Source organism: Hypanus sabinus, chromosome 30, assembly GCF_030144855.1.
Source record: "Hypanus sabinus isolate sHypSab1 chromosome 30, sHypSab1.hap1, whole genome shotgun sequence".
Lineage (NCBI taxonomy): Eukaryota > Metazoa > Chordata > Chondrichthyes > Myliobatiformes > Dasyatidae > Hypanus > Hypanus sabinus.
The window spans coordinates 34165130-34222667 of NC_082735.1; the positions used below are offsets into that span (position 1 = coordinate 34165130).

A 57538-nucleotide genomic window follows, 5' to 3' on the forward strand; every position below is an offset into this window, starting at 1 on the left:
AAGAGTGAGAGGAATTGCAAAGTTCTTACAGGATCCAACAGACTGGGTGTTTGGCGGGTGATTCCCCTGACTGAGGAGTGTAGAGCTGAGGACCTCAGAATAAGGGGTAGGCCTTTAGGGCTGAAAGAGGAGAAATTTCTTCCATCAGATGGTGGTGAATCTTTAAAATTCTCTACCTGGGAGGACTCGTGTCCTCGATACTTATTGCTTATTTATTAATGATTTTAATTTCTTTATTTTTGTATTGCACAGTTTGTTGTCCTTTGCACACTGGTTGAACGCCCAAGCTGGGCGGTCTTTCATTGATTCTGTTATGGTTATTATTCTACAGGTTTATTGAGTACCCCTGCAAGAAAGAGATTGAGACAAGTGAGGCTCCCCCATCACCATCTTAACTGAATTTTACAGGAGCACCATTGAAAGTGCCCTGACAAGTTGCGTCTCCATCAGGTACGGGAGCAGTCGAGCATCAGACTTGGAGTCCCAACAAAGGGCTGTGAGAACAGCTGAGAGGATCATAGTGGTCTCCCTGTAATCCACTGGGGACATTTATCAGTAGTGCTAGGTATGCAGGACCTATTAGCATTATCAACAATCCCACCCATCCTTCCAGCATCCTCTTTGAATTTCCACCATCAGGCAGGAGACTCCGATGCATAAAAACAAGAACGGTCAGGATGGGAAACAGTTTCTTTCTTCAGGTTGTCAGGCTTCTGAACGCCCTGCTGCTTCGCATTTGAAGTGTCACCAGATAATTTGTACTGTACCCTATAATACTTAATTTATGCACTTTACTTTATTTATCTATGGGTAATTTATTTGTAGATTTACAACTTCCTTTCCTGAGTTTTTGTGTTGTTATATGTGTGTTATGTGTACTACAGTGCTTTACACCCTGGTGCGGAGAAATGTTGTCTTATTTGAGGGTATACATGTGTATTGCTAAGTGACAATAAACCTGACTTGTCTTGACTTGAAAAATAATCTCACAGTCATATATGGTGATATATATATATATACTTTGATAATAAATTTACTTTGGACTTCAGAGATTGAAAGTACATTTATTATCAAAGCAGACATGTCTGCTCACAGGCAGCCACAAAACAGGAAACCCAAAAGAACCCAATTTTAAAGAAAAGACCAACACCCAATGTGCAAAGAGAAGGGGGAAAAACACAAATCATGCAAACAAAATAAAGTAAGCAAAAGCTTTCGGAGAGAAATTGAGTCCACAGACCCGAAGCCCGGTGCAACTGGAGTGGGCCCATTGTCTCAGTTCATCACACGGAGGGGCAAATAGTGTGCAGCTCACAGACAGGAAGCACTCTGAATATCGTGGAGGCTCAGTCATTCCGTTCATTCCAAACAGACAGGTAGATTTCTGGATAGGAAGGGAAATGGGGATAGTGCAGGAGAATGTACAGTAGGGATAGTGAGGTGGAGGATTAGCCCTGACTATGATAAATGGTGGAGCAGGCTCATATAGAAACATGGTCTACTCCTGTTTCTTTCTCATAGAATCACACGGACCAGAATAATGTGGCTGTCTCAGGTGGAATCCGGTCTGCCTCATCCTTTTGGATCTGTGTAGGCTGGTCAGAACCAGTCAGAGACAGGACTGAATCTGCAAACAACTGCACAGGTGACAGGAATCTGCTCAACTCTCTATCAAAGCCTGTACGCTGCGTGAATTACTGAAGGTCAGGGCAGTACTTCGCCACAGGAATAAATAAACTAGAAACGAAGCAAGAGTTTGTGTGTGTGCACATGTGAGAAAGGAAGAGATTGAATCACTGAGGAGGAGGGACACGGGTGGATTTAAACACATCCTGGGTTTGGCGTTCTCTTTAAGGGTTTTTGTTTAATGTGCAACATGATTCTCTTGTGTTTGCAAAGGCTCTGTTTTTGTAACAACATACAAAATGACTGAGTCTCCAGCAGGTTCAGGGCAGGAGTGAGGGGCGGCCAACCCAGCCAAGTTGTGTCAAACACAAACAGCCGGAATCAGCAAGGATTTCACCAAGGGCTTTGTTAGTGCTGGCCTTCAGAGAGTGCAGAGCACCTGAGAGAGAGGAGAGAGGCTCGACACGGCGACGACCACAAGCTGAGCAATGAGCTTCGCAGAATTTTACTTTAACGTGGACAACGGTTACCTGGAGGGTTTGGTCAGAGGATTTAAAGGTGGGATCCTGAAGCAAGCAGACTTCCTCAACTTGGTGCAGTGTCAGACTCTGGAGGGTGAGTTCCTGCTGCTTTCCAGCTCACTGTCTCTGGGAGAGTTTGACGGGTTGCCATGTTGGTGCCGGAGTGAGTGGTGGCACGTGCGGGCTGGCCCCCCCCCCTCCCTTTGTTAGTTATTCACGCAAACAACGCATTTCACTGTATGTTTCAATGTACGTGTGATAAATAAATGGATCTGAACCTGAAGGTGAGAATCACTTTCTCCAGCAAAGTAACTCCTTCCTCCTGTAATTCTTCATCAGTCGATTAGCTTCTGATTGTTGGCGGATACGAGAGGGAGAGGTGCCTGGGACAGAATGGGGGGAATGTGGCAAGGGAGGACATATATGTCACCATATACAACCCTGAGATTCATTTTCTTGTGGGCATACTCAATAAATCTATAGAATAATAACCATAACAGAATCAATGAAAGACCACCTCCCAACTATAGTGCTTGACCAGAGCCTATGTGGCAGGTGAGGTATGAGGTTATCCACCTTAGAAGGAAGGACAGGAAAAAAAACAGAATATTTTTCAGATGAAGAACGATTGTAGAATTCTACAGTCTAGGTGGATCTAGGAATTCAATATTTTAAAAATAGCATACAGGGATTGGAAGAGAGTGGGAAGTAGTTCTTTATCGATGAAGAGCAAGGAAAGTTTTGCCACAGACGTCCATTGGGGAGACAGTAATGGAAGGACTGTTAACAGTTTTGGTCATCTTTCAGAAAAGGGATATACTTGATTTGGAGACAGTTCAGTACATGTTTGTTGTTTCAACTTTCACCAATTTCTCCAGTACAGAGGCTTCTCAAATGACCCGACTTAAGGAAATCCAACTTTACACAAATTCTTCCATATAATTTTAATGTGTTTTTCAATCTAGCAATCATAATGAAATATTTCATGTTATTCTTTATTGACTGAGTACAATATGTGCTAGGGCAATTATTCAATGGCATCAAAATTCAAAGTTCAAATTAAATTCATCATCAAAGTACATATATGTCACCATATACAACCCTGAGATTCATTTTCTTGTGGGCATACTCAATAAATCTATAGAATAATAACCATAACAGAATCAATGAAAGACCACCTCCCAACTATAGTGCTTGACCAGAGCGTAGAAGACAACAAACTGTGCAAATACAAAAAAGAAAGAAATAATAGTAATAAATAAATAAACAATAAATAAAGAGAACATTAGATGAAACAATACATTTGCCTTCCTCACCACCGACTCAGCCTTTGGGGAATCCTGCATGAGGACTCCCGAGTCCCTTTGCACCTCAGATTTTTGAAGCTTCTCACCATTTTGAAAATAGTCTATGCATGACCATACCATTTTTCTGCAATGTCCTTATTCCATATTAAAAATCTGTCCTCCTCTTGACTTTTTTGGAAACTCATTTACTCTCATCAGTCTTTTTCTTTTTAGAGTTCCCAAGGCCTATGTCAAAGAGTGGGGGAGGTGTCTCCAAGGTGCTGGCCAATATTTAACCTGCAGTCCATACCCTTAAGAATGTGTATCTGGTCATTATTCTAATCTCATGATAGGGTGAGTTTCCCCCAGTACAATCGTGATCACATCATCGTAGGTGAAGGGCGGCCCATTGGTTAGAAGGTTTTTTAAAATAATCCAACGTCATGTAAAGGGTTTCGAAATGCTAATCTTTAGTTTTACCTGGGCTAATTGAGTCATTAAATAGAGGAACAAAAATAAGTGCTTAATTCCTTGACCCACCTCACCTCTGAGCACATTTACATGGAGTTTTATCGCAAAGCAGCATCCATCACCAAGGTCCCCCACCATGCGGGCCATGTTCTCTCCTCACTGCTGCCAGCAGGAAGGAGGTACAGGAGCCTCCGGACTCACACTACCAGGTTAGGGAACAGTTATTACCCCTCTTCCATCAGGCTCTTGAACCAGCGGAGATAACTTCACTCAACTTCACTCATTCCAATACTGAACTCTTTTCCACAACCTATGGACTCACTTTCAAGGACTCTTCATCTCACGTTCTCAATGCTTACTGATTATTTATTTATTTATCTATCATTATTTATTTGTATTTACTGTGAATTCCCAAAGGAAAACGGATCTTAGGGTTGTATATGATGACATATGTGGTGGTTGTCTACCGTATCCGGCGGTGACAGGTAACCTGTGCGGGAGAGTTTTTAAAGTGGAAAAGCTGTTGCACTGGGGCAGTTCCACTCTCTCAACCTCGGAAGTCCGGGCCCAGTGGTACGAACAAGTGTCACAAACTGGGGTCTTCCTGGTTGCAATAGATGGGCCTGATGTCTTCTGTGCCTTGTCAGGCCCTTCGCTCTCCACAAAGTGTTGCAGAACCACCTTCCTGTAGACCTCATCCGCCCTGTCCACGGGAGCAGACTTTGCAAGCTGGGACAGACATGTCCCTATCTCACCGGGGTACGAGGCCTTACCTGGTTTAGCCCGCCTGTCGATGTGGTGTACCGGGGTGCGGCCACTGTTAGCATGCAAATGGCTACTTGGAGGCACAGGTGAGAGCTGAGTGTCCGGCGGGGACCAAAGATGAGTGAGCTGCCCCAGAATGGAGATAACAAGCCCCTTTATCAGAGGTGCTACCTCTCCCTGGACACCCCACACGCACTGACATTGACTTTGACAATAAATTTACTTTGAGCTTTAAATCACAGACATTCCAGTGTTGGTCTTGGTTTTAATTAAATTTCATCTGAGGTGTAGTGTTTTATGAATAGATTTTCTGTCTAATTGTCTTTCTGCAGACCTGAAGCTCCATCTCCAGAGCACAGATTATGGTAGCTTTCTGTCTAATGAAACTGGCCCTCTGACGGTATCAGTGATTGACGACAAACTGAAACAGAAACTGCTGCTGGAATTCGTCTACCTGAGGAACCACGCACTGCAGCCACTCACCACCTTCCTGGATTACATCACGTTAGTAACGAGGACTTTGTACTGTTGTGTTCCTTAGGGAAGAGAACGCTAAAGGGGGCCTGGAAAAATTGCAATTCATTACCCAGAAACGCAAGTAATCAAAGATTAAAAAGTTGCTTTATTTGTTCAGTGAACCATACCCGTTGCATCAAATAGAATCAGCGAGACAGCCCGTGAGTGACGTCATGCTCGCAACGCCAATATAGCATGCCTACAACTCCCGAACCTAACCAATACGTGTTGTGTATTTCATACTTCAGTTAGGTTTGAGTAATCCTGTCTCTGTATTGGTTGATTAAGCTTTCCAGTTCATTTAAGTAACATTACGGGCTATAAATTAAGGTTATTGTTAATTAATGTTATATTATTAATATAAATATACATTAGTTGTATACGTCATCACGGCACCGTGTGATACGTGTGCTAAAAGTAAACTTGAAGTTAAACCCGTATTTCATTTGAAATAACTTCATGTTTTGAAGCTACGAAACGTGACAATACATCTTTGGAATGTGGGTGGAAACCAGAAAACCCATGCGGTCACGGGCTTGGGTGGTGGGGACGTACAAACTCCTTACAGACTGCAGCGGGAGTTGATCTCTGATATACAGGTAGCACTGTAAAGCGTTGTGATAACCACTACATTATGGCATTGCCCCAAAGAATAATCAGAGAATAATCGTGCATGATTGACAGTCAGTAACTGGGCTCTGTTAGCCTGCGCTGGATTAACTATATTATGCCCCCATTCATTTATACATACTAGGCTACAGCGCTAACTTTCAATGCTGGCTTCCCAAAACTCGTAATTCAGCGCTCAACTTAATGACAGTATTATGAAATGCTGCAGAGTTCAGTGTAACACGTGCCCGATGTAACACATGTCCAGTGTAACACGTGCCTGTTATTTTAAAGGTACAGCTACATGATTGACAACGTCATCCTGTTGATTACGGGCACATTGCGCCAGCGTCCAATCTCTGAACTCCTACCTAAGTGCCACCCCTTGGGCAGCTTCGAGCAGATGGAAGCTGTTCACATTGCCCAGACTCCTGCTGAGCTCTACAATGCCATCCTGGTTGACACGCCACTAGGTAAGAGAAGACCTGGTGTCCATTACAGGGGCTGCTAGAGTAGAAACAGGGCAGGCTCTGGGGGTAAAGGCAGTGTTAATATTTCAGATCAATGACCCTTCATCAGAACTGTGTGGAGAGTTTTGGAATTTAAGTAGGGAGACTGAAATTTAACACAACTTTTGGTTAAGAGCAATTAACTTATTTTTTCCTAAGACCATGAGCCATAGGAGGAGAATTAGGCCATTTGGCCCATCGAGACTGTTCCGCCATTCCATCATGGCTGATTTATTATCCCTTTCAACCTCATTCTCCTGCCTTCTACCTGTATCCCTTCATGCCCTGATTAAAAAGAACCTATCAACCTCCGCTTTAAGTATACCCAATGACATGGCCGTATATGGCAATTAATTCCACAGATTTACCACCCTCTGATTAAAGAAATTCCACCTCACTTCTGTTTTAAAGGGACATCCTTCTATTCTCAGGCTGGTCCTAGACTTCCCAAGCTCAACACTTCCATTAGATCTTCATTGTCTACAATTCCCTGAGCTTTCAAAAATTCCTCTTCCTCCATTTTAATTATTCCTGATGATCCAGCCTCTACATTTCTCCAAGGGGAAAGAATTCCAGAGAAGCCCCAAACTCTGCAGAAAGAAATTCCTTTGTACCCGTGTCTTCATTGACCCACTCATTACTTGGAAATGACCTTTCATTTGAAACTCCGCTGGTAGTGAAAATCCCTTGGCATCTGCCCTATCAATCCCTCTTAGGACCTTAAGTTTCAACAAATTCACCCCTTATTCTTCGAAACTCCAAGAATACAATTTAACTTCTCTTGATAGGACAGTCCTCTCATTGGACATCCTTCGACGTTGCCACATTACCTTATTGATCAGGGCACCAAAACTGTGCTCAGTACCCCAGGTGTAGCCTCACCAACACCCAGTACAGTTGCAACAAAGATTTCCCTATTTCCAGCTGCTTTGCAATCAAAACCTCACTCTGCCATTAGCCTTGCAGTTGGTACTTCAAGCACAAGAATGCCTGGATCCCTTTATACTTCTCTCTCCTGCACTCTCCCACCACACTGTGCAGATTTTTACTAATTTAAAGGCGATAGTGGGAAACAAATTTCAAAATCAGAATCAGGTTTAATATCACTGACATATACATTGTGAAATATGTTGTTATGTGACAGCAGTACATTGCAGTACATAACATATGCTACAATTTACAATGAGATATCTGTATACATATTCAGTATAGAATAGTACCACTACATATATATACATACCACTACATTATATATATTTCTGATATATGTGTAGTGATTAATGATTCATGGACCATTCAGAAATCAATTCTTGTCATATCATTCTCCTTAGCCGTTAGAAATAATGGAAAGGGACACTCTGAATTACAAAGCATTACTTCCACTATTAATTCATAAATTCATAGCAAAATATTGTACAAATAACCTGAAAATAGTGAAAACATGCTCCTTTTTCACTAATCTGATCATATCCAAGTTCTTCTCTCCGTTAGTACATTAGTTCTCACTCTTAAAAATATTCTGGACTCTGTGAAAACACTTCTTATTTGTCATTTGCAAGGTGTACCTGCATCCTCACAGCTTTCAATTAAAATATCTTTACACTTCTTCTCTCTGAAACTATTCTCTCCTCATTCCTTCCAATTGTTACCTATTTTGAGCAACAAGATTCTACCTTATCAGGAGGCTGAGGATCTCACTGGGTACAAGTCCATGTAGAAGTAGCTGAACCTCTCTGTGACTGGTCGAAGCAATGGAAGGGGTTTTTTTGTCCCTGTGTAACTGGTCAGTGCTAGGGAGTTGAGGCTCTTCCTGTAGTCAATGTTTCTGATACTGATGCACCATCAATAACTCTAGGAGACTGGAAGTGAACGATAGGCTTTTATTAACAGCAAAAAAGGGACCACGACCATGTCGAGAGGAGCGGTGCCCCCAATTGCCTTTATACTGGGGTCTGTGGGAGGAGCCACAGAGCAGTCAGCGGGGGGGGGGGGGGGGGGGGGCGTGTCCAGACAGGTATACATAGTTTACCACAGATACTAGATGTAACAGTGATGTTGTTATGATCAACCTCAACGTAAATTTGGTGATTTTCAATTCTCAGCTTCCTTCTTTCAAGACTGCATCTCAGAGAATGACCTCGATGAAGTCAATATTGAAATACTGCGAAACAAACTATACAAGGTTCGAAGTTGAAAGTAAATTTTATTGTCAAAGTACACATGTCACCATACACCATCCTGAGATTCATTTTCCTGGGGGCATACTCAGCAAACCTATAGAATAGTAACTATAACAGGATCAATGAAAGATCAGCCAGAGTGCAGAAGACAACAAGCTGCACAAATGCAAATATAAATAAATAGCAATAAATAATGAGAACATGACATAAAGAGTCCTTAAAGTGAGATCATTGGGGTGGGAACATCTCAATGGATGGGCAAGTGAGTGTGGTTATCCCCTTTGTTCAAGAGCCTGATGGTTGAGGGGTAGTAACTGTTCTTGAACCTGGTGGTGTGAGTCCTGAGGCACCTGTCTTCTACCTGATGGCAGCAGCGAGAAAAGAGCAAGGCCTGGGTGGTGGCATCTTTAACAATGGATGCTGCTTTCCTATGACAACATTTCCTATAGATGTGCTCAGTGGCTGGGAGGGCTTTACCCATGGTGTAGTGGGCCATTTTATAAGATTTTCCATTCAAGGGCACTAGTGTTTCCATACCAGGCCATGATGCAGCCAGCCAATATGCTCTCCACCACACATCTACAGAAGTTTGACAAAGTTTTAGATGTCATGCCGAATCTCTGCAGACTACAAAGAAAGAAGATACTCCTAAAGAACTCTGAAGGTAGATTCCAGCATGTAACTCTGCCAAGTATATGTTATTCTAATTAAACGTCTTTTGAATAGGATACAGTCTGTTATTCACTCTAGGTCCCCATTATTCCATATAAAAACCTTCACAGAAATCCAAGTTAAATTAATTTTGTTTTCTCAATTTACTCGGCCATTACTAGACATCATCAATTATTTCCTGCTTATGAGCCTCAACTTTGCTTTTCAGGCATATCTAGAATCATTTTACAATTTCTGTAAGGAGCAGGGTGGACAAACTGAACAGGTTATGTGTCCCATTCTGGAGGTAGGAAAATCAATCTCTTCTACTCTAATTGTTATCTGTAAAGAGTGACTCCAGCGGTCTGGTCTGGTGATCCTCAATCCATTGGAACAGTTGAACCAAGTAGAGGCTTGAGTTTGAATGCAGTCACAGGAAGCTCTGAGATGGCCTTTTTTGGGGTGAAATCTGTCAGCAGGTGTGGAAGTGACTTTTAAAGTTCTCCATGTCTGTCGCTTGGCTCAAGAGCAAATATTGCCTAACTCTGGGTCTATGATTGGAGCTTAAGACCAAAATAATAGATTGGTGGAGCTTAATTAGGAGATAGACAACTAATGTAAACGTTCACCTGTGATCTTATTCAGAGAAGAGCAGGCTCATCCTCTTCATTGGAAAGAAAACCCTGTTTCTGAACTACTTTATTACTTCGCCATGTAACATTTTTAATTATTGTGTTTAATATATCAAGTGATGTAAGGAGGAGTCTACGAGAGGGCAGAGCCTCAGAATATGTGGATGTACCTTTAGTACAGAGACAAAGAGGAATTTCTTTAGCCAGAGGGTGGTGAATCGGTGACGTTCATTGCCACAGATGGCTGTGGAGGCCAAGTCATTGGGTATAATGTAAGGTTCTTGATTAGTCGGGGAGTCAAAGGTTACGGGGAGAAGGTAGGAGAATGGGGTTGAGTTGGATAATTGAAATAAGTTGAAGAATAAATTGCAGTGTTGCTATTTCATATAATCATTTATTACAGAAGGGAATAGTATCACAGGACTGTTGGACACTGTTGTTATTCATGTATTCAAAAAGGAAGAGGGAACTAAAGACCAGATGCTTGATAATTAGCCTTTACTGAAAGATATGACAAAAAAAGAAACATATAAAGGGAAGTAAAGTGCTGTTGGTATAGACTTCAAAAAAAAGATGCCCATGCTGAATTCTTTCAAGCAACGATTCAGATAGGGTGAAGTAGTGGATGGAATCTTTGGGAATTTCCTAAAGATCTTCAATAATTTACCAGATAATAGACTCATAATGAGGGTAAGAGTATTAGCATGTACAAAGAAGAATAGAAAGGAGGTTATTGATTTTCCTCTCCGCGCCTCATGGTGCATCGGGCAGCAACCTTGCCATTTCTTTAGCATTTTTGTCTATTTTTTTAACGAGGCCGAGTTGCTAGCTCGACACTCAACCCAGCACAGATGGAAAGCGAGTAAAAAGCCAGCCGGATTCGAACCCAGAACCACCCACTTCAAAGTTCAGTGCGACACCACTACACCACTGGCCAGCTAGGTTGCCTATTAAACAGAAAATAAAGAATTCTCTGGTGCTGTCAGAAGTACTGACTCACAATAAATGGTGCAGGACCCACTGGCTGTCAAGCACACAACAAAAAGGGCCACGTCTTTTCACCCTACTTTGACATTTAATGAGATTACCATTGATCTAGTGCCCCAGAATCACTTTCCAATCCAACCCCCATGTCTCCTATCGACCTCAACATCTAATCAGTGACTAAATTTACTCTTCATTTACACTAATGGTTTGAACTTGGGAATCAGAAACTCAACTTGAAAATTTGCAGGGGACACTAAATTACCATCTGTGATTGTAACTGAGAAAAGATGTGACAAATTAAAGGCACGTTAATAAGCTTGAGGGATGGACGATCAATTTACAAATTAATTGCCGTATAGCTCTATTGATCAGCAGAAAACAGAGGAAGCTAAGCGTGTTATATAATTGGTGAGAGACGGTGGTGCCCTGAGACACAGATTAATCTACATGATTCACAAAAGGTTTGTGTGCAAGTACAGAAAATATTTGGAAAGCTCACAGCCTAGTTCCTTTAATGTAAGTGGAACTCAGTACTAAAGTAAGTTATGGTTATATTAGGTATTGGTGAGACCACATCTGGATCCAAGGGGTCATTGCTTTGTGGAGTGAACTCGGCCTTTTCTCCTCGCAGCGACGGAGGATGAGAGGTGACCTGATAGAGGTGTATAAAATGATGAGAGGCATTGATCGTGTGGATAGTCAGAGGCTTTTTCCCGGGGCTGAAATGGTTGCCACAAAAGGACACAGGTTTAAGGTGCTGGGGAATAGGTACAGAGGAGATGTCAGGGGTAGGTTTTTTACTCAGAGAGTGGTGAGTGCACAGAATGGACTGCCAGCAATGGTGTTGGAGGTGGATACAGTAGGATCTTTTAAGAGACTTCTAGATAGGTACATGGAGCTTAGAAAAATAGAGGGCTATGGGGAAGTCTAGTAATTTCTAAGGTAGGGACATGTTCGGCACAACTTTGTGGGCTGAAGGGCCTGTATTGTGCTGTAGATTTTCTATGTTTCTATCTAGTAATGGTCTACTGATTACAGGATATTAGTGCTTTGGAAACAGTGTAAAGAAGTTCTACAAGACTGATACCTGGAAGCAGCAGGTTGTTTATGAGGAATGGGTGAGTAGACCAGGCTTGCATTACCTAGTTTAGAAAAGAAAGAGGTATCTGGATTCAGATATTTAGGGTCCTGAGAATGAAAGTAGGGATGATGTTTACTTTGGTGAGATGATCTAGAACAAGGGATCTTGGTTAAAAAATATGGAGATATAAAATTTTGACAGAAGTTAGATGGATTTTTATCTTTCAGAGAATTGTGAGTCTTGTGAAATTTCTCCTCAAAGACCTGTGAAAGCAGGGCGTTCTTTTAAAGCAGAGGAAGATAAATACAGTCCGCTATGGACGGTCTCAACCCCAGCTGCAAAAGGAGGAGGGATGGGCATGGGGCTAACAACCCCATCTCATAAAAACCCCTGGGCTACAGAAACACCAGCAGTACCTCCGAAGACCTCATTCCTGGGAGAGGAAGGACCCTCAATGGGCTACACCTTGAAAGACTGGAAGTCCAGGACAGAGGACTCTGGCAAGCTTCCATCAGTGGCCCCTGCCCCAGTGGGTTTAAGAAGGGGAAGAAATGAAATACTCGAGAAGCAAAGGGTAGTGTGGGGGTTAAAAGAGAAGAGGTTACCAACAGTGCAGACACATTCACGCTGAATGACTGTGGAATGACAACAGGCTTCGGGAGTCAAGTGGCCCACACCTGCTCCTGATTCATCAGATGAAATCATTCAAATGAATGATGAATAACAACCCACAAAGCGCAAACAAAACCACAGGGATGTCTACAGTGGGAGAACTGGGAACAGAGTGTTTGTCTTGGTTCGGTGACGTAACAGCTTCTGTGCACTTTCAGGTACAGAACTGGCAAAAGTGCAAAGAGGATTTGCCTTTCATAAGAGTATCAAAGCATTCACTGGGGTAGACTTAGAAGACAGTAACCAACAATGTAGGATAAAGGACTTGGCAGGTTCTTGAGCGTGTGGGAATCACAGTCGAAAAGGGTGGGCTGAGGTGAATAATGCCGTTGCATAATTGGAAATGCGATAAGCGTGTGGGTGCGAATGGATCGATGTTGGGTGGTTGAAGTTAGAACGAGGCTTATGTGGGGCAGAAACACTGGGATACGGCAGTGTTTTGCTGGTGTTTCTGAGGGCCACTCTGTGGGTGGCATTGTCTTCTGGGGCTCCATCTTACTTCCTGGTAACTTCTCCCTGTAGTTTGAAGCTGACCGCCGTGCGTTTATCATCACCCTGAACTCCTTTGGGACTGAGCTGAGCAGAGAGGACCGATCTGCACTGTACCCTCGCTGCGGCCGACTGCACCCTGATGGTTTAACCCTCTTGTCCAACGCAGAAGATTTTGAGCACGTGCGCGCAGTAGCTGCATACTATGTGGTACGTTCTCTTCCTGAAACTTCTCATTGACCCCACTAACAATATGCAGTATTTACATTTCAGGCTATGGGTGTTGACAAGTGTCAAGGTGAAGAAGAGGGTAATGCTTAGTCAGGGACTCATAGCTTCTTGATCTCTTTGTGTGGCTGAGAAGTTGAGAGAAATACCCAGAGAGAGTCACTGACACGATCTCATTGGCCAGGGAGTGAAAGAATGCTCTTCTTAACGGCTGGAAAAGTGTCCTGATGAAGAGACTTGGCCCAAAACGTTGACTCTATTCCACCACATAGGTGCTGCCTGACCTGCTGAGTTCCTCCAGCATCTTGACTGTGTTTGATGCACCATCAATAACTCTGTGAGACGTGAGGCGAGATATAGGCTTTTATTGACTGGAAGAAAGAACAAGCAGCAATTGACCACCACGCTACATCCTGGAGACTGAGGGCAGGGCTCAGGCCCCAATCGCCTTTATACCGGGGTCTGTGGGAGGAGCCACAGGAGCAGTCTGCAGGGGGGTTGCGTGTCCAGACAAGTATATGTAGCTCACCACAGTGTTACAAGGAGGAGAGTCTGGCCAAAAAAAAAAGAAACTTTAAAACACAATAGTTACTGAAGATGTGCACACCTTGAATAAAATATACAAATTGTTGAAGAAACTCGGCATATCAAGCAGTAATTTATGGTGGGGAGTAAAGAGCCGATATTTCAGGCTGTGGAGACCCTTCTCTTGGCGTGAAAGTATGACTTTTTACTCCTCTCCATAGGTGCTGCCTGACTTGCGTATGAAATTTTGTGTGTATGAAAGTTTTAAAATTTTACTCCCCTTCAGCTAAGACCACTAAAAGCCCTCTCTCCTCCACCCCACCTCCTCAAACACACTCTGACCAGTACTGTATCCATGCCATGCAATCTGTCTTCAAGTTTCCTCCCAAATTTCAATGGTCACTCACCTGTGATGATTGACGATCACTATCGATGGGTGTGGTCCCAAACTCATGGGTCCAGTCACCCCCAAACTGTGCCAACTGCTGACTTCTTCCTTCTTCTATGTCAACAGGAGTATAAATATTTGTTTGAAAATGCAGGGAAGGATTCTGATGAGAAGACACTTGAGGACAAGTTCTTTGAATATGAGGTAAAGGCTATTCATCCTCTTGGTCAAAAATCCTTCGTATCCCCTCAGGCCACTGTCCATTCACCCTTTCCTACCTCTGCTACCCCAGGCTTACTTACCCCATCTCATCTACTCGGAACGTAGTGCCCTGCCTTACGACATGGGGCAGAATTCAGCTTGTCAAGTCTGGTCTGCAATCCAATAGCACTTTCTCTGTAACTCCCCCTCACAGTTACCCTAGCACCGACCCCCATTCTCACCCCGTCTCCCTACTTCCCCGTCTCTTCAAAATGCTCTTCGTCCTATGTAGGACTCATCAACCAATGTCCTACAACCTCTCCCTTTCCCTCTTGTTTCACCTTTCCCCTTTATTCCTCTTTTCCCCCGATTCCTGCATGCACACTTCTCTTCCTCCCTCCGCCTGCCATGCCCGCCCAACACCGTCAACCATCATCCCAGTTTAATTAAGTTCAAGTTTAATCATTCATCCATGCATGAATACAGCCAAAAGAAACAGCAATCCCCTGGGGCCAAAGTGCAAAACATATTACCAACAGCACACAGCACAAATTGATATAATTTCAGAAAAACATACAGTTCCAAAGAGAGAAAATAATAATACTGTGTTTAGGCCTGGGCACATTTTATTTTTAGTTATGTATTTATTTATTTGGAAATACAAAGAACTGACCCTTCCAGTCCTTTGAGCCAGGCCGCCCACAACCCCCGATTTAACCCTACCCTAATCAAAGGATAATTACAATGACCAATTAACCTACTAGGCAGTACATCTTTGGGCTGTGGGAGGAAACCCACGTGGTCACGGGGAGAACGTACAAATTCCATACAGAGGATACTGGGATTGAACGCCAAACTCCGACGCCCCGAGATGTGATAGCATCGCACTAATTGTGGTTTGAACCTGTAACATTTGAGTTGGTCCCAGATTCCTACGTTTGTTCAATTTGGACAGGACTCAGTTCAGGGTGGAGGTCTGAGGCTGTGAGCTGATTCAGAACGACGGGGGCATGAAGTGGTTAGAGACGGTCTCTGAGAGTGACGTGGCGAATGCCGTAATGATTCGGAACGACGGGGGCGTGAGGTGGTTAGAGACGGTCTCTGAGAGTGACGTAATGATTCGGAACGACGGGGGCGTGAGGTGGTTAGAGACGGTCTCTGAGAGTGACGTAATGATTCGGAACGACGGGGATGTGAGGTGGTTAGAGACGGTCTCTGAGAGTGACGTAATGATTCGGAATGACGGGGATGTGAGGTGGTTAGAGACGGTCTCTGAGAGTGACGTAATGATTCGGAACGACGGGGATGTGAGGTGGTTAGAGACGGTCTCTGAGAGTGACGTAATGATTCCGAACGACGGGGATGTGAGGTGGTTAGAGACGGTCTCTGAGAGTGACGTAATGATTCCGAACGACAGGGACGTGAGGTGGTTAGAGACGGTCTCTGAGAGTGACGTAATGATTCGGAATGACGGGGACGTGAGGTGGTTAGAGACGGTCTCAGAGAGTGACGTAATGATTCGGAACGACGGGGGCGTGAGGTGGTTAGAGATGGTCTCTGAGAGTGACGTAATGATTCGGAATGACGGGGACGTGAGGTGGTTAGAGACGGTCTCTGAGAGTGACGTAATGATTCCGAACGACGGGGATGTGAGGTGGTTAGAGACGGTCTCTGAGAGTGACGTAATGATTCCGAACGACGGGGACGTGAGGTGGTTAGAGACGGTCTCTGAGAGTGACGTAATGATTCGGAATGACGGGGACGTGAGGTGGTTAGAGACGGTCTCTGAGAGTGACGTAATGATTCGGAACGACGGGGGCGTGAGGTGGTTAGAGACGGTCTCTGAGAGTGACGTAATGATTCGGAATGACGGGGACGTGAGGTGGTTAGAGACGGTCTCTGAGAGTGACGTAATGATTCGGAATGACGGGGATGTGAGGTGGTTAGAGACGGTCTCTGAGAGTGACGTAATGATTCGGAATGACGGGGATGTGAGGTGGTTAGAGACGGTCTCTGAGAGTGACGTAATGATTCGGAACGACGGGGACGTGAGGTGGTTAGAGACGGTCTCTGAGAGTGACGTAATGATTCGGAACGACGGGGACGTGAGGTGGTTAGAGACGGTCTCTGAGAGTGACGTAATGATTCGGAACGACGGGGGCGTGAGGTGGTTAGAGACGGTCTCTGAGAGTGACGTAATGATTCGGAACGACGGGGATGTGAGGTGGTTAGAGACGGTCTCTGAGAGTGACGTAATGATTCGGAACGACGGGGATGTGAGGTGGTTAGAGACGGTCTCTGAGAGTGACGTAATGATTCGGAATGACGGGGATGTGAGGTGGTTAGAGACGGTCTCTGAGAGTGACGTAATGATTCGGAACGACGGGGGCGTGAGGTGGTTAGAGACGGTCTCTGAGAGTGACGTAATGATTCGGAACGACGGGAGCGTGAGGTGGTTAGAGACGGTCTCTGAGAGTGACGTAATGATTCGGAACGACGGGAGCGTGAGGTGGTTAGAGACGGTCTCTGAGAGTGACGTAATGATTCGGAACGACGGGTGACGTAATGCTTTCATGCTCACACTCCTCAGGTGAAGCTCAACGTGTTGGCGTTTGACAGCCAGTTTCACTTCGGCGTGTTTCATGCTTACATGAAGCTGAAAGAGCAGGAATGCCGGAACATAGTGTGGATCGCAGAGTGCATCGCTCAGAGGCACCGTGCTCGCATCGACTGCTACATCCCCATATTCTAAACGCACAGCCACATACGTACGTAAACACACACACACACACACACACACAGAGCTAATGTCACCAACTCCTGCAACACCTACCAAGAGGCTGAACTTTAATAACCAGCCTGCCTGAGAAACCACCCTCCCAATAAACAGCAACTAATTTGCTTTTTTGCTCTTTGTATAATTTGTCGTCAGTCATTAGCCGGCTTTCACAGTCTATCCAGAGAAAATGGTCCCCAATAGAAAAACAAGCATCAACGTGATTGGACACGTGTGATCCTAGTAATAAACCCTGTCAATTCTGTCCGGTTTATTGTATTCTGCAATACCACGCCAATCAGAATGATTTATTTGACCGGATTATACTCAGCCACTGGTATTCAACTAAAGGTGAGAGTAAATCCTTGTGCATAAGCCATTAAAAAAATCATAACTACTTTTCAGAATCAGAATCAGGATTCATATCACTGGCACATGTCATGAAATTTGTTGTTTTGCGGCAGCAGTACATTACAACATGCAATAAAATCTGTAAATTACAATAAGAAGTACATATTAAAAAATTAAATAAGTACTGTAAAAAGAGAGGGAAAAAAAGTCGTGAGGTTGTGTTTGTGGGTTCAATGTCCATTCAGGAATCTGATGGTAGAGGGGAAGAAGCTGTTCTTGATCACTGAGTGTGTGTCTTCAGGCTTCTGTACCTCCTCCCTGATGGTAGCAATGAGAAGAGGGCATGGGGGTTCTTAATGACAGATGCCAGCTTTTTGCAGCACTGCCTTTTAAAGGTGTCCTCGATGCTGGGGAGGCTAGTATCCGTGATGGAGCTGGCTGAGTTTTCTTTCTGAGTTCTCTGTAAAGGAACATATGATATGTCTATGTCACAATGGTAGTGTCTCATTGTGTCGGGGTCTGGTCTTTGGGAAAGTCACATTGCTTGATCCTAATATATATTGGGGCTATTATTGTGCCCCACTGATGCTGTGTAATGTGATTGTCTGTGTCAAGAACAAGTTCAAGATAGAACAATCATTTCTCACGTTCTAACAATTCATGAAAAACAGGCTGTTCATTGTCAAGAAAATGGGTTTGTTATACCATGTCAAAGCAGCTAATGGTTTCATCACGCACCGTGAGTGATAGATGATGGATTCATCACATCATCCCATTGCAGGATAACAGGCATTCCCATTGCAGGATAACGGGTAGTCCCATTGCAGGATGACGGGCAGTCCCAGTGCAGGATAACAGGCAGTCCCAGTGTAGGATGACGAGCAGTCCCAGTGCAGGATTATAGGCAGTCCCAGTGCAGGATTATAGGCAGTCCCAGTGCAGGATTATAGGCAGTCCCAGTGCAGGATAACGGGCAGTCCCATTGCAGGATAACGGGCAGTCCCAGTGCAGAATAACGGGCAGTCCCTGTGCAGGATTACAGGCAGTCCCATTGCAGGATAACGGGCAGTCCCTGTGCAGGATTATAGGCAGTCCCATTGCAGGATAACGGGCAGTCCCATTGCAGGATAACGGGCAGTCCCAGTGCAGGATAACGGGCAGTCCCAGTGCAGGATAACAGGCAGTCCCAGTGCAGGATAACAGGCAGTCCCAGTGCAGGATAATGGGCAGGCCCATTGCAGGATAATGGGCAGTCACATTGCAGGATAACAGGCAGTCCCATTGCAGGATTATAGGCAGTCCCATTGCAGGATGACGGGCAGTCCCAGTGCAGGATTATAGGCAGTCCCATTGCAGGATGACGGGCAGTCCCAGTGCAGGATTATAGGTAGTCCCAGTGCAGGATTATAGGCAGTCCCATTGCAGGATGACGGGCAGTCCCAGTGCAGGATTATAGGCAGTCCCATTGCAGGATGTCGGGCAGTCCCAGTGCAGGATTATAGGCAGTCCCATTGCAGGATGATGGGTAGTCCCATTGCAGGATGACGGGTAGTCCCATTGCAGGATAACGGGTAGTCCCATTGCAGGATTATAGGCAGTCCCAGTGCAGGATTATAGGCAGTCCCATTGCAGGATGATGGGCAGTCCCATTGCAGGGTTATAGGCAGTCCCATTGCAGGATGACGGGCAGTCCCAGTGCAGGATCATAGGCAGTCCCATTGCAGGATAATGGGCGGTCCCATTGCAGGATAACCGGCAGTCCCATTGCAGGATTATGGGTAGTCCCATTGCAGGATAACGGGTGGTCCCATTGCAGGATTATAGGCAGTCCCATTGCAGGATTATAGGCAGTCCCATTGCAGGATAATGGACAGTCTCATTGCAGGATAACAGACAGTCCCATTGCAGGATAATGGACAGTCCCATTGCAGGATAATGGACAGTCCCATTGCAGGATAACGGGCAGTCCCAGTGCAAGATAACAGGCAGTCCCATTGCAGGATAATGGGCAGTCCCATTGCAGGATAATGGGCACACTACACTCTGTAAATGCACGAGAATGGAACAGAATAGAACTTTATTGTTATTGCTCAAGACAACGAGAGTTTGATGCCACTACAGACTGTGCAAAACATATATTTACAATGCATGCAGGATGGCTTAATTTTTAAAAATTTAACAACACTCCATAACCCTCAAAGGGATTGGCATTTATTTGTCAAGATTATACTCAGCCACTAGTATTCAATTGAAAGTGAGAGTTAATCCTTGTGCACAAACCATTAAAAATCATAACTACTTTCAGAATCAGGTTTAATAACCCTGGCATATGTCATGAAATATGTTATTTTGCAACAGCAGGATTTTGCAATACATAATAAAGAATATAAATTACAATAGGAAATGTGTTTATGTTAAATAAATAGACCAAATAGAAAGAAAAACGTACTGAGGTGGTTCGGTGTCCATTCGGAAACCTGGTGGTGGAAGTGAAGAAGCCCCATTGATACTACGCAATGTGATTGTCACTGTCAAGATCAAGTGTAGCATTGTTCAGCTGCACAGCCACCCCCAGCCCACTAGAATGCAGTTACCATGTGGTGCTGAATTCTCACTTTTATTACAGAACGCTGCTGATCTTCATTTATACTCTGCAAAGATGAAATATAAGCACAATGTGAGGTGATCAGTCTTGGATCTGTGGTATCCTTCTTTCTCTGAATGTTCTGGGGTTTAGTAAGGAGTTAAATTTGGTTTCCCAGACCCACATCTCTCTTATTCCGTCAATTGTCCTCAGATGAGACAGTGCTGCATCAGTAGCTCAGTCTCGGTCTGAATCATTCCAGCTGACCAGCCCAGTACAGGCACTGAGATTGCAAAACTACCAATGTCCGCTTCCTGTTTAAGCAACTGTGCCTCGTGTTGGGTCCTGAGAGAACCAGGTAGAGCGGGGGTCAATCGGATTGATCCTTATGGCTCATATAGAGACATGGACATCACTGGGGATTTCTTTGAATGGACCTGACTAGCCAACGATTTATTAGAATTCTAAGACTTGGGGTCTTAGTAAAGCAGACTAGTTTCTTCATGTATCACTGCCACTTCACAAAATTGAGAGAAAGCTACATTAGGGTGTAGTTTTGTACTTCACAGTTTGGTTCCACGGGTAATCAATCAATCATTCCTTCACTTAACTTGTTACTAATCCCTTGTCTATATTCTCTTAGCATTAATAAAAATGATCCTTGTGTAGCAACCTCCAAATATTGGTCCAGACAGAGGCACTGTTCGGGGATAGTGGTTTTAATTGATCGATTGAGATACAGTGCAGAATGTGCCCTTCCAGCCCTTTGACCCGTGCTGCCCAGCCACCCCTCCAGTTTAACCCTCACCTAATCACAGGACAATTTAAAATGATCAATTAACCTACCCAGTATGCCTTTGGACTGTGGGAGGAAACCAGAGCACCTGGAGGAAACCCACACATCCAAGGGAGGACATACAGAGACTCCTTATGGATGATGTCGGGATTGAACTCTGAACTCCAACCCCTGCAATCTGTAATAGCACTGCGCTGACTACCAGAGTATTGAAGTAACAGGTGGGTTGCCGCTCGACGTTTGTTCACTACACTCCGACGTGTTAGGATAATAGGCTAGAGACTGGGGTGACCACATCACACCAAGGGACGATGGTGGATTGGTCACGTTGTGCTAATGCAGCACAAATCGTGAGCTTGGTGGAATATTGAGTTGGGGCCACTCTGCTAAGAGAACTCAGCGTTAACCAGAACAACCAGCTGAGCCTCTTTCTAAACTCTGCCTTTGTCACTCTTTCCATGTACGATGAAGGCCGGACCCTCACCATACACTGCCACCCCCACCCCCACCCCCCCCAACCCGGCTTCAAGGTTATTCTTAACAGTGGCTCTAGGCAGATGAGATAAAAGTTTGTGCTCACGTGTGCTGAGAATAATAATTAACCCTAAAGTATAGAGGCTGCCGACACCGCCCCAGTCTATTACATTCCACCTTGCCAATCGGCCTCTGTAAATATCTCTGAACATTCAACGTGTTGCTGTGTGTGTTTATACAGTGTTCCTGCTGAATAGCAGGGTCATGTGATATGATGATGTAAAAGTTTGTACAATTTTACTTTTTATTTAATGTAATAACAGGTTCTCCCAGACCAATTAGCCTGTGACATGCAATTACACCCACGCAGTGGCCAGTTCACCTCCTGAACCTTTCCGTTTTCCTCTCTCGGTTTTCGGAATGTGGGAGGAAACCGGAGCACCGGGAGGAAACCCACACAGTAACAGGGAGAAGGTACAAACTCCGCTGGCGTTGTACGCAGGCCGCTGGCATCCAGCCTCTGCAATTTGCGGGCCCCTGTCGTAACCTGGGGAGGCCCAGCTGACTCCGAATTCATTCACAAGGACATCACCATCTCCCGTGGTGAGACTGCCCTTCACCAAACACTCCTTATGTACCTTGTACTTCCACAAGGTCAAAGGTCGAGGCCCCAGGACCATTTAACCATTTTCTTTCTGTTTCCTGCCACTAGCTACATGGCTGTGTCATTTGTCCAGGAACTTTGCACTCGCCTGGCCATTCCATCTGACATTCCCGCTGGACCTCCAGATGTGCTCACATCTGCCTTTAAATCCGCGGTGTGTCTGGAATAACACATAACCTGGCGGTGTCGTGAGGCCGCTGGTCTGTCAACAAGGTGCAGCAAGCGGCTTCGTCCTCTGCTGCGAATGTTTGGCAACAACTTAATCATTGCAAGTTTAACTCAACAGCGCGTTTCCTGTTTCATTATTTTCCCTTCCTGGAGCACCTCGTGACGTCAGCGCTCACCTGGTCCAGGTGGATCTGCCGGGACGGGGCAAGAGAGAGAGTCCGAGAGCGACGGGGCAGAACGGGCTCGACCGAGTGGGCAGGGACCCGCTTGCAACCCGGAGCAGAGCGCGGGCGGCGGGAGCCGGGAGCCGGGAGCCGACCGCGGCGGGGCCTCGCCTCCCAGGAGCCTGTGTTATGGTAAGGACCCGGAAACCCAGGCCCGGCCGCCGATCCTCCTGGCTGTCGGCAGAGAGAGAGGGGGTAGAGGGCATTAAGTGAGCCTGAAGGGAGGGAGAATGGGGCAGGCGAAGCAGGAAGATAGTGAACGAGGAAGGGGCCAGAAGGTTGGCAAGGTCCACATGAGAGAGTTTTACATTTCTGACGCGTGCTGTAAGGTTTCTTTTGCTGCGAGTTATTAAATGTTGTGGAGCGGGGGACGCGGTGAGGGGAGAGTGTCCGCAGGTCCGCGGCCGCCCTTTCTGAGGAGATCCCTCAAGCGTTTCCTCTGATCCGCAAACGTCCGCGGAGACTTCGAGAGTCGGCTTTATCATCACCGACATGTGTCGTGAAGTTCGTTGTTTTGCGACAGTGCCATGCATACTAACTTGAAAATTACCGCAGCTTACAATAAAAGTATGGCGAGTGGGCTGGTGTTCTTGATTCCATTCGGAAATCTGATGGTGCAGGGGAAGAAGCTGTTCGTAAAGCATTGAGGCTCCTGTACCTCCTCCCTGATGGTAGTAATGAGAGGAGAACATGTCCAGGTTGGTGAGAGTCCTTGATGTTGGATTCTGCCTTCCTGAGGCATCATCTTTTGAGAATGTCCACATGGGTGGGGAGGCTAGTGCCCATGATGGCTGAGTTTACAACTTTCTGCGGTGTTTTCCGATCCTGTGCGCTGGAGTCTCTGGACCAGCCATTCAGAATGCTCTCTGTGTGTAGACCTTTGCTAGGGTCTTTGGAGTCACACCAGGTGGCCTCAAACTCCTAATGCAATGTTGCTGCAAGCGTGCCTTCTTTGTAATTGGGCCTAGGGAGATGCTGACACCCAGGGAATTTGTATTTGTTCTTTTCCACCACTGTCACTGAGACCTTGTTTCGGGCTTCTCCCTCCTCACTCTTCCATCCCCTGCCATTCCTTCTCTTTGCCCTCAACCCTCTTCTGCTCCCTTCCTCATTCACCCCTGATGAATACTGGAGTGTGTCCTCCCTCAGAGTAGAAAGCTGGCTCTGTGATGTTGCCAGTGTCTCCCATGTTGAGAAACGAGCTATTTGAGTCACCTGCCTTGTGTTGGAGTTGATGTGTTGTCCAAACCTCTCTCTGTCTCTAATCCTTCCAGCACAGCTTTTCATTGTGTAAATTTAACTTCCCTTTAATTTTCCCTTTAGTTTTCCCCCAACTGCTCTTTATTACAGTGGTTTATTTATTAAAGTAATTATTCATTTAAAGCAAGGATGTTATGATGTTATGTTGGGGCTTTATAAAGCACTGGTGAGGCCTCACTTGGAGTATTGTGAGCAGGTTTGGGCCCATTATCTAACAAAGGATGTGCCAACACTGGAGAGGGTTCAAAGGAGGTTTGTGAAATTGATTCTGGGGTTGAATGGCTTGTCATATGAGGAGCGTTTGATGGCTCTGGGTCCGTATTCACTGGAATTCAGAAGAATGAGGGGTGACCTCGTGGAAATTTATTGAATGTTGAAAGACCTTGAGAGGTAATGTGGAGAGGATGTTTCCTGTGGTGGGGGAGTCTAAGACCAGAGGACACAGAATAGAGGGGCATTCTATAGAACGGAGATGAAGAGGAATTTCTTTAGCCAGAGAGTGATGAATCTGTGGAATTCGTTGCAGTGGGCGGCTGTGGAGGCCAAGTCACTGGGCATATTAAAGACAGAGGTTAAAAATTCTTGATTAGTCCGGTCATGAAGGGATTTGGCGAGGAGGCAGGAGATTGAGGCTGAGAGGGAAATGGATCAGCAGTGATGAAATGGTGGAGCAGACGATGGGCCAAATGGCCTAATTCTGTTCCTATATCTTATGGTCTTGTTTAGAGATACAGCACAGAACATCTAGCAACCCAGCTATCTAACCCTAGCCTAATCACACAACAGCTTACAATGACCAATTAACCTACCAGCTGGTACGTCTTTGGTGTGTGGGAGGAAACCCACGAGGACGCGGGGAGAACGTGCAAACTCCTTACAGGCAGTAGTGGGAATTGATCTCTGAACTCCAGTGCCCCAGCACTAGCTGCAGTGCTACCTGGCGCCCAGATAGGTACATCTCTGGATAAAGAAGTCTCTCCATACATGCGTCGTAAATACAAAACGATGACCGACTTCCTGTAGACGCAAGCATCTGTGCCATCCGCAGGAGCCCGTTCGTTATCAGAAATCCCTCGATCTTCATCGCGGATCGGAAGGGCTCGTTCCCCGTGTCCTATCATGCTCTGCTTTTGGTTCACTCACCTCCGCGCGGATCTGAGGCCGTGGCTCTTGGACTAACCACGGCGATGACTGGTTTTCGGGCTGCAAGTGCACTTCTGTGACCTTTTGCTCAGTTTGAATTGTTTGCACGATTGGTTCTGTGATTTTGCATATTGGGTGTTTGACAGGTTTGTTTTTAAATGGGTTTCTTTGCTTTGTGGCTGCATGTAAGGAGACGAATTGCAAGGTTGTGTATAGTTTGGTAATAAATGTACTTTGAACTTTGGACACTAGTCGATCTTCCCGGATAGGCATTGCCTCTTCAATTGCTATTGTAGAGCAGTTTTTTGGTGTGAAGGAGCTACTTGTGTGGCAGGGCACGATGCCTCGTCATTCGTTCACGGCTGGGCATTTTCAGCTGCTAAGTTAGACTCCCTCAGCAGCCCTTGCATCATCTGGGATGTGACGCTACCGTCTTTGTGCCCTTTCCTTTCCTCCCATGTTGGTTCCTTCTGTAATCTTTGATTTTTTTTTAAAAGTGAAAATATTTGACTCACTGACGGGTTTGAGACCACCTGTGAAAGAATTTTACCGATGTGTCAGTGCTTTTTGTAGCTGCATTTCCCTGAATGGCGGAAACATTTTTAAATTTCATTACATCATTCTGTATGGGAGTGGGGGGTGGAGTAGTGAGATGGCAAAGACTACAGAGGGAAAAAGCTGAGGTGTAGTGGCCGCTAATCAAAAGTGCTTTGGTAATGAGGATGTGAAAAATGTTTTAGAAATGTAAGAGATTCTTGGTAAAAAATTTTTAGAATCACACTACAATACAGATACATCTGACCCATCGAGTCTGTACCAGGTCTTTCAAAGACCAGTCCAGTTAACTCTTTCCCTGGTCCTGTGGTTATTTATCTATTTCCTTTCACAAAGTTACTGTTAAACCACTTCCTGTGAGGCATTGCACTCTAAATTCTCTCTGCTTCTTGTATTTTTCTCCGATTCCTTTGTCAGTTGTCTTGAAGCTATACTCTGATTACCACATGTAACCTCCTGCAGGCCAGTTCCCTTTACTTACCCTGGGTTAACCCTTCATGCTGTCAAACAGCTCCTGGATTTCTTGGTTGTGAGGAGAGCAACATGCCGATTGACAGCTGTGTGATTCATCGTTGGAATCATTCCAGCAGATTCCTATGTTCTCTGAATCTGTACCTCTTCTTAAAGTGGGATGTCCAAATTTAGACACCAGCTGGTCATTTCCCTCTTTGCTCCTCCCTCATCTCATTCCCCCCACACTTTGTTCCTTGATGGTCCCTGCATTGTTGTATAATTATTTAAGTCTTCACTCACAACCAAACTAAACTAGAACTTGATTTGTGACGGTGATGCAGAGGCTTCAAGTGATGCCAGCAAACTGACTGAGCGCACAACAACGTCTCCGATAGAATATGTGCAGAAAATTGCGGGGTTATCTAGTGGGGGAAAACATGGAACTGCTGAGGACTTTTAAATGGTGAGAGAATGGGGAATGGCTGTTCCAAAGGACCTGGCATCATTGTACAGAAGAATCTGTTGGCTGTTCTGCAAGAGTAGTTTATCTGGCCTCTTGTTGCTTTCCTTGATCTTTTATCTACTTTCTGCACCATACCTGTGTCTCGGAATAGCTAATTGTCAGCTGGTCTCATTCTGGAGACCATTCAAGGAACTCAAAATGGCCAGAGGAACTCGATGGTTCGGGCAGCAGAAGACTACCCTTCAAGTGAGTTGGCGCTTGGCCTAGTGGATAAGGCTTCGGTCTAGTAACCTGAAGGTCACCGGTTTGAGCCTCAGCTGAGGCAGCGTGTTGAGCAAGGCACTTAACCACACATTGCTCTGCGACGACACCAGTCCTAGTGCCCTTCCCTTGGACAACATCGGTGGCATGGAAAGGGGAGACTTGCAGCTTGGGCAACTGCCAGTCGTCTCCCATACAACCCTGCCCAGGGCGCAAATCCATGGTCTCACGAGACTAACGGATGCCTGAAAAGAACTCTTCAGGCTGAGACCCTGAATTACGACTCTACACCAGACTTGAAGTAGGGTCTTGACCTGAAATATTGGCTTTCCATGTATCTCCTCATGCTGCCTGACCTGCTAAGTTTGTCCAGAGGTCTGCAGTGTCTCCAGTTTCCACAGCGCCCCTGTGTGGAGACCATCAAAGATTCAGCACCCCCTGCAAGCTATAAACACAGCCGTGGTCAGCATGCTGTCAGCTGAACTTGTGCAGCGTGCATTTCGAAGCGTGTTTCATTTATGGTGATATTTTAGTTTATGTGCTCTGTGTGTTTTCTGCTTTGCGGCCCAGAGGAACGTTGTTTCATTTGGTTGTATAAATGATGACAATAAACTTGAAACACAAGAGTTTCTTCGGATGTTGCAAATTCAGAGCAACGCACACAAAATGCTGGAGGAACTCGGCAGGTCAGGCAGCATCTCCAGAGGGGAATAAACAGTCGATGTTTCAGGCTGAGTCCCTTCTTCAGGACTGGAAAGGAAGGGGTAGGAAGCCAGAATGAGGAGCGGGAGGGGAAGGAATATAATCTGGCATGCAATGGGTCAAGCCTACATGTGCCAGCTCAGACTCCTTCCCCATCCCATCTTCTCAGTCTGGCTACTGCCCACTTCCTTTCCAGTCCTGATGAAAGGTCTCGAACGGAAACTGTTTATTCATTTCCATAGTGCTTCCTGACCTGCTGAGTTCCTCCAGCATTTTTGAGTACGTCCTTTCTTGCCTCTGGTATTGTTTTGAGGCACCAACCTGCCCGACCGAACGGCGAAAGGAGTTTTCAATGGCCAGAACGGCAGACTGTCATGTAATTTGTCTATCAGATCAGAGCGCTGTAGGCTTGGTACCTTTCATGGTAGCCCAGTGGTTAGCATGAGGCTATTGCAAGTCGGGACATTCTGGAGGTGGGGGTTCAATTCTGGTGCCGTCTGTAAGGAGTCCCAGTACGTCCTCCCCGTGGAATGTGTGGGTTTCCTCCGGGTGCTCTGGTTTCCGCCCACAGTCCAAAGACATACCGGACAGGTTAAATGGTCATGTAAGCTGTCCTGTGAGTAGGCTAGGGTGAAGTTAGGGATTGTCGGGGGTTGCTGGAGCCACAGCTCAAAGGGAATGAAGGGCGTTTTCCATGCTGTCTCTAAATAAAAATATAAAAAGACAGTCCTTAGCCAATTAGTTTTATGCCTTGCGATGCTAAAGAACAACAGAGACCGTGGGACAGTACAACATTCTTCCTGTATGCATAAAACTTGTGTTCAGAGGCACGACTGCGTAAGCACATGGACGTCAGCCAGTTAGAGCTGTGAGAAGAGTTTAAAAGGAGACAGCTTTACAGAGCGGGCACAGGGGTAGGAGGACTGTGGTTCAATGAGGCTTCGGTGATAATGGCTCGAGGTGAGGTCGGTTGCCTGTATAGAATACAGACAGGAAGTATATGCGTGAGACCAGTGTTCTGTGCTCGGTGTCAGATGTGGGAGGTCCTGGAGACTCCTAGCCTCCCAGATGGCCACATCTGTGTCAGATGCATCGAGCTGCAGCTCCTTAGGGACCGCGTTAGGGAACTGGAGATGCAGCTAAAAAAACACAGATGGTAGTTGGCCTCCCAGGTGCCAGGGTCCGGGATGTTTCTGATCGCACCCAAGATATCCTGCAGTGGAGGGAGAACAGCCAGAGGTCGTGGTACATATTGGTACCAATGACATAGGTAGGAAAAGGGAGGAGGTCCTGAAAACAGACTACAGGGAGTTGGGGAGGAAGTTGAGAGGCAGGACCACAAAGGTAGTAATCTCGGGATTACTGCCGGTGCTACGTGACAGTGAGAGTAGGAATAGGATGAGGTGGAGGATAAATGTGTGGCTGAGGGATTGGAACAGGGGACAGGGATTCAGATTTCTGGATCATTGGGACCTCTTTTGGGGCAGGTGTGACCTGTACAAAAAGGACACGTAGCACTTGAATCCCAGGGGGACCAATATCCTGGCGGGGAGGTTTGATAAAGCTATTGGGGAGAGTTTAAACTAGGGTTGCTGGCGGTAGGAACCAAACTGAAGAGACTGGGGAAGAGGCGGTTGGCTCATAAATAGAGAAAGCTTGGAGACAGTGTGTGAGGGAGGATATGACAGAGAAGGGATGCGCTCAGACTGATGGCTTGAGATGTGTCTATTTTAATGCAAGGAGTATTATGAACAAAGAGGATGAGCTTAGAGTGTGAATCAGTACTTTGAGATATGATATCGTGGCCATTACAGAGACTTGGATGGCTCAGGGGCAAGAATGGTTACTTCGAGTGCCGGGCTTTAGGTGTTTCAGAAAGGACGGGGAGGGGGGCAAAAGAGGTGGGGACGTGGCACTGTTGATCAGAGATAATCTGATAATCATGGCTGCCAAAAAGGTGGAAGTCAAACCAACAAAACGTTCCTACAATTTCTGCCGACAGCACAAAATTGTTGGGACAACCTCTTTCTTTTGAGGAAATTGTTGAGGCTGTGCGCTCATTACGTTTGAAGAAAGTTCCGGGTCCAGATGGATTTTCTGGAGAGTTTTACAAGATCTTTTCCTCACTGCTTATGCCTCATTAATGTTCAGTTTATTCGGATTCATTCAAGTCGGGCAGACTCCCTCAATATGTTTATGAGGGCTCCATTTCGCTTATCCTTAAAAAGAATAAGGATCCAACTGAATGTTCTTCTTATAGACCAATTTCTTTACTTAATGTTGATACTAAGTTTTGCCCCATAGGATTGAAAATATTTTACCATCTGTCATTTCCAATAACCAAACTGGATTTATCAAAAATCGATATTCTCACTTTAATATTCGTCAGTTATTAAATGTTATTTATTCTCTGTCTAACATGATATCAGAGCGTGTGGTATTCCTGGATACTGAGGAAGCTTTCGACAGAGTCGAATGGAATTATTTATTTAAAACTTCAGAAAAATTCAGTTTTGGACTTGTTTTCATTCAATGGATCACTAATTCTCATAATTCCAAGCCATTTAAGCTTCAACGTGGCACTAGACAAGGCTGACCGTTGAGCCCTTTGTTTTTTGATCTGGCCTGAGAACCTTTAGCCATCGCCTGTCAAGAATCTAATGCTGTCACTGGTATTTTAAGGAGAGGCACTATTCACAAAGTCTTGCTGTACGCTGATGATCGGCCGCTATTTATTTTTAGTGTTGGGACTTCATTACTTTGAATAATTTGATGCCAACAAATTCTAACCTTCCTTTCAAAATTGTAAGAAACCAATTTACCTACTTAGGTGTAACAATCACTAAAAATTATGTGTCTATTTAAAGAAAATTTTCTTACCTATTGAATCACGTAAAAAGGATTCGATCAAATTGGTCACCTCTTTCGTTATCGCTGATTGGCTGAATTAACTCTATCAAAATGAATATATTACCTAAATTTATATATCTTTTACAGGCATTGCCTGTTTTATTCCTAAATCTTTTTTTGATTCTCTTGACTCTAATATATCTTCTTATATATGGAAGAATAAGTGTTCTAGATTAAATAAAATTCATCTTCAGAAAAATAAAAAGAATGGAGGTTTAGCCTTATCAAACTTTAGATTATTGGGCAGGTAATATAAGAGATCTTACATTTTGGTTATATTACATTAATTGTGAGGATTGCCCGATGTGGGTTTTTTTAGAAGCTAACTCTGTTAATAAATTTTCTATTATTTCTGTTCTTGGGTCCTCACTTCCTTTGTCTCTGAGTAAATTAACTGATAATCTGGTAGTTAAACACACTATGAGAATTTGGATACAATTCAGAAAATACTTTGGCTTATTGAGATTTACTCCCATTTTTTCTAATTTTTTTTTAAACCCTCTATGATTGATGTGGCTTTTAAAGAATGGGATAGATTAGGTATTAAATACTTTCAGGACTTGTTTGTAGAGGGAAGTCTCTTTTCGTTTGAATGACTGTCAACTAAACATTGTTTACCCAAAACTTTTTTTTCGATACCTACAAATGAGAGATTTTTTATGGTCTCAAATAAGTACATTTCCTAAAGGTCCTGATAAGAACCTACTAGATGTAATTTTTAATTTGAAACCTTTTTATAATGGATCTATATCTAATATTTACAATATGCTATTGGGAATGAGAAGTGTTCCTTTAGATAAAATTTTAAATCTTTGGGAACAAGATTTACAGACTTCAATTTCTGAGGAAACTTGGAATCAAATTTTTTAATTGGTTAACACTTCACCGTTATGTGCCCGCCACTTTCTCCTACAATTTAAAGTGGTCCATAGGGCCCATGTGACCAAGGATAAGGCGAGGGAGGAGAATGCTGAGCCTCTAGCAATGATCTTTGCATCATCAATGGGGATGAGAGAGGTTCCGTAGGATTGGAGGGTTGCGGATGTTGTTCGCTTATTCAAGAAAGGGAGTAGAGATAGCCCACGAAATTATAGACCAGTGAGTCTTACTTCAGTGGTTGGTAAGCTGATAGAGAAGATGCTGAGAGGCAGGATTTATGAACATTTGGAGAGGCATAATATGATTAGGAGTTGTCAGCATGGCTTTGTAAAGGGCAGGTCGTGCCTTGCGAGCCTGATTGAATTTTTTGAGGATGTGACTAAACACATTGATGAAGGAAGAGCAGTAGATGTAGTGTATATGGATTTCAGCAAGGCATTTGACAAGGTACTCCATGCAAGGCTTATTGAGAAAGTAAAGAGGCATGGGATCTAAGGGGATATTGCTTTGTGGATCCAGAACTGGCTTGCCCACAGAAGGCAAAGAGTGGCTGTAGTCAGGTCATATTCTGCATGGAGGCCGGTGACCAGTGGTGAGCCTCAGGGATCTATTCTGGGACCCTTACTCTTCGTGATTTTTTATAAATGACCTGGATAAGGAAATGGAGGGATGGGTTAGTAAATTTGCTGATGACACAAAGGTTGGGGGTGTTGTGGATAGTGTAAAGGGCTGTCAGAGGTTACAGCGGAACATCAATAGAATGCAAAACTGGGCTGAGAAGTGGCAGGTGGAGTTCAGCCCAGGTAAGTGTGAAGTGGTTCATTTTGGTAGGTCAAATACGATAGCAGAATACAGTATTAATGGTAAGACTCTTGGCAGTGTGGAGGATCAGAGGGATTTTGTGGTTCGAATCCATAGGACACTCAAAGCTGCTACACAGGTTGACTGTGTGGTTAAGAAGGCATACGGTGCATTGGCCATCATCAATCATGGAATTGAATTTAGATAACATTGCAGCTATATACGACCCTGGTCAGACCCCACTTGGAGTACTGTGCTCAGTTCTGGTCGCCTCACTACAGGAAGGATGTGGAAGCTATAGAAAGGGTGCAGAGGAGATTTACAAAGATGTTGCCTGGATTGGGGAGCATGTCTTATGAGAATAGGTTGAGTGAACTCGGCCTTTTCTCCTCAGAGCGACGGAGGATGAGAGGTGACCTGATAGAGGTGTACAAGATGATGAGGGGCATTAATTGTGTGGATAGTCAGAGGCTTTTTCCCAGGGCTGAAATGGCTAGCACAAGAGGACAGAGTTTTCAGGAGCTTGGAAGTAGGTACAGAGGAGATGTCAAAGGTAAGTTTTTTTACGCAGAGAGTGGTGAGTGCGTGGAATGGGCTGCCGGCGATGGTGGTGGAGGCAGAAACGATGGAGTCTTTTAAGAGGCTCCTGGATAGGTACATGGAGCTTGGAAAAATAGAGGGCTATGGGTGACCCTAGGTAATTTCTGAAGTAAGGACATGTTCGGCTCAGCTTTGTGGGCCGAAGGGCCTGTATTGTGCTGTAGGTTTTCGATGTTTCTGTGTTCCAGAAATAGCTATATATCTGTTTACAACAGTGGCTGGAGTGGTTAGCAGTAAGGCTGATCAATACCCCCACCTACTAACCCACCCCTCCACTCTCCCTACGTATTCTATACATACCCACCCACTAACCCACCCCTCCACACTCTCTATGTATTCTATACATATCCACCCACTAACCCACCCCTCCACACTCTCTGTATTCTATACATATCCACCCACTAACCCACCCCTCCACACTCCCTACGTATTCTATACATATCCACCCCCTGACCCACCCCTCCACACTCCCTACGTATTCTATACATATCCACCCACTAACCCACCCCTCCACACTCTCTATGTATTCTATACATATCCACCCACTAACCCACCCCTCCACACTCTCTGTATTCTATACATATCCACCCACTAACCCACCCCTCCACACTCCCTACGTATTCTATACATATCCACCCCCTGACCCACCCCTCCACACTCCCTACGTATTCTATACATACCCACCTACTAACCCACCCCTCCACACTCCCTACGTATTATACATACCCACCCCTCCACACTCCCTACGTATTCTATACATACCTACCCACTAACCCACCCCTCCACACTCTCTATGTATTCTATACATATCCACCCACTAACCCACCCCTCCACACTCCCTACGTATTCTATACATACCCACCCACTAACCCACCCCTCCACACTCTCTATGTATTCTATACATATCCACCCACTAACCCACCCCTCCACACTCCCTACGTATTCTATACATACCCACCCACTAACCCACCCCTCCACAGCCCCCACCACCACTACTTTATCTCATCATTTCCTGTCAGAGTCACCTTATGTGCAGTACCTCACATCTCTTTATGAACATAAAATCAATCTAAGCTATTTTATATATGGTATATTTATTGTGATTTTTAACATAATTACGTCTTTATCTTGCTGTGCTTTTGTGCTGTATCAGATCCAGAGTAACAATTATTTTATTCTCCTTTACACTTGTCTATATGAAATAACAATAAATAAATCTTGAATCTTGGATGAACATCCAGGAATGTTCTGTCCCACAAAAATCAGGACAAATTCTGGGCCCAAAACATCAACTATTTATTCACTTCCATCAATGCTGCCTGGCTTCCTGAGTTCCTGCAATATTTTGTGCATGTTGTGTGTTGCTTTGGATTTCCAGCATCTGAAGACTTCCTCGCGTTTACAAATTCCATGAAGCTAACTACATCAGGAGAGTGTTGCTAACAAGGTTGTCAATCGTAAGAAACGGGCAGAATTGGGCGATTGGGCCCCTCAAGTCTGCTCTGCCATTTTCCTTCTCAACCCCATTCTGTTGTTTCTTCTTGTAGCCTTTGACACCCTTTCCAATGGAAAACCTAACAATCTGCTTTTTAAATATCAAGTGGTCAGTGACGAGCTCACGAAGCTCAGATTGGGTCTTGCCAAAGCTATTTGCTCTGGACCTTTACCCAAATGAGGTCAAACAGAAGTGGATCGAGAGAAGACTTTGACCACAAGGTAACATTCCAGGTAAAGGCAAAGGATTTCTGGTAAAACATTGGAAAATGACAGAAGTGCTGTCCGTGACTGTAGTCGTACATCAGATAGTGGACACGGTTGCTGCTCTGGAGGTCAATTTCTCAGCTCCAGGACATTGTCTTCCTCGGGTCAGTGTCCCCAACCCAGTCATCATCAGTAGTTTCCTCTATGATTCTTCATTTCAGGGGTTAAACTCTATTCAAGCTAGTCAGGATATTCTCTGATGATTGATTCACCTTCTGGTTTCCAGAGAGCGTTGTGACAATTTGCAAGGCATGTCAAGACTGTGATGGAATACTTTCCACTTGTCTGGATTTGTGCAATTCCAAAAATAACCATATAACAATTACAGCACGGAAACAGGCCATCTCAGCCCTTCCAGTCTGTGCCGAACGCTTACTCTCACCTTGTCCCACTGGCCCACACTCAGCCCATAACCCTCCATTCCTTTCCTGTCCACATACCTATCCAATTTTACTTTAAGTGACAATACCAAACCTGCCTCTACCACTTCTACTGGAAGTTTGTTCCATACAGCTACCACTCTCTGAGTAAAGAAATTCCCCCTCGTGTTACCCTTAAACTTTTGCCCCCTAACTTTCAACTCATGTCCTCTTGTTTGAATCTCCCTTACTCTCAATGGAAAAAGCCTACCCACGTCAACTCTATCTATCCCCCTCATAATTTTAAATATCAAGTCCCCCCTCAACCTTCTATGCTCCAGAGAATAAAGACCTAACTTGTTCAGCCTTTCCCTGTAACTTAGGTGCTGAAACCCAGGTAACATTCTAGTAAATCTTCTCTGTACTCTCTCTATTTTGTTGATATCCTTTCTATAATTTGGTGACCAGAACTGTACACAATACTCCAAATTTGGCCTTAACAATGCCTTGTACAATTTTAGCATTACATCCCAACTCCTATACTCAATGCTCTGATTTATAAAGGCCAGCATACCAAAAGCTTTCTTCACCACCCTATCAACATGAGATTCCACCTTCAGGGAACTATATATATAAAACTTGGGAAACTTGTCAAAATCCAGCCTGTTGAAATGGCAGCCTGTCTCCCCTTATAATTCAGGCACTGGCTGCACTGTGCAACGTCCACAGTTTTCACTGGGACTAGTTCCAAAACCTTTACTCTCTAGAAGGGCAAGGACAGCACACAAGGTTTATATTGCCACCGTCCCGATCTGCAAATACATTGTTGTTCTTTCATCACTGGATTAATCCCCTGCAACCTCTCGGGCAATCAGAGTTGGGCATTGACCAGCCGCATCCCTATGGTACGGATAAAAGCAAGGATATTGGGTGGCAAATCATTGGCACAAGTGGTTCTGCAGATGCTGGAAATCTGGAGCAATACGCACGATGTGCCGGAGGAGCTCAGCAGGTTGGGCCACATCTATGAATGGGAATGAACGGTTGACGTTTCAGGCGAGACCCTTCATCAGGACTGTATGGTAGTTCATCACGTACGTTTCAAAGGACAGCACGTGTGTTCATCCTCTTTGATATTGCATCAACAGATAAATTATAAATTCCTAGGATAGACAACCAGGTGTGGGCCATTTGGCCCTTTGTGCTTGCTATAACATTCAACAAGGTTATGGATGATATTCTGATTTTTCTGCACTAACCTAGTATTCTATGACGATCTTAAAAAGTTATAAATCTATGTATCTATGTCTTGAATCTTATTTATACCTTGTTGAAACCTGCTGAATATTGAAAGGCCTGGATGTTTCCTATAGTGGGGAGTCTTAGGACCGGAAGGCACAACCTCCGTATTAGAGGGGCTTCCATTTAGAAAAAGAGACAGAGGAAATTCTTCAACCAGATGGCGGTGAGTCTGTGGAATTCATTGCCACAGACACTGTGGAGGCCAAGTCACTGAGTATGTTTAAGCTGGAGGTGGATGGATTCTTGATTAATCAGGGTGTCAAAGGTTACGGGGAGAAGGCAGGAGAATGGGGTTGAGAGGGACAATAAATCAGTTGTGAAATGGTGGACCAGGCTCGATGGGTCAGTGGCCTAATTCTGCTCCTATATCTTACAGTGCTGTGGTTTCTGTATGTAATCCTGTAATGATGAGCTGTTTAGCATTGATTTCATTCGTGCTTTCCTTTCTGGAAGGACGTCCTTAGCACTGAGTGATTGCACCAGTCAACGCCAACCTTTGTCACTCATTCAGCCTCTCACCATTTCCTCGGTGCAGGCCACTCTCCCAATGGGACTTCCCTTCATGTTGGCATGTACCTGTGCACACGCGTAAACACCGGGCCTGCATTTTCATGTTGGCGTGTACCTGCACACACGTGTACACACCAGGCCTGCATTTTCATGTTGGCGTGTATCTGCACACAGGCGTACACACACTGGGCGATGTCACCATTTTGTGTAGGAATAAAATTTCCCAAAACAATCATGGTCATTGAAGGACCATGATCACCCTTGTGATACGACATGGGACGTATTGATGATGATTTACCAGCACCTGATCTATAGCTGTTTCAGATGTACCAATTATTATATTCTTCTCTATCTGTGACCTCACTGGGTGCTGCAAATGTTTGTTCTCCTCCAGTACTTTTCTCCCCCTATGAATCCCCAATTTTCTGTGTTCCACCGTCAGTGGCTCTGCTTTCAATGGCTAGTGACAGCAGGCAGTGCTGGGCCTGTTGTTTCTCTTCTGTATCAATGATTTTCCTGATGATATGGATCAGCAGTTTTCTGGATGACGCCGAGATTCGGGGTGTAGTGCACAGTGAGGAAGGGTTAGACTTTCAGTGGATTCTGGACCAGCTGGAAAAATAGGCTGAGAAATGGCAGATGGATTTTAATGCAGACAAATGTGAGGTGTTGCACTTTGGGGGACCAAGCAGGGTAGGTCTGACACAGTGAACGGTGGGGCACGTGTGGTAGAACAAAGGGATCTGGGAATAGAGGTCCACAGTTCCTTGAAAATAGCGTTACTAGGGTCTTCATAAATCAGAGTGCTAAGTACAGGAGATGGGTTGTTATGGTGAAGTTGTACACGACTCTGGTGAGGCCAAATTTAGAATATTGTGTACATTTCTGGTTAACTACCTGCAAGAAAGATATCAATAAGATTGAGAGAGTGCAGAGAAGATTTGCAAGGTTGTTGCCGGGACTTGCAGACCGGAGTTATAGAGAAGGGGTGAATAAGTTAAGACTTTATTTTCCTGGAGCGTAGGGGAATGAGAGATTTGATAGAGGAACACAGCGTTATGAGGGGTATAGTTAGGGTAAATGCAAGCAGGTTTTTTTTTTACTGAGTTGAGTGAGACTGGAGTTGGATGTCATAGGTTATGGGTGAAATATTTAAGGGGAACCTGATCGTGTTGCGAGTCTGGGACGAGCTGCTAGCGAGAGGAAGGTGGAGGAAGGTCCATTGCAATATAAAAGGCTATGAAAGGCTGCCCTCCGGGTGCAGTTTGCTGAGACTAGACAGAATAATAGTTTGGCACAGCCTAAATGAGCTGAAGGGCCAATTGCTGTATAAACATCTCCCCCTCCCTAAAATAATCCAATAGGTTATCCATTCACCAGAATTTTTGTTCAACCTTTGATTAACAATTTTGCCTGAATATCACCTCTGCAAATTCTTTCACGAATTTTGGTACATCATTGTTGTTTTAGATTTGCTCTTGATTTCACAGTAAGTGGGGTAAGCTATTGTATGTTTAAATGATCTCCTTTTGTGCTGTCAAATTTTTATCATGGTGAAACAGCAGATGAGCAATGGGCTCAATCACCTGGGGCCTTATTAGAGCTTAGAATAGACTTTGTATAGCTCATTAATCTTCTCAGACTGGTTTGGTGACAGGCACTGATCTGGTAGTACTGAAGGTGCTCAGCTCAGTGTGCTCGCTAGCCTGCCTGCTTTAGATACACGCACTGCCCTCTTCACCATATCCCTGCCAAATGGGGCATTCCGAATCCGTCCTTCGGAATGTGCTCCCAGCTCTCCCGTCGGCAGTTCAGTTCCGATCTGAATATTTTCTCTGTGGAGGCATCTCTCTTCTCACTTCCCTTCGTGTTCTTCTGCCAGGTCTCCATTCATTGGAGCGTAGATGGCCTGTTTCCATGGTGTGATTGTTATATGGTTATATGTACTTGTCTCCTCTGGTAACTGACACATGAAGCACAGGACACAGTTTCTCCCATGTGCTTTGTCAAAAGATGCAATAGCTCTAGTAGATTTCCCCTTCGCCTTCTGAAAAGAATAAACCCTGCCACTCTAACCTCTCCACGTGCCTGTAGATCACACTATGAATTAATTACCGTTACGCTGCTGGGAAGGTCCTTGGTCACATGGAGGAATCTTCATTGCTGTTTCTGTAACACTTTTCTTTTGACCAGTCAGGCTTGTTATCCCTGAGCTGATCTCCTGAACCAGGAGGTCCAGTGGACCACTCTTAGTCTGGCCTTTACCCTTTGACCTGTCTGGCATGGGTGACCCTACCGAGAGCCACATAAAGCCCCAATTCCAGCCAACATGGCTCTCCAGGTCATTGTGGCAAGCAAGCCTCCAAACCCTATGAAAGGTCCTTTTGAGGGAAGATCACACTATTAAACCTGTAACTCTTTAAGAACTCAACCGAGTTTTAGTTCAAAGTAAACTTATTATCAAAGTATGCATACGCCACCATATTCTTCCTTGAGATTCGTTTTCTTGTGTGCAATCACAGTAAAACAGAATCGGTGAAAAACTAGACACAAATAACAAATGTGTAAAAGAAGACAAAGTGAGCAAATAAATTAGTAAATAATTAATACTGAGGACACGAGCTGCAGTGCAGAGACTGAAGTCCCCAGTTAAGGCCGAACAAAAGACCTGTACAGTTTAGCACAACTTCCTTGTTTCTCTATTCAACAATCTTTCAACTTGCTCTACCACTTTAAAAGACTTGTGACTTTGAGAAAGTGAGGTAGCAACAGATCTTGTTCAGTGACTTTGTGTCTGCTAAATGGGACAATGAAACCTGTTTTAAGTGCCCTCTGACAGCGGTTCTGGGAAACACACTAAATCCTGTCACAAAAGCCAAGCAAGTAGATGATAAACACAGGAGATTCTGGAAATCTTGAGCAACACACACACGCGCTGAAGGAACTGGGCAGATCAGGCAGCATCTGTAGAGGGGAATAAATGGCCAACATTTTGGGCCAAGACCCTTCATCAGGGCTGGAAAGGAAGGGGGCAGAAACCAGAGTAAGAAGGTGGGGCGGGGGGGGGGGGGTTATGGAGGAGAATAGTTGACCATTGAGGAAAGGGAAGGAATAAGGACACCAGAGGGAGGTAGACAATAGATTAAAGGTGAGAGATGGCAAAAAGAACACGGAGGGAATGAAGAAAATGAGTCCACAGAGAAGATGGCTACAACCTGAAGTGGGCTAGCAAAGGGAATGCTGGAAGCAGATTCCACAGGGTGCTTCAGAACATAACAGAATAAGAGGCATCGATACAGTGGACAGCCAGCACCCATCTCTCCGAGTGGAAAGGGCATAATTCTAGGTGATTGGAGGAAAGTTTGGTGGGGGGGTGGATGTCAGAGGTGGTTCTTACACAGAGTGTTGGGTGATTGAATGCCCGGCAGGTGTGGTGGTAAAGGCAGACACATTAGAGACATTTAAATGACCCTAAGGTATAAAGATGAAAGAATAACACTTCAGAGGGAAGTGTTAGATTGATCTTGGAGTAGGCAAAAAGGGTGGCACAAAACTGTGGGCCAAATGGCCTGTATTGTGCTGGTATGATCATGTTCAAAGTCTCCATTCCCATTCCCCCTAGACCACAGGGCCTCTAAGTTCAAAGTAAATTTTATTATCAGAATCAGGTTTATTATCACCGGCATGTGACATGAAATTTGCTAACTTAGGAGCAGCAGTTCAATGTAATACATAATCTAGCAGAGAGAGAAAAAAATACAATAAAATAATAATAAATAAACAAGTAAATCAATTACAGTAACACACACAAAATGCTGGTGGAACACAGCAGGCCAGGCAGCATCGATAGGAAGAAGCACTGTCGACATTTCAGGCCGAGAAGTCCTGACAAAGGGTCTCGGCCCGAAATGTCAACAGTGCTTCTCCCTATAGATGCTGCCTGGCCTGCTGTGTTCCACCAGCGTTTTGTGTGTGTTGTTTGAATTTCCAGCATCTGCAGATTTCCTCGTGTTTGCTAAATCAATTACAATATACATTTATTGAATAGATCTTTAAAAATGTGCAAAAATTGGAATACTGTATATTTTTTTTAAAAAGTGAGTAGTGTCCGAAGTTTCAAAGTCCATTTAGGAATCGGATGGCAGAGGGGAAGAAGCTGTTCCTGAATTGCTGAGTGTGTGCCTTCAGGCTTCTGTACCTCCTACCTGATGGTAACAGTGAGAAAAGGGCATGGCCTGGGTGCTGGAGGTCCTTAATAATGGTCGCTGCCTTTCTGAGACACCGCTCCCTAAAGATGACCTGAGTACTTTGTAGGCTAGTGCCCAAGATGGAGCTGACTAGATTTACAACCTTCTGCAGCTTCTTTCGGTCCTGTGCAGTAGCCCCTCCATACCAGACAGTGATGGAGCCTGTTACAATGCTCTCCACAGTACAACTATAGAAGTTTTTGAGTGTATTTGTTGACATGCCAAATCTCTTCAAATTCCTAATGAAGTATAGCTGCTGTCTTGCCTTCTTTATAACTACATCAATAGGTTGGGGCCATGTTAGATCCTCAGAGATCTTGACACCCAGGAACTTGAAGCTGCTCACTCTCTCCACTTCTGATCCCTTTATGAGGATTGGTATGTGTTCCTTCGTATTACCCTTCCTGAAGTCCACAATCAGCTCTTTCGTCTTACTGACATTGAGTGCTAGGTTGTTGCTGCAGCACCACTCCACTAGTTGATATATCTCACTCCTGTACGCCCTCTTGTCACCACCTGAAATTTCTACCAACAATGGTTGTATTGTCAGCAAATTTATAGATCATATTTGAGCTACGCCTAGCCACATAGTCATGTGTGTACAGAGAGTAGAGCAGTGGGCTAAGCACACACCCTGAGGTGCGCCAGTGTTGATTGTCAGCAAGGAGGAGATGTTATCACCAATCCGCACAGATTGTGTATGTCACCATATATACAACCCTGAGATTCATTTCCCTGCAGGAATACTCAGCAAATCTATAGAAAAGTAATTACAGCAGGATCAATAAAAGATCAGCCAGAGTGCAGAAGGCAACAAACTGCATATATAAATGGACAGTAATAAATAATGGAAACTTAATGTCAAGTCCTTAAAGTGAGACCATTGGTTGTGGGGAAACATCTCAATGGATGGAAAAGTGAGTGTGGTTATCTCCTTTTGTTCAAGAGCCTGATGGTTGAGGGGCAGTAGCTGTTCCTGAACCTGGTGGTGGAGGTCGTGAGGTTCTTGTACCTTCTCCCTGATGGCAGCAGCGAGACAACAGCATGGCCTGGGTGATGGCGATCTCCAACGATGGATGCTGCTTTGCTTCAACAGCGTTTCGTGTAGATGTGCTCAGTGGTTGGGAGGGCTTTACCCATGATGTACTGGACCGAATCCACTACCTTTAGTAGGATTTTCCATTCTAGACTTCCCCACCATAGGAAACATCACCAACCACCTCCCCCACCCCTCATCTCCTCGATTTTTCACTTCCCTCCTGGTCTGCTTTCTTTCCAGCTACTCAATATACATGTAGTTTATTCTGGGGCCCACCTGATATGTATTTTTTTAAAAGGGCAATGCTCGAGTAGTCAAAATATCAGGCAGACTCCAGAAAAAACTACTCGTGCATTGGCACTTTAAAATCAGGCAGTGTTGTAAATGTTTGTCTGTTTAGGCACTGAAATTTATTTTTGCCAGTTCAGTATTGTATATACAATGCAAGTATGGGCCAATGTGAGCTGCTATATCTGAAGCTGATGTTTATCAGTAACTGCTCTAAATTCCTCGACTATCTTGATTTCTTCCCAGCCATTTACTGGAACTTCCTTATACCATTCTTACCATTTTTATTTTGGCCTGTCTTCACTCTGCCACCTTCCACCATTCAATATTTACTAAGCCAAAGGTTGGGTGAGCCTCAGTTTGTAATTGTCCCACATCCTTGTTTCTTACATCCCAGTGATGGGATTATTCATGTTATCATCCAGCACCACCCCTTCCCCCATCACAGCCAAATGTTCAAAATTCAGAGTAAATTTGTTATCAAAGAATGTAGATCTCACTGTGCACAGCCCTGAGATCCATTTCCTGGTGGACACACTTACTCGCTGAATCCAGTAACCACAACAGAATCAGTGAAAGGCAGCCAGCATGCAAAAGACAAGACTGTGCAAATATAAAAAGAAATAATAATAACAAATAAATATCAAGAAAGTGAGATGAAGAGTCCTTGCAAATGAGTCCATAGGTTGTAGGGGGGTGGAGTTATCCCCACTGGTGGGAAGGGAGTATGGCCTGGGTGGTGGGGGTCCCTGATGATGGACGCTGCTTTCCTTTCCTGCTCTGTGTAGATGTGCTCGGTGGCGGGGTGGGCTTTACCCATGATGGACTAGGCCCCTCCCCACAGCTTTATGAAGGATTTTCCGTTCACGGGCATTGGTGTTTTCTGCGCCAGGCTGTTCGATAACGTTCAGTAAAATGGGAGCTGTTGTGTGAAGAGGTAAAGTGTCTACAGAGATGACTTCAGGTTTACAGGAGTACAGAACAGATAATACCAAATGATAAAGCATTGCAGAACATATATTTGGAGATGTAGACTATAAGACATAGGAGCAGAATCAGGCCACTCAGCCCATTGAGTTTTCACTGCTAGCCCATCATGATGGCTGACTTGTTATCCCTTTCATCTCCATTCTCCTGCCTTCTCCCTGTAACCTTTGATGCCCTGACTAATCAAGAACCTATCAGCCTCCACTTTAAATATACTCAATGACCTGGCCTCCACAGCCACCCATGGCAATTAAACGCACAGATTCACCACTCTCTGGCTAAAGAAATTCCTTCCTTCTCATCTCTGTTCCAAAAAGGCATCCCTCTATTCTGAGCTGTGCCTTCTGGTTCTGGACTGCTCCACCTCGGGAAACATCCTTCCCACATCCCCTCAGTCTAGGCCTTCTGGTAGCCGATTGGTTTCAATGAGATCTAAACTTCAGTGAGTACAGGCCCAGAGCAATCAAACACTCCTCACATGTTATAAGATCTCATTAAAAACAGAACAAGGATTCCCAAAACAGTTAGGATGAGCCAGCTGTGTGTTGGGTGATGTGATAGAGGTAGAAATGATTTAGGTAATGCCATGGTATGGTCTGAAACTCATTCTGTGGTTGAGTGTAACATGCGAGTTGTGAAGTGGGTGGTCTATTTTCAGTTGCTAAGATTTAAGTGAACAGAAAGAAACATGGCTTATGGAATCGACAGATGGTTGTGTTAATCTTTCCAATATGTTTAGTTGTAGGAAGTTGCTACTTATCCAGTTTTGAATGTAACATGAGGATTAATTTCAGCAGGTGGAAGGGACTGGGGAGCTGGTGATGAGGTAAAGCCCAACACTGACTTAATACAAAGGAAAATGTTATATTATTCCAACCTCAACAAAACACTCAGGTTGTGATCAGTGCTCCCTTTTCACAGACATGGCAGCGATCTAGTAATGTCGGGACTTAAATTAACAAACCAGAAACCTGATTTCAAACTTCAAAGTAAATTTATTGTCAAAGTATGTATATATTACCATATGTCACCCGGAGATTTATTTTCTTGCAGGCATTTATAGGAAAAATAAGGAAGCGCAATAGGAAAAACAAAGACTCACAAACAAACAACTTGCTAAAGAAGACAACTTGTGCAAATAAAAAATAATACTGAGAACGTGAGTTATAACGAGTCCCTGAAAGTGAGTCTCTTCGTTGTAGAATCAATTCAGTTGTGGTGCGAGTAGTTAACCGCGCCAGTTGAGGAGTCTGCCGATTTCGGGTAATAACTGCTTCCTGAACCTGCTGGTGTTGGATCTGAGGCTTCTGGACTGCCTGCTCGACGGATGCAGTGAGAAAAGAGCATGAGAAATCTTGAATGTTGCAATGAAAGTGAAGACTTGGAGGATGCAATCGTTTAAAGTATTGTATGAAGGCAGTCCAATGGATTTTGTTCATTTAAAGTCAATCAGAGAACACGTTCTGTTGATAAATATTAGGAATTAATACACAGTTTTATAGAAGAGGTATTGGTACGGTTCTAATTTGTTCAGTATTTCATTTAAATACATAATTTGTTACTCAGTTAAATGGTAATTTGTCTTTTTTTTATATACCTTTTAACTATTTCCATGAATCTTTGGTTAATTAAAACAGCCAATTTTTTTTGGGGTCAAAATGTACTGGTCCCGATGTGTCCCAGTTAACCGGAATCCACTAATTCATCATCACTGGATCTAATTGTGGAACTCCCCAAGCTGGTGGGAGTGTTTGCAGCAGTCCGAAAGGATGGCTGACCACCAGCACCTCAAACGCAGGTAGGGAAGGACAACCGTTATGTCTTTACCAGCAGTGCCCAGGTCCTGAAGTGAGTGAATAACAATAATGGTTTGGGTAATCATTCTATCTGGCTGCGAGGCAACATGGACAAGAGCATTTCAGTTACTGTGCGGCCTCGCACCCTCTCAGCTTAGAGGGAAGAGTGATAAAATCTATAAATTATAGTAAGGAGCATCATATAAAATAGAGCGAAAAGAGAGGGGACATACTGAGGGAGTGTTCATGAGGTCATTGTCCATTCAGAAATCGAAGAGTTAGAAGCTGTTCCTGAAACGTTGAGTGTGTGTTTCCTGTCTGCTGTCCCTCCTCCTCAATGGTAGCAAAGAGAAGAGGGTGACGAGGGTCCTTAATGATGGATCTGCTTTTGAAGCTGTCCAGGATGTTGGGGAGGCTGGTGTCCATGATGGAACTGACTGAGAGTTTACAGCTTTCTGCAGCTTTTTCCAATCCGGTGCAATGGCCCCTCCTTTCCAGACGGTGACGCACATAAGAATGCTCTCCACAGTACATCCGTGAAATTTCTGAGCGTCTTTGGTGACAAATCTCCTCAGGCTCCTCATGAAACATGACCACTGTGGTGCTGCCCTTCTAATCGCATCGATACGTTGGGCCCGGAATAGACCTCAGATGTTGACACCCAGCAACTTGAAACTGCTCACCCTTTCCACTTCTGATCCTGTGATGATGGTGTAAAGATTTTCTGAAATGTTCTTATTGGATATATTTGTGACTGTCTTGCATTTATAATCATGGCTGTGCTGTTCTATGGATTAAACCCTTGTGTATTCCTAGAGAACTCTACTAGCTCCTTGTCCAGCCCCTAGACCAGGGGTTCTTGACCTTTTTTATGCCAGGGACCCCTTTGGCATTCTGTTGAAGCCTGTGGACCCCTTCTCGGAATAATGTATGTAAATACAGAAAATAAACTACATGGGATTATAAAAGAAACCAATTCTTTTGATATACAATTATCAAAATGCAACATAGTAATATGTGTGCTTCTTTACTAACACATTAAGAAACAAGTAGTGGTGAACGTGCCGTAAATAATATAATGTGATATGAAAATGACTGTGATTTCAGTAGGTGACAAAGTCACAGGTACTGTGAATACTACTGTGGTTTATTGCCTACACTCATAATTGAAGGAAATGCTAAACTTCAATTAGAGGTTAGTGAAAAGGAAGATGTAAGTTTTTTTCCCCATCCAAGTTCACAACCCCCTGCCCTGTAGGAATTAACGCCAGCAGATTCAGTATGACTTTCAGCAGACTGAAAAGCTTGAGCACGTAGATATTAAGAGAGAGGATGTGCTGGAGCTTTTGGAAAGCATCGTTAGATAGGTCACCAGGACCGGATGAGATGTACCCCAGGCTACCGTGGGAGGCGAGGGAGGAGATTGCTGAGCCTCTGGTGATAACCTTTGCATCATTAATGGGGATGGGAGAGGTTCTGGAGGATTGGAAGGTTGCAGATGTTGTTCCCTTATTCAAGAAAGGGAGTTGAGATAGCCCACGAAATCATAGACCAGTGAGTCTTACTTCAGTGGTTGGTAAGTTGATGGAGAAGATCCTGAGAGGCAGGATTTATGAACATTTGGAGAGGCATAATATGATTAGGAATAGTCAGCATGGCTTTGTCAAAGGCAGGTCGTGCCTTATGAGCCAGATTGAATTTTTTGAGGATGTGACTAAACACATTGATGAAAGAAGAGCAGTAGATGTAGTGTATATGGATTTCAGCAAGGCATTTGATAAGGTACCCCATGCAAGGCTTATTGAGAAAGTAAGGAGGCATGGGATCCCAGGGGACATTGCTTTGTGGATCCAGAATTGGCTTGCCCACAGAAGGCAAAGAGTGGTTGTAGACGGGTCATATTCTGCATGGAGGCCGGTGACCAGTGGTGTGCCTCAGGGATCCGTTCTGGGACCCCTTCTCTTTGTGATGTTTATAAATGACCAGGATGAGGAAGTGGAGGGATGGGTTAGTAAATTTGCTGATGATACAAAGGTTGGGGATGTTGTGGAAAGTGTGGAGGGTTGTCAGAGGTTATAGCGGGACATTGATAGATCCAAAACTGGACTGAGAAGTGGCAGATGGAGTTCAACCTAGATAAGTGTGAGGTGGTTCATTTTGGTAGGTCAAATATGATGGCAGAATATAGTATTAATGGTGAGACTCTTGGCAGTGTGGAGGGTCAGAGGGATCTTGGGGTCCGAGTCCATAGGACGCTCAAAGCAGCTGCACAGGTTGACTCTGTGGTTAAGAAGGCATATGGTGCATTTGCCTTCATCAACTGTGGGATTGACTTTAAGAGCCAAGGTAATGTTGCAGCTGTCTAGGTCCCTGGTCAGACCCCACTTGGAGTACGGTGCTCATTTCTGGTCGCCTCACTACAGGAAGGATGTAGAAACTATAGAAAGGGTGCAGAGGAGATTTACAAGGATGTTGCCTGGATTGGAGAGCATGCCTAATGAGAATAGGTTGGGTGAACTCGGCCTTTTCTCCTTGGAGAGATGGAGGATGAGAGGTGACCTGATAGAGATGTATAAGATGATGAGAGGCATTGATTGTGTGGATAGTCGGAGGCTTTTCCCCACGGCTGAAATTGATAACACCTAAAGGGCACAGTTTTAAGGTGATTGGAAATAGGTACAGAGATGTCAGAGGTAATTTTTTTTTTAATGCAGAGTGGTGAGTGCATGGAGTGGGCTGCCAGCAATGGTGGTCTGACCAGGGTCCTACACAAGGATGTAGCCTGGATTGGAGAGCATGCCTTATGAGAATAGGTTGAGTGAACTCGGCCTTTTCTCCTTGGAGAGATGGAGGATGAGAGCTGACCTGATAGAGGTGTATAAAAGGGTGAGAGGAATTGATCGTGTGGATAGTCGGAGGCTTTTTCCCAGGGCTGAAATGGATAACACCTAAAGGGCATGATTTTCTCCAACCATTCCCCTTTCCACAACCTTTTCTATCTCTTCCCACTGAAGCAGACTTTTGGAGGAAATCTTGGTTTACCTGCTCTTCTTCCAGCTTGATGTCCATCAACCATCCGGGGTCAGAAGCCTGAATCTTGTGTGCTCAATACTTTGATTTATAGAAACATAGAAAATAGGTGCAGGAGTAGGCCATTCGGCCCTTTGAGCCTGCACCGCCATTCAGTATGATCATGGCTGATCATCCAACTCAGAACCCTGTACCTGCTCTCTCTCCATACCCCTGATCCCTTTAGCTACAAGGGCCAAATCTAACTCCCTCTTAAATATAGCCAATGAACTGGCCTCAACTGTTTCCTGTGGCAGAGAATTCCAGATTCACCACTCTCTGTGTGAAGAAGTTTCTCCTCATCTCAGTCCTAAAAGGCTTCCCCTTTATCCTTAAACTGTGACCCCTTGTTCTGGACTCCCCCAACATCGGAAACAATCTTCCTGCATCTAGCCTGTCCAATCCCTTTAGAATTTTATACGTTTCAATAAGATCCCCCCTCAATCTTCTAAATTCCAGCGAGTATAAGCCCAGTTGATCCAGTCTTTCATCATATGAAAGTCCTGCCATCCCAGGAATCAATCTGGTGAACCTTCTTTGTACTCCCTCTATGGCAAGAATGTCTTTCCTCAGATTAGGGGGCCAAAACTGCACACAATATTCTAGGTGCGGTCTCACCAAGGCCTTGTACAACTGCAGAACCTCCCTGCTCCTGTACTTGAATCCTCTTGCTATGAATGCCAACATACCATTTGCCTTTTTCACCGCCTCCGTGCCCAATTTCAATATACTTAAACAATTTTAATAACTGTTATTTTGGTGTTCCTGGTTGGTGCCAGGTTCAGTGTTAAGTGATGATTTTTTTTCTTTTTCTGCCCTGCAGATCCTTCTGTCTCGGCCATGCAAAGTACTCAGCGGAAATCTCCGTCTCGGCAGACTGGCCAAAGCCGGCCCAGCTCCCTGGACCTGCCGCCCCTCTCCGTGGACTCGCTGAGTCTGGAGGTGTACGACACGTTGACGCCGGAGTACAGGCGACCCCAGAGGAGAGGAAGCAAGCCGCTGTTGAAAAGTCACAGCCGCAAGGCAGATCCCAGGGACTCCAATGGGAATAACGCGGAGAGGATCGGGTTCATCCCACGGTCGGCTGAAGTTGTGGAGGATACGAGTGTGTGTGAGTCGTGCGGCCTGGGAACTTGTGTCACGTGGCAGGCCTTCAAAGAAGTGCTCTGCTGCGTGGTGACTTGTGGGATGTGCAGGCCTGACCCGGGGGGGTATAATCCATGTACCAGGGCTGCAGAGTCATCGACGGATGTTAAAACTACAGATACTGACAATTTGAGATACGTTTCAAACCCGACACACGGGGTCACTCTGAACCCTGACCCCAACCCCAGTAAAAGGACCAACCTGGCAGGCAACAGTTTCAACTATTACGATATCAAGCTGCGAGGGGAGGAAGTGATCTGGGACAAGAACAGGCACAGTCTGTCCACGGACTCGTGCCGTAAGGACTCGCATGTCAGCAACTCTCAGAAGTCGGAGAGCCCCGGCAGCACCTCGCCGAATTCTCACAAGCGGCTCTCTGATGAGTTCCACTCCTTCCTGGAGGAGGATCTGGAGAGCAATGAACTGAACGGCTCCATGTCCAGCGCCGAGCTGGACGAGTACATTAACAAGAAGCTGCTGGAGCTGTTCAGCATCCACCAGATCGACATGCTGGCCCAGTGCACCTCCGACACCACCTTCATCAGCAAGAGCAGCGAGATCAGCGAGCTCATCGACAGCATCACCAAAGGCTACAAGATCAACGAGAAGGACGCCGAGTGCCGGATCGTGACCGGGATCGTCCGGATCAGCACCAGGAAGCCCAAGAAGAAGCGTAACCTGCAAGAGCCAAGCGAGGACAGGCAGGTCAGCCTGACCTCCGGTGACACCAAACCTCAGACAGAGACTTTCCTGCCAAGCGATGGTGAGGGAGTGGCACTAGGTGATGTACTTTGGGGCCGGGGTGAGACATTGGGAAACCCACACAGAAGGCTGGAGGAACTGGGCAGCTCTGTTGGCGTCTATGGGAAGGAATAAACAGCCAGGGTCCTTCATCGGGACTGGAAGGGCAGGGGGAATGAGGAGAGTGAGGTTCGGGGGGGAGGGAAGGAGTACAAGCTGGCAAGGGTGGGGAGCAGCTGGGTGGGGGGGGGAGGCGAAGGAGTGGGAAGTTGGGAGGTGATAGGTGGAGGGGATTAAGGGCTAAAGAAGAAGGGGGAATTTGATAGGAGGGGAGGGTGGGAGAAGGAGGAGGGACACCAGTGGTGGGCAGGTATGGAGAAGGGAAGGGGTTCAAGGCGGGAACTAGGGGAAAAGAGTGAAGGGGGAAGTGGGGGGGATATTACCGACAGAGGAATCATTGTCAGTGCTGCCAGGTTGGAGGCTACCCAGATGGGTTACAATGGCCATTGGCCCTTGATTAGGAGTTGAGGTGTCAGTTGATTGGAGCTACATTAGACTTGCATTGGGGGGCTAAGGTGGAATGAGGATGCACTGGAGTCTGGGAGACTCAGGCGAGGGGGGAACTGGGATTGGGGTACATGAATTGCATTTGTGGGCCAGGCTGCCTAAACGATCGGTATCTCAGCGGGGCTGTATTGGAGCGATGGCTATTGTAGTAAGCATGCACTGGCAGTTGTGTCATCAGTGCATTTGGTGGGGATGGGGAGATGCAGTCGGAATTATTGCTGGGAGATCTGTAAAGTTCAAGTATGACTGGAAATGACTGTGTTTGTAGTGTGTGATCTGAACCTTTTGTCTCTGCTTAGACCTCAACCTGGAGATTTCGGTCGTAGACCCGCTCGATTTGAAAGCAAGGCAAATGCAGGGCTTGGCCAGCCCAGGTAATGACTGTATATCATGCTGTTGATAGGTGGCAGAAGGCATGGAAAGATACAACAACACAAGTCAATCTTAGTCTGCTAAACCAGTGGGGTCACTAACCTTCACGGGCAGTTGAAAGACCTATTTATCTCTACCCTGTCTGCATCCATTAATTACGTCAGCTTATATAACAGTACTGCATAGGAACAGACCCTATATGATGCCAATCCAACTAATCCTATTGGTCCTTGTCCCTCCATTCCTTCTGTTCATTTATCTGTCTGCCTAAATGTCTCTTAACTTTGCTGTCATATCCGCTTCCACCACTTCCTCCAGACATCTGCACTCTTAGTTTTAAACAAAACACCTCATAAATCTCTTTTAAGCCTTCTTACCTTAAAACTTTGCCCTTTTTTAATCTGCTGCCTGTACACCACTGGCATTTCAGGCAGCAATGAAGGTCCCCCATCTCCAGCGGTGTTCGTGACGTCCTTCATCCTGTCAGTAGGTTTCCCTCAGTTTTCACAACTGTCAGTCACACAAGCCCCAGGTGGAGGCAGTCAGATGTAGAAGGATCCTTCGTTGCTGTTTCTGTAACAGTTTTGTTTGACCAGTCAGGGTTGTTGCCCTGAGCTGAACCCCTGAACCTGGATCACTCTTCGCCTGTCCTCGCCCCTTTGACATATTTGGTGTTTGACCCTACAAAGAGCCAAAGCATAAAGCCCAGACTCCAGCCAGCATAGCTCACCAGGTCATTGAGGCGTGCAAGCCTCCAAACCACAAGGTGGTTGTCTTCTTGAGGTTAAGACTGTGTCCTCTATTTTACATTTCTACTTCAGGGAGAAGAATCTACCCCTCAGTGCCTCTGCTAATCCTTCTCCTCTTGCTATGCTTGACAGTCTCATCTGGGGCCCTTGCACCTCATCTCCTGTGCCTCTGTTTTCCATTCTGTTTCTCTCCCTCATTCCCCTCCATCCAGACCCTCGCTTTCATCCATCATCACATCCCTTCCCTTAAACCTCTTCTGCCAGAAACTGGAATCTGCACTGTCCTTGCTTTTGACCTCTTACCCCCTTTATTGAGTGGCAGGGTGGGATTATGTCTCTACCAAAGGAGGCGTAGGGCAGTCCTTCCCCCCGCTAGGCCACAGGTCACTCAGGCAAGGTGTAGCACCAGATCAGGCTCACATGAAGCCATGGGAGCAGGTGGTGGATAGTCGTACAGGCAGCCGGTGCATATCACAAGTCCTAGTTATGCAACCAGTGACACCAGGCTGACCATCTCTGAAGAGTATTGGTTATAGCTGGACCACCCGTCTTATAAAGACACTGCCCAGAAGGCAATGGCAAACCACTTCTGTAGAAAAGTTTGGCAAGAACAATCATGGTCATGGGACCATGATCACCCACATCATGCGACATGGCACATGATGATGACATGCGACAGGGCATGTGATGATGATGTCATATGACACGGCACATAATGATGATGTGCCCAGTATTGCTGTATTTCTACACCCCACTCTCCATGGGGTTTTAAATGTTCTAACTGAAAAGTTCTTATTGCTGTCTTCCTCCAGAATTGCGGAAAGACGATTCCCTTCAGGACACGGAGACTGATTCTTCAGGAGCTCCGCTGCTCAAAGTCTATATCTAGGATCAGAGGGCAGATTCATCAAAGGGCATGATGGGTGGAACCAGGAGAGTCGAGTGGAAAGCACGGAGCTGAATCCCTTCCTCTCTGGGTCTTTTCAAGGTTGTGTTGTTCTCTCCCTCCTGCTGACACCTTCGAGACTTTCTGGGTAGTCTCCAGTTGCTGGAGTCTGCTACGACTGGCCTTTAATACAACCATTCTGCTCCTTTGCACCCTACTCCAACCTTCACCAGCCCCCCAACAACCCATTTTATCTGTTCATTCCCGAGGATGGGGAGATCTACAGTCAGTGGACTGGAATGACGAGACAGTGAGTGGGCACAGGATCTTTCACCAGGGTAATGGTAAGTTCTTGCTCAGGTGGAAGGGTTATGCGTGTACAGTTACTTTTGTTTTGCACTGGTACCCTTGCTTAGCATTCAAAGTATGTTCCAGGAATAAGCACTCTGTCATTATAGCACTATATACAAGATAAATTGCCAACAACACGGATGTCCAGCAGTGAACTTCCCCAAGGCTCGATGCCGAGAGACAAGCTGGGCAGTTGGGGGATGTGTGGGACTCAGGACTGCGTCTTGACCGGTAACTGTGAGCAACCAGACCACTGGACTGTGGGGAGAGCTGTGCGGTCAGCGTCCATGAGGCGGTGGTGAGAGACCGTCAGCGCATGGGAGCAGGTGCTTCCAGCCTCCAGCAACGGGTCTACCCACTGTGCCAGCCTAGGTGCCCTCCGGAGCCCCACATCTCAATGCCACACCATTCCCACGGCCTGCCCAACACCAACCCTCACATGCTGAACTTGCAGTGATTCACTGCTGAGGGCACAGTGGTGGATGGCAGGGTCTCCCAAGCGGCTGCCCTGTGTAAAGTACAGCACAGTACTTAAACTGTGGACTGAGAGTACCAGAATCTATTCTCTCCATTGAGTGAGATGCTGGACCGTAGTGGGCAATATTGATGGATTTTAATGAGTTGCTTTTTTATATTAAAATGAAAAACTGTATCTTTGTCTGTGATCTCCAATTTACTTCCACGCCTGACCTCCGCTCCCAATGCTTGCCCAAAGAGATGGGTCTAGTTAACATTGTGATTTAGGATTCCTCCAGCTGGGCCTTTGTTTCTTGTGTTCTTTACTTTGAAATGGACAAGCTCAAAGTATCAGTGAAATCTTTGGGATCGTCGTCCACCGTGGGGTTCTACCGTTGGCAATGATGAAGCTGAGCAGTTCACTGAATCCCGTAGAATGGGAGAGGAATTTGGGTTCAGAACGCCACCTGGAGTTGTTAATCCCACTTTTGAGGAAACACCACTCGTTTCATTGCTACTTCTCTTGGAACTCATGCCCTCTCTGCCTGCTTTGTGCATAAGAGCAGAAATTGACTTATTTGTGTTTTCATTGCATATCATACCTTGCCAAAAAACAGATGGACTGACCACTATAGAATCACTGGACCCCAGGGACAGACACAGCTATGGAAAAGTGAGTTTTAACAGATTTTATGAAAGAAGCAGATCAGTGAGAGTAGAATAGATGAAGTTTTTTTAGTGTATCTGGTGCTACCCCTTCCAGCAGCCAGATGGTGCTGTAGCGTGAAGTATGGCCCTTTGCTGGGACACTCATCCATTCTATTAAACACGTGGTAATTTTCCTTGGTTGATTACATAGGTCATATTACATTTAGAGGAACATGTTTCAGTGGGTACAGTAACCCATTGAAGCATGCTTCTCTAAATGTAATGTGACTGAATTATGCTTCTGTCTTAGTGCATTGTCAATTGGTCATTGTAAATTATCCTGTGATTTGGCTCGGGTTGAATCTGGTTTGTGCAGAGCAGTTTGAAGGGTATGTTGCATGCTGTAAATGCTAAATAAAAAAAAAAGAATTATCCCATTCCTCTCTTGGCATAGTAAACAATTAAACCCCATTCCTGAATGCACAATCGAAGCACCTTTCTTTGGTACGTAAGATCAATTTGGAAACATGATGGGCCAAATTCAGAGCAAAAAAAAACTGCTTGAAAAATCTTTTGCATGCTACGTTTCCTAAGGAGGCATTGGATTGCCGAGGGAGACGGTTTAAAAGAGCGCACGGGGGCAGTTGGCACTTTTAACATGCCACAGTTCCCAAGGAGACATTTGGTTGTGCATAATTAGGCACTTAGCAAGATCCAATAAAAAGTTGGGTTTAAGCAGAGTGGCTATTGCGTGAATGGGCCTGTGTCAGAGTGGGCTGTGAGGCTCATGGAGGCGTAAGCCGTAAGTAGATTTAATTTTTTTATTATTTATTCTTTCTTTCTTATTGTAAGTAGTAGTGATGCCAGGCAGGATTCTGGAGGGCTCCTCTTGTGGGATGTGGGAAGGCAGGGAGACATCCAGTGACGCCTGCAAGAAGTGCATTCAGCTGCCGCTTCTAACACAACATGTTATGGTGTTGGAGCTGGGACTGGATGAACTCTGGGTCATTTGGGAGGCTGAGGGTTTGATGGACAGCTCACACAAGGATAGGCAGTCAGTGCAGAGTACCCCTCAACAACAGGGTTATTGCTTTGGATGCTGTTGGTGGGGAATGATCTAGCGGAGGAAAGCCACAGAAGTCAGGACTCTGGCTCGATAGCTCAGAAGGGAAGGGAGGCAAAGAGGAGAGCTGTAGTGATAGGGAATCAATTGGTTAAGGGAACAGAAAGGAGGTTCTACGGATGAGAATAAGATTTCTGGATGATATGTTGCCTCCCACATGCCAGGGTCAGGGACATCTTGGATCGAGCCAGTGGTCATAGACCCTGTACAAATTACAGAAAAGGAGGTGTTTGCTGTCAAGGCAGATTAGGGTGGTTAAGTCCCCAGGGGCCCTGGCAGAGATATTTAAAATGTCCTCAGCCACGGATGAGGTGCCAGACGATTGGAGGACAGTTAATGTTGTTCTGTTGCTTAAGGAAGGCTCTAAGAATAAGCCAGGAAATTATAGGCTGGTGAGCCTGACAGCAGTGGCGGGTAGCTTATTGGAATCTAACAGACCAGAGTATTTGGATAGACAGGGAGGGACTTGTTAGGAATAGTCAGTATGGCTTTGTGCATGGTAAGTCATGTCTAACCAATAGAGTTTTTCAAGGAAATAACCAGGAAATTTGATAAAGGCAAGACAGTGGATGTTGTCTACGTGGACTTCAGCAAGACTTTTGACAAAAGTCCTGCATGGAAGGTCAGTCAAGGATGAGGTAGCAAATTGGATTAGACATTGGCTTTGTAGGGGAAGCCAGAGTGGTAGTAGATGGTTGCCTCTGACAGGAGGTCTGTGACTAATGGTGTGCTGCAGGGAATCGGTGTTGGGTTCATTGTTGTTTGTCATCTATATCAATGTTCTGGATGATGTGGTGAACTGGATCAGCTAATTTGGGGATGACACCAAGACTGGGGTTGTAGGGGACAGCAAATAAGACTAACAAAGCTTGTAGCAGGATCTGGACCAACTGGAAAAATGACATATGGAATTTAATGCAGAGAAGGGTGAGGTGTTGCACGTTGGGAAGATCAACCAGGGTAGGTCTTAGACAATGCCAATTGCAATAGCGCAAAGGGATCTGGGAATACAGATCCAGAATTCCTTGAAAGGTAGATTGGCTCTGGGGATGTTATGTACAGGGAATGTGCCAAAAGCTTTCTTTATCTCCTGTACTCAATACATTGATTTATGAAGACCAAAGGAGGGAGGAGAGGGAATACAGATGGGTGGGAGGGACAGGGGAAAAAGGGTGAGGGAGGGGGTCGGAGGGAGAGAGGAGAGTGATGGGACAAAGGGGGAGAGGTGAGAGGGATGAAGGGAGAGGGAGACAGGAGGGATGGAGAGGGAGATGGGTGGGAGGGAGGGCAGAAGTGGGGAGAGAGATGGGAGAGGGATGAGAAGGAGCAGGGAGAGGGGAGAGAAATGGGGATGGGTGGGAGAGATTGGAGGGGTGGGAGATAGAGGGATGGGTGGGAATGGGGTGGGTGAGGGAGAGGGGAATTGGAGGGGTGAGAGAGATGGGGAGAGGGCTGGGGGGATGAGGGTTGAGAGGGAGAAGTGAGATGGATTGGGGGATGGGGAGAAGGACTGGAGGGTGAGGGATTGGAGGTGTCGGGGGAGGGAGAGGGATGGAAGGGGGTGGGATGGGGAGAGGGGAGAGGGATGGGAGGGAGAAGTGAGAGGGATTGGGATAGGTAGGAGATGGGAGGGAGGGGGGAAAGGATTGCAAAGGGAGGAGGAGAGTGCTTACCTTATCTCTGAGGTTCCCCTAGCCAATCCTCCTTATTCCAGCTGCACATTGTGAGATTGTTGATTTCTGACAGACAAACTTAGTTTTGGAATTGGAGGAGGGATGTTCCTGGTGGCATTCTTAATTTTTATCTTTCCAATTTGTTGGTCAGGACCAGTAGTAAAGGAGTTTGCTGTGAGGTGAAGAGTGTTTGTGTCAAGAAGTGCAGTGCAAGTAGCCCTCAAACTAAAGTGGGCATTGACTATCTGATTGCGTAGGGGGCTTGGTATTTGGTCTCTAGTCGGCTTCTACAACTTTGTAAAAGCAACATAATTGTTAGCACGTTACTGACTTTTCCACTCTATCCTTTCAGCATCTGATCGATAGGTTATAGATTTTCTGAAACACCTTTGTCTTTGTGCCTGTCGCCCTGTTTCTGTTCCCTTGTGGAATCGTAGACTTTGGCAATCCAGCATCAGACTGCCAGATTTTTGAACTCCTGGATATTATTGCTAATACACACTGTACTCAATTCACTTTTTTAAACATTACATAGTGGTAATAATTTTCCAGTTACCTAAATTAGTTTCCAATGGATTATCAGAATTTTACTGTAATCATTTACACTACCACTCTACAAGCGCACGCACAGAATTTCAATGATCGATAGGCTATTGCCCAGACGTACCCTTCATCTGTCATGTTGTAACCACATCCTACAACACAGCAAAAGAAAAATTCTTCACTTAACATTCTTTGTTGGAGCAAAGATTCAGTGAGTGAGTGTTTGCTAACCTACAGATGTATGAAAGGGTACAGATCACAGTATAGGAGGATGAGCGTCCAGCAAAGGAAACAAAAGTTATTCTGGGAATGAAAGGGTCAACACACAAAGAGTGTTTGATGGCTCTGGACCTGTATTCACCTCAGTTTAGAAGAATGAGGGGGAACCTCACTGAAACCTACTAAATATTGAAAAGCCTCAATCATGGGCTCCCAACCTTTGTATGTCATGGATACCCCTACCAAAAACCGAGGGATCTATGGGGAACCGAGGGGTTGGAATCCCTGGCCTAGATAGTGGATGT

At 45.3% G+C, this 57538-nt stretch overlaps 2 protein-coding genes across 6 annotated transcripts; both read left to right on the plus strand.

Moving 5' to 3' along the window:
* The first annotated feature begins 1523 nt into the window (after positions 1-1523).
* On the plus strand, positions 1524-19904 carry LOC132383544 (V-type proton ATPase subunit d 2-like). Of its 4 annotated transcripts, XR_009508708.1 has the most exons (9): positions 1524-2241; positions 5002-5173; positions 6089-6267; positions 8406-8485; positions 9364-9441; positions 13029-13205; positions 14263-14340; positions 16928-19242; positions 19289-19309. XR_009508708.1 is itself a non-coding variant. In XM_059954663.1 (8 exons), the coding sequence occupies exons 1-8, from the start codon at positions 2115-2117 to the stop codon at positions 17087-17089; spliced, it is 1053 nt and encodes a 350-aa protein (XP_059810646.1). In that variant the 5' UTR covers positions 1524-2114; the 3' UTR covers positions 17090-19904. The 4 variants fall into 4 exon arrangements, 3 of the variants coding, with proteins under 3 accessions (XP_059810646.1, XP_059810648.1, XP_059810647.1); XM_059954663.1 differs by having other exon boundaries at positions 16928-19904; XM_059954665.1 differs by lacking the exon at positions 14263-14340 and having other exon boundaries at positions 16928-19904.
* A 2424-nt stretch (positions 19905-22328) lies between these two features.
* Positions 22329-53223, plus strand: kdf1a (keratinocyte differentiation factor 1a). 2 transcript variants are annotated; one of them, XM_059954660.1, is made up of 4 exons: positions 22329-22506; positions 48583-49668; positions 50513-50587; positions 52147-53223. In XM_059954660.1, exons 2-4 carry the CDS (start codon positions 48600-48602, stop codon positions 52221-52223), a joined length of 1221 nt encoding a protein of 406 aa, XP_059810643.1. In that variant the 5' UTR covers positions 22329-22506; positions 48583-48599; the 3' UTR covers positions 52224-53223. The 2 variants fall into 2 exon arrangements, with proteins under 2 accessions (XP_059810643.1, XP_059810645.1); XM_059954662.1 differs by lacking the exon at positions 22329-22506 and adding an exon at positions 22969-23072.
* Positions 53224-57538: the final 4315 nt, after the last annotated feature.

Excerpts from the sequence above, each read along its gene's own strand:
- kdf1a (XM_059954660.1), top strand. The coding sequence starts at position 48,600 with ATGCAAAGTACTCAGCGGAAATCTCCGTCTCGGCAGACTGGCCAAAGC. Across the intron at positions 49,669-50,512 it reads GACTTTCCTGCCAAGCGATG|ACCTCAACCTGGAGATTTCG; the intron begins GTGAGGGAGTGG and ends GTCTCTGCTTAG. Across the intron at positions 50,588-52,146 it reads GCAGGGCTTGGCCAGCCCAG|AATTGCGGAAAGACGATTCC; the intron begins GTAATGACTGTA and ends GTCTTCCTCCAG.
- LOC132383544 (XM_059954663.1), top strand. The coding sequence starts at position 2,115 with ATGAGCTTCGCAGAATTTTACTTTAACGTGGACAACGGTTACCTGGAG. Across the intron at positions 9,442-13,028 it reads TTATGTGTCCCATTCTGGAG|TTTGAAGCTGACCGCCGTGC; the intron begins GTAGGAAAATCA and ends TTCTCCCTGTAG. Across the intron at positions 13,206-14,262 it reads CAGTAGCTGCATACTATGTG|GAGTATAAATATTTGTTTGA; the intron begins GTACGTTCTCTT and ends CTATGTCAACAG.